Below are 50959 nucleotides of genomic sequence, written 5' to 3' on the forward strand. Positions count from 1 at the left end.
AAAGTTGGAAAAGAGAATTACTCTCTGTATTTTACCTTCTCTGTATTTTTCTAGTTTTATGATGTATTCTCCATTTTTGTTTTCATTTTCTAGAGCTATGAACAACTAAACCTCTTTCATTGGGTTAGGGAGCTCTGTTGTAATTTGATGGATCAATACTATTTTTCATTATTCTTCTTCTATCTTTTCTCTTGATTTTACTTGAAAGCTTTCGATCTTCATCCAATTGAGTAGTTATCTTGGAAGAGAAGCTATTCAAACTTGGATCTCTTCTGAACCTTGAAAGAGGAATGAAGAGATCAAGCTAGAAATGCTTTCTCATGCTGGACCAAATTGGGTTTGGATGGGTATGTGACTATAACCCTCTCAATACTTGATTTGGGAAATGCATGTGGTATAATCAGTGACCATACTTCATCTCTTCTCATGAGCAATTGACCAAGGAATTGGCTATTGATCAAGATTTGAGAGATTGAATTGCAAGAAATTGTAATTCAATCAATTAAGATTGCCAAGGAGATCAATGAGTGCATTGATTGAGGTAGAGATGAAAATGTACTTGATCCGGAGAATTACAACATCTCCTAAGCCCAATGAACTCCCCATCTCTGATCTTACCCATTCTCTTTAATTTCTGCCATTTACTTTTATGAGCAAATCCCCCATTCCCATTTACAATTCTGCAATTTATTTTCATTCATTTATTTTTAGTCCTTTAATTCTAGCATTTACTTTTCTATTATTTACATTCCCGCCATTTTATTTTCTTCAACTCTCAACCCAAATTCTGGATTCGCTCAACTAGAACATTCTTCTAATTAAAGTTGCTTGATCAATCAATCCTTGTGGGATTCGACCTCACTCTATTGTGAGTTTTTACTTGACGACAAATTCGGTACACTTGCCGAAGGAAATTTGTTGAGAGACAGTTTCCACCCGCATCATTACTATGAAATGACATTTCTCCCAATTTAAAACTATATTAGTTTCTTAGCACCTTTTCAAGACCAAGGCTCGATGTTGCAAGCATCCCTCAAAGGGATCACCAAAAACAGATAAGTCATCCATAAAAACCTCAATAAATTTTTCAATCATATAAGAGAAGATGGAAAGCATGCACCTTTGGGAAATGATCCTTCCCTGTGGCCGTGTTTAGCCTCTTATAGTCAATGCACATCCTCCAACCCGTCACGGTCCTTGTAGGAATCAGCTCATTCTTGTTATTGGCCACCACTATGACGCCCCTTTTTTTGGGAACACCTTGTACTAGACTCACCCAAAGGCTATCAGAGATCAGATAAATAATGCCAGCTTCCCCTAGCTTTATCACTTCTTTTTGAACCACCTTTCATTACAGTCACTACAAGAAAACAGCTCTATTGCCATGCTTTTAAAACGTGGCGAAAAGTTGAAAAAAGTGTGCCGATAGCTTTTCGCCACACTTTTTGAGATACCGCCACGCTTTTGAAAGGGTGACCTCTTAAAGGGTGGCGGTTGCTCTATCGCCACGTTTTTGGTGACCTATCGCCGCACTTTTTATAGATTGCCACGTTTAAAAGCGTGGCCACATGTGAGATAGGCCACGCTTTTGAAACGTGCCAATAGAGAGAGATACGGCCATGCTTTTAAAGCGTGGCAATAGCGAGATACGGCCACACTTTTAAAGCGTGGCGATAGCGAGATACGGCCACGCTTCTAAAGCGTTGCGATAGCCTAATTAAGTTTAAAAAAAATCATTATTTTGACTTTACTTTCATCGCTGCACTATAAATTTTTAGTCCTTTTTTATTACCAAACCTATAAATATAGTATGCAATTTTTATTACAAGAAAATTCAAACAGTAATTAGTGATATATATAATTTTTGCTATAATTATTTTATACATTAAAAAACTAATACTCAAATACAAAATAAATCTTGAGTTTAAATTCTAAAACTAAAAACTGAAGAAAAATACAAAAACAATACCACTTAAACCCCAAGTCCTTTGTTGTTCCTCCTTTCTCTAGCCGTGTCAAACTTCCTTCTCTTGGATCGTACATAAGGCTTGGGGATTGTGTTGTTGAACTGGAAGTCATAGAAGGCCTTCCCCCTTTGCATAACCAGTACAGAGCATCTAATGCAGAAAATAAAAAAGAACAATAAGCTCATACAACAATCAAAATATGCAATTTAGAAATAGCAAAATCAACAAGGGAACACAAAACATGTTTAGAAATTTCCTTAACTGGAAACTAAATATTCACTCTCTCAACTAGAATTACTTAGCATGTCTTTGATTATGATAGTAGAAATCCACCTCATATGAACTTAAAGCTAATTAAATACCACGTTCAATTAATTTTGAATTCTGAATCTTTAATCCAAGTTTTGGCAGAAATGGTGAATCACTTCATTCAGAATTTGGAATAAAATGAAATAGTTTGGAGGCATTTTTTTTCACTAAATTTATGTTAATTAAATGAAACATCGAAGAAGTGGTATGAAAGGCAAAGGTTTACCTGTCGTAAAGGCCAGCTCCAGCATAACCTTCTAGGTCTTCACCATTGGAATCATATCGAAAAATAATTGACCGTCTAATGAACAGGCCAACAGGTTTGCTAGGATATCCCAAGATCTAGAGAAGCCGAAAACCACGTTCATGCAAAATAACAAAAAATTCATGCAACAGATGTAGTACTGGTACGGGTAATTTCCCATGTTTACTCTGATTTTCTTTTACTTGATCATTCATACAATAATGTGATTGTGTTGGTGCTAGGTTATTTCCCCATATGCAACACGTTAAAAATGATCTATGTAGTCAATAATGGGAAAATTCTTGACTGTAGTAGTTGTCGTTGTGACATAATCTTAAAAGAGAATGATAACTAAGGATACGGATTTTACTGAAAAAGAGGGGTCATTAAAAAATTTCCTGAGGGGAGTTCAAATCATGTTTTTTGCTTATAAAACTCAAAGCACGTCCGGGATAAGCTCCGACGAGTGTTTCTCCGAGCCCCTTTACCACCTATGTCAAAAAATTTTGACACTTAATGTCTTGCTGCTTTTGTCCTTTCAATTCTTTTTTCAAATAAATATGTATCTCGAAGTGTATGGAGGCATAAGTTCAAAAACATAAAATCAATCAATTATACCTCAGTATATATTTCTGATGTGTCTCCAGAGGACGGATTGGTTGTGTGGATGACAAAAGCATAGTCCGCATTTATCACTTCCTGTACAAGGACAGCCATGGAAAGACACTCGTGGTCGAGTTTTACTTTTCTTGTGCTGAAGTATGCTCTTTCGTTCCACTTTGAGCCCCAGACCTTTTTGGAGAAACAAGAAAAAAAAATCACAGAGGAGCATTACAAAGATAATTTTTCCTAAAATTTTAAATCAAGTTGAACAAATCATCTTCAATTACAGTCGACATTTGTTTGATCACACATTGCTAAAACATCCAACTGTAACAATTTGAGAAAATTTAAGTAATTCAATGAGGAAAGAGGAAAATCAACAGAGCAGATTGCTCGTAAAATTGTACTAGAACTGAGTTGAGCCTAACCAACCTAAAAGCAAACTCTAAGGGAGGGTTGGCCAAGACTTAAGTCTATCTAGTCCTTATCTCTAGGCAAGGTGGGACTAATGACCTGGAGCATGAAATTTGATTGACTAGACATATAAAGGGTAGACCAATAAGGCAATAACAACAATTAAACATACTTTGATACCATATTACGGAATAAACTTAACCCCAAAAGCTACCTATAGGGGAAAGTTACACATGACTTATAAAAGCTACCTATTACAATGATATTTAATTATATATTAACATATCAACAAAAGTAAGTGATATAATCGATTACATAATAAAATCTTCTTATAACGAGAATGTATTAAAATTATTCTCTTATTTGTAATAACTAAAGCTAATTATTTTTACAGTTACGAAATGTACACTAAGCATTGACTATTGACTGATATACTGTAAAAAATTGGTCTTATATAAACTTTCTAGTAATTTATTATACAAAAGCAATTTTTCTTTTATACAATCTAAACAAAACATATTATCACAAAATCACTTTTTATTCATCGAAACATTAAATTGAGCTTATCATAATCGATTATAAAAGAAAATCTATTACACTTGAGAAATTTTAGTGAAACAACTATCTCAGATAAGAAAAATTTTACACACACGTAAGCCTCACCTTTTTTATAGCTTTCCATGCTTGCTCCCAGCGCTGTTCCCATTCATCACCTGGCTAGGGCATTCCAGAACTCTTCATCTTAGTTTTCAACTCCTCTACCTGAAAATAATATCCAATTAGGTAGGGATAGTTATATAAATCAAATAATGCCTTCAGGATCTATCAAAAATCAAAAACCAGATTTTCAATAAATTTGTTTAGACTTTGGCATAAGACCTTTCATATTCAAGTGCAACTATAATATTCAAAAGAAAGAGATATATTCCCTGTGACATGTAACTGTTATGCCTAATTCTAAAAAGAACATACCAACTTGGATGGTGCATTCAACTCTAAAACAGTTTCACGGATATCCTTGAGGGCACTGAAATCCTCTTCAGTTAACTTCCTTTTGAGAATATTGATCTTATCAGCCACTGCCTGTTAGTTAACATAGCGTCCAAACTTTCATTTAATTATTAGAAACACTTGCATATAATATTAAAAAATGGGTTAAAGTAATAGCTGTTGCACATGCATTTACAAAATTTTAGATATTGATTCCAAACAACAATAAAGGTTCAACATATAAGTTTGCCACTGCCAGAATGCTATCTTAATACACCTAAACTATAATAATAAATGAGTAACATTTTGTCATAAGAATTGAATTTACGATCATATGGTTCAAATTCAAATTTACTTTTGTTTGTGCCTGCATGTGTGTTCATACACTGCGTCGAGCTATCCGACCTGGGGTGATCAAGAACAAAGCAACCGACCTCTTCCTTAGAAGAGTTCGGCCAAATCGCTACAAAGGCCCAAACAAAGGAACACAGCCCAATCTAAAGGCAGCCAAAGCCTAGAAAGATAAAGGCAGTTCCCCTTAAAGATAAAGATGACTTCACTTAAAAATAAGATAAGATAACTAACTTATCTTATCAAGAAGGTCACTCAACACTACTATAAATATACTGGAGCACCCAAGTATAACTCATACTCTGATTCTACTAAAAACCTGCTTAAAGCCCATGCTAACTTAAGTATCGGAGTCTCTTGCAGGTACCACCACCCTCCGGTGATAAAGGATCAGCAGCACCCCCAAGTCCAACAAGTCGGATACGTTAGCTTCGGCCACCACAGCAGATCTCATCCGAGATCGACCTTCGGTTTCAGGTAACCCTCGGAACATTGGGGTCGTTGCCGGAGAACCTGGAAGTCATCCCATCATCATGGCGGACGACCATGACAATGACCACAATTCTGGTTTAGAAGAAAGAACTCCGCTTAAAAACACGGATACCACATCAAAAGATGTGCCTCAAAACAAGGGGGATAAATAACCCTCCAACACAAACACAGAAATCTTGGAAGCCATCCGAGAACAACAAAATCGGCTCAAACAGGTCGAACAAGAGGCTGAACATCAGCGAGAAGTTGAAAGAGACCTCCGCAGAGAAACTAGGCGATGACGAGATCTAGAGGATAAGTTGCTAAAGCTCGAAGCCGACCTCAAGACCAGAACTACTCATTCTAACCAAAGGACAACTCCCACAAGGATCAAGATCCCTTTAGCAAAGTGATCATGAAAGCTAAAGTTCCAAAGGATTTTAAAGCTCCCGACATGACGTCATATGACGGTACCTCGGATCCCAGCCATCATTTCAGCAATTTCAGGAGCAGAATGTATCTCACCGACGCCTGGGATGCCGTTCGATGCAAAGCCTTCCCGACAACCCTGACAAAAACAGCAATAAAGTGGTTCGACAGTTTGCCTCCCAGGTCCATCACAAGTTTTGACGACTTAGCCAAAAAATTCTTTGCCGGATTCTCCATTCAGAAGGACAAAGCCAAACACAGCCCGAGCCTATTAGGGATCAAGCAAGGAGAGTGGGAAAGTCTTCGCAACTACATGGAAAGATTCAATAAAGCGTGTTTGGATATACAAAGTCTGCCAATAGAAGCAGCCATCATGGGTCTCATCAATGGCCTAAGAGAAGGACCCTTTAGCCACTCCATATCATAAAAGCATCCAACATCCTTGAACAAGGTACAAGAGCAAGCAGAAAAGTACATTATCTTGGAGAAAAACTCACGACTAGGAGAGACCTCTAAATCTGGATTCTCCTACCCATCTGGGGACAAGGACAAAGAGTCCAAGAAGAAAGAAGATCAACCCAGTGGAAAGCCGAGAAAATACCACAATTACACCCCTCTTCAGGTGTCTCTTCTAGATGTTTACCGCAAAATATGCAACACTGAGAAGATCCCTCCACCTCGCCCAATCAAAAGCAAAAAAGGAGGGGGAAATCGGACAGAGTACTGTGAGTACCATCGAATTTACGGATATCTCACTAGAAGAATGTCATAGAGAAGTTGGCAAGAGAGGGTCGACTAGATCGGTACTTAGCTAACAAGACGGATGAACCAAGAAAAAGAAGAAGGGATGAAGAGGTCGGACGGACTGAACGATGATTTGTGAAGAATTGTCGTGTCGGTATAGAATTTCACACAAAATGAATTTTCGTTGCAAGTATAGTTCTACACCAACAAACAATCCTCCCAATAAAAAATTTGGTTGTCACATGTACAAACCCCAATGAAAAATAACCGAAGTATTTAGACTCCGGGTCGTCTCACAAGGAATTGCAATGAAGTGGTCAATTATTGACTATGAAGAACAAGGGGGGTTTGATTTGATAAGACGACAAGAAATTAAATGACAAGAAAGTAAATCAAGCAATTAACTAAAGAAAGCAAGTGATAAGGAGAGACATTCATGGCAAGAATTGAGAATATAGGCTTTCTATCCTAGTCATACAATGATTAATTCATCTTATTTAGTCAACTCCAACACATAGGGAGAAAGTCAAACAAGATTAATCAATCATACCACAATAATAAACAAGAATTTATCTTATTTTGTCATCTCCAATATTGGAAGAAGATATAGGTTATCTTCCATGAGAGAAAGTCAAACAAGACTAGTTAATCTCAAATCAAAAGTCCTAATAAACTCACTAATTGAATTAGTAAAAGATTAGCGTTATTGAAAATGATATTAACTAACAACTCTAGATCACCAACATAAGTTGGGTTTTCATGACTCAAGATTGCCTAATTACTCTTTCCAAGCCAAAAATGCTCAAAATCTACTCTAAAGTCCAACCAAGCATTTTATCAAACACTTGAAAGGCATAAAAGGAAAGCATAATAAATGACAAGAAATAGTAAAATCTACCAACTACAAATTTAAAGGTGGTGCACGAAATTGTGATCATCAACAATGGCGCCAAAGACTTGGTGCTCTCAAACGTGAATCACACTTTGTTACAACTTCGCACAACTAACCAGCAAGTGCACTGGGTCGTCCAAGTAATAAACCTTACGTGAGTAAGGGTCTATCCCACGGAGATTGTCGGCCTGAAGCAAGCCATGGTCACCATGTAAATCTCAGTCAGGCGGATTCAAATGGTTTTAGAGATTTGATAATTAAAAGATAAATAAAACATAAAATAAAGATAGACATACTTATGTAATTTATTGGTGAGAATTTCAGATAAGCGTATAGAGATGCTTTTGTTCCTCCTGAACCTCTGCTTTTCTGCTGTCTTCATCCAATCCTTCATACTCCTTTCCATGGCAAGCTTTATGTTGGGCATCACCGTTGTCAATGGCTACATCCTGTCCTCTCAGTGAAAATTGTTCAATGCGCTGTCACTGCATGGCTAATTATCTGTCGGTTCTCGATCATACTGGAATAGGATTCAATACTCCTTTTGCGTCTGCCACTACGCCCAGCACTCGCGAGTTTGAAGCTCGTCACAGCCATCCCTTCCCAGATCCTACTCGGAATACCACAGACAAGGTTTAGACTTTCTGAATCTCAGGAATGGCCGTCCATGGATTCTAACTTATACCACGAAGATTCTAATATCTCGGACTCGGTCCCCTGTATTAGATACCTAAGAGATACTCATTCTATCTCATCTTCATGTAGAACAGAATTGGTTGTCAGGCACACGTTCATAGGTGAGAATGGTGATGAGCGTCACATAATCATCACATTCATCATGTTCTTGGGTGCGAATGAATATCTTAGAATAGGAATAAGCTTGAATCAAATAGAAAAACAATAGTACTTTGCATTAATTCATGAGGAACACAGAGCTCCACACTTTAATCTATGGTGTGTAGAAACTCTACCGTTGAAAATACATAAGTGATAATGGTCCAGGCATGGCCGAATGGCCAGCCCCCATAAAGGTCTAAGATAGCATAAAACTGATCAAAGATGGAAGATGTCTAACACAATAGTAAAAAGTTCTATTTATACTAAACTAGTTACTAGGGTTACAGAAATAAGTAAGTGATGCAGAAAATCACTTCCGGGTCCACTTGGTGTGTGCTTGGGCTGAGCATTGAAGCTTTCATGTGTAGAGGTCTTCCTTGGAGTTAAACGCCAGTTTGTAACCTATTTCTGGCGTTTAACTCTGCTTTGCAACCTGTTTCTGGCGTTTAACTCCAAAATAGGGCAGAAAGTTGTCGTTGAACGCCAGTTTGCGTCATCTATAATTGGGCAAAGTATGGACTATTATATATTGCTGGAAAGCCCTGGATGTCTACTTTCCAACGCAATTCAGAGCGCGCCATTTGGACTCCTGTAGCGCCAGAAAAGTCACTTTGAGTGCAGGGAGGTCAGAATCCAACAGCATCTGCAGTCCTTCTTCAACCTCTGAATCTGATTTTTTCTCAAGTCCCTCAATTTCAGCCAGAAATTACCTGAAATCACAGAAAAACACACAAACTCATAGTAAAGTCCAGAAATATGATTTTTATTTAAAAACTAATAAAAATATATTAAAAATTAATCAAATCATACTAAAAACTATGTAAAAACAATGCCAAAAAGCGTATAAATTATCCGCTCATCACAAGGAAAGTAAATCAACAATTCAAATCATCAATTAAAAGAACATCAACATTAAATTACATTAAATGTAAACAAGATCCAACATGAGCATTCATAAATATAAAGAGACATAAAAGTAAAATTAACTTAAAAACTAGGAAGAATAGAGTAGTAGAAACAAGAAATTGGAAAAGAAACAAGATGAAATCAAGAAATCATGCCTAGATCTAAGATGGATTAACCTAACCTAATTCTAGAGAGAAGAGGAAGCTTCTCTCTCTAGAAACTAACCTACATGATGCTATACTACCAAACAATTGCTCCCCCTTACCCAAGCTTGAATTCTGCATGAAATAGCATTAGAAATGAGTTGGGTTGGGCCCAAAGTGCTTCAGAAATCGCTGGGGGCGATTTCACTTTAGTGGGCCACGAGCAGCATCGGCGCGCATGCATACATGGCGCGTGTGCACCCCTATACGCGAAGCAACATATGGCAAATATTATATCATTTCGAAGCCCCGGATGTTAGCTTTCCAAAGAAACTAGAATCGCTTCGTTTGGACCTCTGTAGCTCAAGTTATGGTCAATTGAGTGCGAAGAGGTCGGGCTTGACAGCTTTACGATTCCTTCATTTCTTCATGAGTTCTCCCACTTTGCATGCTTTGCTCCTCACTTCTTCCATCCAATACTTGCCTTATGAACCTGAAATCACTCAACAAACATATCAAGGCATCGAATAGAATTAAAGTGGATTAAATCTATCTATTTTAAGGCCTAAAAAGCATGTTTTCACATTTAAGCACAAATCAAAGGAGAATTATAAAACCATGCTATTTTATTGAATAAATGTGAGAAAAGGTTATAAAATCCCCCAAAATAAGCACAAGATAAACTACAAAATCGGGGTTTATCAAACGACCACCTCACACTCCTGAGAGACATGTCCACATGATAAATGGAGGATTCGCAGGAGGAGGAATCTATAAATCTTCTCGCAAAAGACACCTAAAAGAAGTATATCATGTCGGGACAAGATTTTTCCATGGTCATTACTATCATATTGGCCAACGCTAAGCTTCACAGGACACTAGTAGACCAAGGAAGCTCTGCAGACATCTTGTTCAAATCCGCCTTCGACAAACTAGGCTTACAAGAAAAAGAACTCAGAGCATATCCGAATAGCTTATTCGGGTTGGGAGATACTCCAATCCAACCACTTGGATACATCTCACTACATACAACCTTCGAAAAGGGAACCCGGTCAAGGACATTCAACATAGACTATATAGTAGTCGACGTGAGCTCAGCCTACAATGCCCTAATAGCTCGCAGCAGTAGTTTCAACTCCACATTTATGTATGAAGTTCCCAACTTCAGAAGGGATTGCCACGATAAAAGGAGACCAAAAAATTGCGCGACGCTGTTACAATGAAAGTCTGAACCTCAAAGGCAACCCCAAAGGAGAGGAAGTCAACACCATTGAACTCGGGGGAGTTCGAGCTCGTGAAGAATCCCTCCCACAACCTGAAGGCGAGACTAAAGAGGTCCAAATCGGTGATGCTCAGGATAAAACGACAAATATTGGGGGAACCTTGAAAAGAGACCTGAAGGAGTCTCTGATACAATTCCTAAAGGAGAACGCCGATCTCTTTGCATGGAAGGCCGCAGACATGCCAGGAATAGATCACAAACTAATGTGCCACAAACTAGCGGTATACCCAGGATCTCGGCCAGTGCAGCAGAAGCGTAGGAAACTCAGACCAGAAAAGTCCCAAGCTGTGGAAGAGTAGGTGCAAGCCTTACTGGAGGCAGGATTCTTAAGAGAAGTCAAATACCCACTATGGCTAGCCAACGTTGTCTTGGTAAAGAAGTCAAATGGGAAGTGGTGGATGTGTACTGACTACACCGACCTCAATAGATCCCTACCCACTACGAAGTATTGACGCTCCAGTGGATGCATCTTCAGGATACAAGTACCTTTCCTTCATGGATGCTTATTCCGGATACAACCAAATCCCGATGTATCCACCCGACCGAGAAAAGACCTCGTTCTTAACTCCCAAAGCAAATTACTGCTACATCGTCATGTCGTTCGAACTCAAGAACGCAGGAACTACCTACCAAAGATTAATGATTAAAGTCTTCGTAGAACACCTCAGGAAACTGATGGAGGTCTACGTCGACGATATGCTGGTAAAAACACAAAGTGAGGAATCCTTGTTGACCGACCTCGCAAAGGTGTTCGACACCATCAGAAAGCATGGTATGTGGCTTAATCCTACAAAATGTACCTTCGCGGTAGAAGCTGGCAAATTCCTGGGCTTTATGCTCACACAGAGAGGAATTGAGGCAAACCCAGATAAATGCGGGCTATAGTCAACATGAAAAGTCCGACCTGTGTATCCCCTTTAACGCCACATTAAGGAAGGGAAAGAAGTTTGAATGGACCGAAGAGTGCGAAAAAGCCTTCCAAGAATTCAAAAATTTCTTGGGGCAATGATAAACCACTATTTCATGGTTTATATTGTGTTTAATTGTGTGGTTTTATCATGATCTTTGCCCACTTATTCATTAAATAAGCATGCAATTATATTTCCTTCCTAAAGATGTTTTATGGTTGAAAACTTGCTTCCTAGAAACTTTTAATTATGCATTTCATTTCTCCCTTATTCCATTCGATGCCGTGATCTGTGTGTTAAGTGTTTCAGGCTTTATAGGGCATGAATGAGTTGGAGATTGGAAGGGAAGCCTGCAAAAATGGAAGGAACACAAGAAATTGAGGAGATGACCAGTGAGAAGCGACGCGGCCGCATGGATGACGCGACCGCGCGGAAGAGAGCGATTTGGAGTGACGCGGCCGCATGGATGACGCGACTGCGCGGCATGGAATAGCACGAGTGACGCGACTGCATGGGCGACGCGTCCGCGTGGCAAAGCAGAAACGCGAATGACGCGTTCGCATGAGCGACGCAATCGCGTGACGTGCGCGATCTGCATAATTTGCAGATTCGCTGGGGGCGATTTCGGGCCCTATTTTGACCCAGTTTTTGGCCTGGAACAGCAGACTAGAGCCAAAGAACATGCAAAAACAAAAGACAACATTCATTCTACACAATTTTAGTTTTAGATCTAGTTTTTCTCCTCCCCTAGGTTTTCTCTTTACACATTCATAGTTCTTAGGATTTTTAGTTTTCTCTAGCTTTTTGCATTGGGATATTGAGAAGAGCTATTACCTCATCAAGACTTCGTCATTCTAGTTCGTTTTCTTTACATGGCTTACTCTTCCATGTTCTTTGCTTTGTTTAATTTTACCATTGGAATATTTTTAGGATTAATTAATACAAAGATCACTTTTATTTTTAATTAATTATTTTTAATTTTTAATTACAATGTCTTTCTTTAATTCCTTTTCATATGCTACGAATTTTACCTTTACAATGAGTGAGTAGTTCCCTAACTTGATGGGGAGTTGATTGAAAGGAACCCTTGAGTTGGAAGGTTCAAAAGAAATATTGTAATTGGGTTATTGTTGGATTACTCTCTAATTCCTGACACCAATCCTCCCCAGAGTGGATTGGGACTTGTGAATAGAACAACATTCCAACTTGTTTTACCTCCCTTTACTTAGTAAGGGATAACTGAATGAAATAACTCTCAATTGTCAATTAACCTTAAGAGTGTTCCATTAAGAATAGGGCTTCCATGTAATCAACTCCCAATCAAGGCTTTTATTTACATTATTCAATTTCATCAATATAATTTCCTGTTTACTCAACTCAACCCTTTTCAAAAACATCTGATTAATAAAATAGCACCCTTTCCTGCAACTCGTTGGGAGACGACCTGGGATTCATACTCCCAGTATTTTAAATTTCAATATTCTGTGACACCTTTCTAAATTGAGCGGTGGATTTCTGGCGAGTTAAGAACTATACTTGCAATGCATATATATTCTAATAATTTTTAATTCACCAATTTCTGCCCGCATCAGGCAACCACCCATTCTTAGCTGGCCACGGGAGGGAGAGGCACTCGCACTATACCTGGTAGTAGGAAATCGGGCAATAGCCTCAACACTAGTTAGATAAGACGAAAGCGGGCAGCAATCCATCTACTTCATCAGCAAAGCCCTACAAGAGGCCGAGCTAAAGTATCAAAGGATAGAGAAGTTCGCCTACGCTCTCATACTCACTTCCCGACGACTTTGCCCATATTTTCAAGCACACACCATCAAGGTTCGGACTAGCCAGCCCATAAAAGGCATTCTACAGAAGACAGAGTTAGCTGGGAGAATACTGTAGTGGGAAGTCGAGTTGTCCGAATTTGACTTGCAATATGAAGCTCGAACGGCAATCAAATCACAATATCTGGCTGACTTCATTGCTGAGTACACTGATACCCCGGGAACTCCCACAAAATGGAATCTTTACGTGGACGGATCCTCAAACAAAGTCAGGAGTGGGGCAGGTGTGATAATAGAAAGCGATCAGGGAACCCAAATCAAACTCTCACTAAAGTTCAAATTCCCTGCTTCAAATAATCAAGCCGAATACGAAGCATTACTGGCTGGTTTAAGGCTGGCTAAGGAGGTAGGAGTTCAAAAGCTCACCATCTTCAGTGATTCTCAAATAGTTACCTCACAAATAGAAGGAAAGTACCAAGCTAAAGATCCCACCATAAAGAAATATCTGGACGACCAAAGAACAGCTCAGACAACTCGGGGAATATGAGATCCGACATATACCTCGGGAACAGAATGCTTGAGCTGATGCACTCTCAAAACTAGCCAGCACCAAACCAGGGGGCAATAATAGAAGCCTCGTCCAGAAAACATTGCAAAGCCAATCAATCTTAGAGGAAGAATAGGTCCTAACCATATCGGTTCAGGATCAGGGGTGGATGATCCCCATAATCAAATACCTCAAAACGGAAACATTCCCCACAGACAAGAAATAGGCAAAGCGTCTAATACGAGAAGCACAGTACTACACCATGGTGGGCGATATCTTATACAGGAGAGGGTTCTCAACACCCCTCTTAAAATGTGTACCGATCTCCAATACAAAAGAGGTCCTGGAAGAAGTACACAGTGGCATGTATGGTACCCACTTGGGGGCACGAGCTCCTTTCAAAAAGGTACTCCGAGCTGGATTCTTCTGGCCGACCTTGCAAAAGGAAGCAATAGAGTTTGTCAAGACATGTTCACCATGTCGAAAGCATGCTAACTTCCACATCGCCCCACCAGAAGAACTCATCAGTGTAACGTCTCCCTGGCCGTTCGCAAAATGGGGACTAGACCTCCTCAGACCCTTTCCCCAAGGATCGGGACAACTAAAATTTCTCATTGTAGGGCTGGACTATTTCACAAAATGAATTGAGGCAGAGCCCCTAGCCTATGCCACTGCTGAAAAAAGTCAGAAATTTCTATATAGGAATATTATTACAAGGTTTGGAGTCCCTTACTCTATCACCACAGACAATGGCACTCAATTTACTGATACAGGTTTCAGAAACTTGGTGAATGACTTAAAAATAAAGCACCAATTCACATCCGTAGAACACCCACAAGCTAATGGACAAGCAGAAGCTGCCAACAAAGTCATATTAGCATGGTTAAAGCGAAGACTACAAACTGCAAAGGGAGGTTGGGCGTATCGAACAACTTCACACTCCACCACGAAAGAATCACCATTCTGACTTGCTTACAGAATGGAGGCAATGATCCCAGTAGAGATAGAGGAAGGATCCCCCAGAATAATGCTCTACAATGAAAATACCAATTCCCAAACTCAGAGGGAAGAGCTCGACCTACTTCCAGAAGTCCGAGAAAGAGCTCGGATTAAAGAGGAAGCGCTAAAGCGTCGAATAGCCTCAAGGTATAATCAGAGAGTAGTCCAGCAAAGCTTCGCCAACAATGATCTCATCTTAATCCGAAACGACATCGGAGCAGGTTGATGATTGGATTTTTGATGGTATAGAATTTCACTAATGAAATCTCGTTGTAAAGTATAGTATCTAAACCAATCAACAATTCTTTCATACAAAAATTTGTTTGTCACAAGTACAAACCCCTAAAATCTATAAACCGAAGTATTTAAACCTCGGATCGTCTCTCAAAGGAATTGCAGGGTAGTGTTCTTGCTATTGGTTATGAATTGTATATTTTTGGGGTTTTGGATGAGAAACATGAAAAGTAAATGGCAATGAAAATAAAATAACAACTAAAAAGGTCTTCGCAAGTTTTGGTGGTCAAGGATCTCTATCCTCATCACTAACCACAACTTGAGAATTGGCAAGGATCAACCCCATTAAATTATCCTCTAACTAGTAAAGGAAAGTCAAATGAGCTATGTCAATCCAAGTCCATAAGTCCTAGCTCTCCACCAATTCAATTAGTGAAAACTAGAGTCAATGGCTCCCAATCATCAATCACTTAGACATTAGTAACTCAAGAGTTCCTAAGTTACCTTCCCAAGCCAAGAGCATAAAATTCTACTCTAACATCCTTCCAAGTATTTCATCAAACACTTGGAAGGCATAAAAGGAAAAGCATAATAAGATTGCAATAAAAGTAAATCTACACTACTCAATTTCAAGGAATTAAATAACAACAATTCAATTGAACAATAAAGGAACATGAATCATAAATTGCATTAAAGAGAAATAGAAGAAACAAAAATGCATTAATACAAAAGTAGAGAATTACAAGAATTAAATGCAAAACTAGAGAGAGAAAATGTAGAAGAAGAAGAATTATAAAAGAAAAAGTAAATCAAAGCATGAAATTAACCTAGATCTAAGAATTCATAATCTAGATCTAACCAAATCCTAATCCTAGAGAGAAGTGAGAGCTTCTCTCTCTAAAACTAACTTTCCCTCCAAAAACTAAACTAAAACTAAACTAGTGTCTAAGTGTGTCATCCCTCTTCAATCCTTGGGTTAAATAGCATCAGAAATGAGTTGGATTGGGCCCAAAATGCACCAGAAATCGCTGGCCATAAGTTGTAATTAGTGAATCACGTGCAACATCGGCGCGTACACGTACGGTGCACGTGCGCACCTTTAAACGCGATGCAACTATGGAAAATTTTATATCATTTTGAAGCCCCGAATGTTTGCTTTCTAACGCAACTAGAACCGCATCATTTGGATCCTTGTAGCTCAGGTTATGATCGATTAAGTGCAGAGAGGTCGGGCTTGACAGCTTTGCGATTCCTTCATTTCTTCATGAGTGCTCCATTTCTACATGCTTTTTCTCCATTCCCTCAATCCAATCTTTGCCTCCTAAATTTGAAATCACTTAACAAACATATCAAGGCATCTAATGGGATCAAGGTGAATTAAATTTAGCTATTCTAAGACCTAAAAAAGCATGTTTTCACTCTTAAGCACAATTAAAGGAGAATTTACAAAACCATGCTATTTCATTGGATACATGGGAGAAAAGTTGACAAAATCCTCTAAATTCAACACAAGATAAACCCTAAAAATGGGGTTTATCATAGGTTGATCAGGAGAAGTGAAGCTAACAGCTAACTGGAAAGGACCTTACCGAGTTGTAGAGGTACTAGGAAAAGGTTACTCTAAGGTGTCCGACTTGGAAGGGCGAGAGCTACCAAGGTCATGGCATGCATGTAACCTGAGAAGGTACTATAGTTAGAAAGTGATAAACATCTTAGGTCTAGGTGCACTCTTTTTCCTGAAAAGGTTTTTTAATGGGGCGCCAAGCCAAGATCTACAAAATTTCCCGATTGAGAAGGGTAAGCACTTATATGTATATACTCTTGTCTATTTTATATTTTCTACTTGAATAAAGCTTTTCAGATTCCACAAAAAGGTTATCTACCAAGACGTATTAATCTGAGTGCAAGAATTCACCGTCTGAATACGACAAGGTCGGCAAGATGAAAACAAAATTCATCGCCCGATCATGACAAAGTCGGCAAGATGAGAACCAAACTCATTGCCTGATTACAAGGAAGTCGGTAAGGTGTAAGCAACAAAAATAGATTAATACAGGAAGTTATAAAAAGTAATCTATAAAAAGTGGCCTGACGAGGTCTTACTAAAAATGGATTACTAAAAACAACATAAGAAGTACCGACACAGAAGTCGGACAAGGCAATCAACAAAAGTTATAAAAAGCAATCCATAAAAAGAGGCTTGGCGAGGTCCGAGCAAAAACGGATTACTAAAAATAACTTGAGGATTCGACAAGAAGAAGTCGAACCAAACCCATCAACGCACAAAGTTATAAAAAGTAAATCCATAGAAAGAGGCATGGCAAGGTCTGAGTAAAAACGGATTACTGAAAATAACTTAAAAGGGTTCAACAAGAGAAATCGACCAATGAAAATGGTATCTCAAACCAACAAAGTCGACCATACAAAGCATGCGCTAAAAGAAACGCATCCCTGTCCAAAAAGCCACAACACAACAACAAGGCTATCGAAATTGTTCAAAGACTAACTAAAAAGATTCTTCCAGAACACTAAAAAGTTGTCGAGCAAGTTAGCCCCAAGGGTCATCTCGCCCAACCAGAAGACCGATAAAAGATCTAATAAAAAAGGGGTCGGACAAGAAGAGTACCAACACTCTATAAAGATCTACAAAAGTTACAAAGTTTGCAAAAGAATAATCAGCAATCACTAAAAAGACTCAGAAAGCGACTTGAAAGAGGGCCTCAAGAGTTCAAAAGTATTTTGTTTATCTACTAAGTTGCATAGAAGCAACTAACAGTCAAAGGAACCAAGTTATAATCAAAGTTACAAAAACTAGAGTTCAAAAGCCCACAAGTCGGGCTGCGGGGATAAAAACACATAAATCATAAGGGGTGCAAGGTTTTCCCAGTAGTAGCATCAGTGGCAGAAGGAGGAGGAATGATATTCACAGGGACAGCGTCCACGGTCCCATCCTCACGATTAAGAATTTCACAATCTGGATCAGGCTGGGAAGGGTTGACCTCAGCAGAAGGATTTGAAGAAGTCGTGGTAACAGAAGCTTTGGTTGATGGGGCAGGAAGAGGCTCGTCATCTTCATCATCTGGAGTAGGCACTATCTTGCCCTCCTCCACTATGTTGTCCAAACTAAAGAGAGTCAGGTCAAGTTCAGGAGCAAGAACTCAGACCTGTACCTTTAGATTTTCATACGCACCCGTCACGTTATCTACCAGATGGCTCTGGAGATCGGCGTAATCCACAAGACCATTTTCAAGCCTCCCCCTTAGCTCCAACACCTCAGCATAAGTGTGGGTGTAACTCCCCTTATGCTTTTTTGCCATCTCCTCTGCCAAATTTACAGCTGCCTCAGCCCTGACGGCCCTCGACTTCTTCTTCTCCAAATCCAACTCCAGCTTAATAACCCTGGCGTCAAGCTCGTCCTTCAGACCTTTGATCTTATCAAATTCCGACTTTGTATCCTCCAAAAACTCCTTAGCTGCATGAACTGGAGAACCCTGGATAGTTCGAGATAAAGCTGCACCCATATGGGCCATCCGAATGCTACTACTAGTAATAAAATTCAAATGACGAAGAATGGACACATCGTCCAGGGGAAGTCGACCAAAGGGGGCAATCTGATTATCAACAAACCCCACTGCATCGAAATCTAGGGCATCCAAGTCAAAAGGCTCAACAGTTTTTTGTTTTTTAGGTGGAGGGCCAGCAGTAGGAGAAGAGGCAGCACCAGTAGATGGTCGAGCTGGGTCAGAAGGAATAATTTGGACCTGAGGGGTTGGAATAACCTTCCTCGGCCCAGAAGCACTCGACACCGGTTTCTTGGGAAGAACCTGAGAAGACTCTCACTCCGCAGTTTTGGCCGAGATATTGGAGGCAGCTATCGCCTTCTTAGCTCGACGATAGGCCTTCATGGAATATATGTACTTCACCATCTCTGAAATAGGAAAAAAAAATCATAATTAAGAAGGGGATAGATTGGCAAACAAACAAACAAACAAGGAAAAGCTACAAATAAAGTCGACAACTACCCAATTCAGTCCGAAGAAGAGAATTGTCTCCTAAAAACTTCTTTGTGTCAAGATGGGGTGGTTCTCCCTAAATTTCCTCCAACACATTCACAAAGGCCTGCTCGACCTCATCAAGACTCTCCCAGGAATACCTAGCTACTATTACATTCTTCTGCCAGCACAAACAGAAAGTAGGCTCATCATTTTCATCCAAAAAGAAGGGTCGAGCTCCCTCAACAACTTGGACCTTGAAATAATAGTTTTTAAAGTCCCTAAAGGACCCGTCATACATAGATAAAACCTTTTTTTCTTGAGCGGATCGGAAAGAAACCCATGAGACTTTCCTTTTAGCGGCCCCAGGCTTCGTCAACACAAAAAGATAAAGAAAAAGAGTTTAGGTAGGTCGGATATCCAATTCTTGACACAACAATTGAAAGATTTTTATAAATCCCCAAGAGTTCGGGAGGAGTTGAGAAGGAGCCACATTACAAGACCAAAACAACTCGGTCTCAAAAGGGGTAAAAGGAATGGTAATATTAAACTGACTAAAAAAATAGTCGTAAGCATAGAAAAAGGGACGTTCCCCTTGAACCAAAGAGGGAAAACTAACTCTCTCCTCAGGATCAGGTGACACTAGCTTATAATTCTTCTCTTGATCCCTATCACTACAAATCCTATGGTACCTCCTAAGTCGCACACAATACTCAGAATCAGCAACTGTGACACACATTAACACAACAGAGTCCAGCCAATCAGACATGCCTTTCGGGATCTTGGTAGACATTTCAACAATGTTCTTGTGAAGAGACATGGGTCAACTATTCCTACAGAAAGAAAAAAGAAAAATGGAGTTACTACCAAACATCCCGGGCAGATAAGGAAACAACTTGGATGATAATATATGATCACCAAGAATCAGAAGTAGCAGTAAAAGGGAAACCCAAGGATTCACACTAGAGTCCAGGGGCACCCTTTGGAGGCAATAACAAGGCAAGAACCAGGAAAAAGGAAATCGACAACCTACGCCCTAAACATCTCGCAAACAAGAATTAACACTGCACGAAGCAAAAATCATCATCACCAACAAAAAGAATCAAAAGTCACAACTTCTCCTACTGACAGTTCATCATCAAAAGATTGTTAAGCTAGAAACAAAAGCCAAGACAACGATACAAGAACATCAACAAAAACCCTAAACAAGATCAGCAGTAGGCGCACATTCTTCACAAAAAGCAAGCAACAAGGAAAAATCACAAGTCGTGGATCAAGACACAAAAAGAGACAATCTTTTCACAGAAGAATCAAAGTTTTTCAAATCCCTACATCAAAAGTGAGATACAAAGTCAAAGCCCTACATCAAAAGCATGCACAGTTGTCAAAAGCGAAAAGAGAAAATATAGAAAACACTAACCTGCAGGGAAGAAAGTAGTAACAAAGAACGGCGCAAAGTCCACACCAAACAGTCGCTTCAAAGATAGAAGGCTTGAAAACGTGAAAATAGAAAGCACAGCAGCAAGCAAAGAGTTAGGGGCATGTCAAGGAAAGCACAACACTAATTAAAAAATGCAACCTTTAGCAAAAAGGATCCAGCCTTTCAAAACGGATTCTTCGCAGACATAAAGTACCAAGACAAGTCATCAAAATGAAAAAGATGGAGAAAGAAAATACCAACCTGAGGAAGAAGAAGAAAGCAACAACCGTTTTAAAGATTGTCGAGAAGAGCTGAAAAAGACGACGACAGACCCACGCCAAACAAACTTCTTCGAAGAGAGATGTGAAAACAGAAGGGTACAAAAGGAGTGAAACGTCGTGAGCAAGAGAAGAGCAAAAAGAAAGTGGAAGAGAAACTGAAAAAGGGCTTAAAAAATTCAAAATGAAATGAAACGAGGGAAACGGCAAAAGGGGTTAATGAGCATTTAATCCTCACACGTTTCCAAGAAAAGCGCAATGTGCGCTACCATTAAAAAGAGGAGGAAAACGCTTCGCATTCAAGAGAACCCAGCAGAAGTTATATAATGCTCGAGCTCGACTTCTTCAAAGGGAGGAAATCTGTAAATACGACCCTAAAAAGTAAAGATCGAGCTCAAGCAGGGGCACTGTTCATACCCTGGGTCGAGCTATCCAACCTGGGGTGATCAAGGACAAAGCAACCGACCTCTTCAGGTCAGTACAACCAACCTCTTCCTTAGAAGAGTTCGGCCAAATTGCTACAAAGGCCCAAGAAAGGCCCAAACAAAGGAACACAGCCCAATCTAAAGGCAGCCAAAGCCTAGAAAGATAAAGGCAGTTCTCCTAAAAGATAAAGATGACTTCACTTAAAGATAAGATAAGATAACTAACTTATCTTATCAAGAAGGTCACTCAACACAACTATAAATACACTGGAGCACCCAGGTATAACTCATACTCTGATTCTACTAAAAACCTGCTTAAAGCCCATGCTAACTTAAGCATCAGAGTCTCTTGCAGGTACCACCACCCTCCGGTGACGAAGGATCAGCAACTCCCCCAAGTCCAACAAGTCGGACACGTCAGCTCCGGCCACCATAGCAGATCTCATCCGAGATCGACCTTCGTTTTTAAGTAACCCTCGGAACAATGTGTATATGTGAAGAAAACCACAAAGCTTGATATAAGAGATAACATGCAGAACCTTATTTGATTTATCGGATAGAACATGTTCAAAAACTCCAAAAGGTATGGCAACCGAGGTAGGAATTCCAATCCAAGAAGGCACTTTTCCTTTTAAATAACCAATGTTACGCGATATGAGTAAATCCAACAATGTACTAAAATAATTTAATAAATAAATTAAATAAAGTGTTTTTCTTGTAGACCCTTTGATAAAATTATTCATATGAGTAATTTAAATAACCTTCTTTACATTCTCTTGCTCCTTGACAAGCAGAGCAGTGGTTTCATCAAATATACCCCTGCATCTCCTGTAATGAATTCTATAGTTTCGATGTCTCTTGTGCTTTGGACTCTTCGAGGTTGGTTTGCAGAATTCAACATAGTTTTCTTCCAGAGTTACAGTATGCATGTTTATGTAAAGATATCAAAATAACAAATTTCACCAACTTATATCTAACTGCAAAACAAACAACACTCTAACCTGCAAACATTTTTCTAGTTGGAGATGCTAGGTGAGTTCCTCCACCGTTTCTTAAAGTTTGTCCTTTGCTTCTTGAAGTGCACCAGTTTTCCTTGCAGCCTAATCATGCAAATCAAAAGATATGTCAACTTAGAGTAGGGGAAAAAAGATAAGAAGCTTAACTATTTCATTTTTAGCCATTCAAAAAACCACCAATAAGAGGAACTAAAAGATTAGGGAGCAAAGAAATGATGCTTGACATTCAGATAATGCCCATAGGGATTTGATATTCCTTTCTGTTGTTCACTACAAGCTTTATTTTGCATCTATCACATGTTTCATGTACAACATAAGAACATAGTTAGAGAAACTTACCATCTTCAGTTTTCTGAGTTCACCCGGTCTTTATTATTTTATTTCAGTTCACCCAAATAAAATAGAAAAATTGTAGACTAAACACATCACTAGAAAAAGGAAGAACTAACAAAACAGAACATCTCCCTTTTCATATTTGGAAAAGAATGAAACATTAAACCAAATAAAACCCAAAAACTCGAAACTTTGAACAATTAAATCAAACCATCAATACCAATAAACAAGAATTAAACAAAATCAAAACCCTAACCGTGAATGCTTAATGTATCAAAACCCTAACCATCAATACCACGGCACTACAAATGCTGAACGTGGCTGACAGTCGGCACGTACGGGTGGCGAGGAGGAGGGTTGAGAAATGGAAACGGAGGTGCGATGAGTGAAGAAGAGGGAGATGGCAACACGACGACTTCAGAGAGGGAGACACAACGCGACGGGTGTTGAGCCATGGAGGGACACGGAAGGGGTGCCGACGCAGGGTTATTGGGAGCGAGAGTGACAGTGCCAGCGAAGAACGACGATGGCTCCTGCATGAGAAGGATGGAGAAGGAGAAGAGCGATGTAGCCGGGACTCGCGAAGGTGCCACGAGAGCGATGATGAGTCCACCACCGCTCCTGCAGTCCTGCGTGTCTGCGTGAGAAGGATGGAGAAGGAGACTCGAATGAAGAAAATGAGGGAGACAGTGAGGCGCTGCTGCTACTCGTGAATTAGGGTTAAGGGGATGGTCGAATGGGAAAAAAGGTACCTTTGAAGCGTGCCAAAAAATAAAAAGAAGAAATTAAAATTTTTTTGAAACCTTTTGGCCATGCTTTTGAAGCGTGCAAAAAGAGTTACAGGAAAGGCCACGCTTTTAAAACGTCACCATAACAAAACCTTGTCGCCATGCTTTAAAAACGTGCCTGTTTCTCTCTATAGCCATGCTTTTTAAGCGTGGTAAAAAAAAGGGTGGCTAAATCTCGAATTAATTGCCACCCTCATAAAAGCGTCGCCATAGAGCCTTTTAGCCACGCTTTTTAAGCATAACAAGAAAAAACGTGTCCAAATCTCTAATCAATCGCCACCCTCATAAAAGTGTGGCCATAGACCACTTTTGGCCACGCTTTTAAAGCGTAGCAAGAAAAAAGCGTGGCTATAGGCCTTTTTTCTTGTAGTGAGGGTTAAGCCTCCTTTGTGCTTGCACTACTGGTTTAGCATCTTCTTCAAGAAAAATTTTGTGCATACACATTGCAAGACTTATCCTCATAAGATCACCAATGGTCCAACCAAGGGCTATTTTGTATGCCCTCAATACTTTAATTAGTTCCTCTTTCTTACAAGTACTCAAAGAGGAACTTATGATAAATGGATATGTATGTTCTTCTCCAAGGAAAGCTTATTTTAGAGAAGGAGGCAGGGGCTTTAAATCTAGTTTTGGTGGCCCCTCTTCCTTGTGAGAAATGTATGATGCTTCCTTAGGTAGTGGACAATCTTCAATGTCACCTACTTCAACCTCAACAAAGGGCTCAAGTGAATCACTAAGCTCACACTACAAGAAAATGGAGCATTTGTAACAAAAAATTTGTATCAAATTTAAAATTGTTACAAATTATACTTTTTTCGTAACAATAATTAGTTATTGTTATAAAATAAGAATATTTTATAACAACGTGATTTCTTTTGTTACAAATTATGCTGATTTTCGTATCGAATTGTTGCTTGGTTGCAAAATATTACAATATTTTGTAACAAAATATATATTTGTTTCAAAAGTTATAAATATTTTGTAATAAAAAATTAATTTGTCACGAAATACAATATTTTTGTAACAAGTTATTTATTTGTCACAAAATTTAACCATTTTTTTAACTAATAAAAAATTTTATTTCAACATATTAAATGTAAGACTTTGAATTTTTGAAAATTAACATAATGTCGCGCGCGTCATCGACCAAGGAGCGCCTCTGACCCGTCGCTGCTGCCACTAGGGTTTACCGCCGCCTTTGTGCCTTGTCATCGCCATCAGAGCCGCCGCAAATAAGAGAAGGAAGGGGCGCTGCTTCACGTCGTCGCCGTCACCGTGGATGGAGCCGCCGTCGGCAAGGTCCACCGTGAAGAGGAACGTGAATGGAAAAGAAAACAGGGAAGCTACTATTGGGGATTTGGGGAAAATGGCTCTGTTCTGCCTCTGCCGCTTCTCCTCATCTCCGTCGCGTTTTGAAGTTTCAACTTCCAACTCCTCCCTCTTTTGTCGAATTTCAAAACATATGAAAGCCTCTGGTTATTTTAAGTTCTCTGAACTTTTTATGTTTCTGATTGTTATTTCCTTAGAATTTTTTTTTCTGAATTTGTTCTCGGTTATGATTTTTGATCTAATTATTTCATTTCACTTTTTTTTTGACATATTTCTGTAGTTGGGTAAGAGGGATTCTTTTAATCTTGTTTGGGCATACTAGGAGATGCATTTTGATGGAGTCGATTGGGGTTTACAAGAGAGATTCGTATTCTTTGCAACAGGAAAGGGAAAACTTGCAGTGCGGAACCCTGATGGCAAATTAATCGCCATTCTTGTAAGTTCTTCAGAATGTTGATATGTACATAGTGAATTAGTGAGCATTTTGAGAACATTTTGATTATACATGTTTGATTAAGAGGTAACAAGTAATCCTGCATATTTGTTGATGATTATGAAATGTGGCTTACAACCTTTGGAGGATGGATGCAAATGAAAAGTCAAGCTCTTAATCTCCACCCTAAGAAGTAAGAAGACCAGAGCCATTCACAGAAGGCTCACCAAGCACCAGGTATTTGCCTTGCCTTGTGCTTATTTTGGATTTGATTTGACAACATTTTATGTAACTTCATCCCCCTTGTATCAATTCTGCGTGTTTAAATTCTTTAGTTAGCTTTAAATTTTGTTCCTATTCATTCATCAGGCTAATTTTGGTTCTAAATAATTAAATATGTTGTTGGGTGAATTTATTTTAAATTTATTCAAGATAATGTCATGAGAAAGTGAGCTAGTATTTGCAAATTATAATATAATGAAGTTAGTTGCGAGTTAGAATATTGACACTAAATCTGTTTTTGATGTGAATTGCAATATTAATACCCAATCTATTTATCTAAGTGAAACTTGTGGTAACCATGAATTTTCAGCTAGTATTCTTTCAGCATGCCAGCGCGCCGCCTGTAGCAGCATTCTCCATCCACCGCATTTGCAATACCCCTTGTCCACTTTTTGCCTTGTTCTAGTTCTTTGCTTTCAGGTTTTTATCCATTTTCTTTTTTATTTTTATTAAGTTTGATTAATTTTGGTTAATTAGTTGATTTTGGTTAATTATCTTAGTTAGATTAGTTGTCGTTAGTTGATTATAGGTGGTTAAGTTAGGATGATTTTCTTTAGTTTTGATTATTGCTGAAAGTGTTTGGAGCTAATTTGCTGTCTATGATGGAATTGTTGTTTTGATGAGAAACTGTGTTGATTTTCTTTAGATATGATTTTTTTATTGTTATTCATTTTTTTATGTTTCCCATCCTATGTTGTCTAATTAACATCATGCATTGAATTTTGTCGAGCTTGACCTCCGTACTTCTAAATCTCTTCCAAGCTTGGCTGTTCGTCACTCTTTTTTGTTTATTCTCCTGAGTTGAATTCTTCTTATTATTCTGTTGTTGAGCTTGGAAAGAAGAAGAATTTCTAACTTTGTTAGCACCCTGTTGCAACTTATGAATTATTTCACCTTATTTATTACTTTTCTTTTATATCTTTTATACCTTATAAAAAAATAGAAAGCATTATGGGGTGTTTCAAAATTGTTGGATTAGCTTGTTGGATTAGCCTTTATATCCAAAATAAGATCAGTTAAAATCTTTATGGTTACTTGTTTGTTCATGTCTATATCCAGGTACTAGTGAACTCTTTTATAGCGCGCTTTGACAATGAAAGAAACTAGACAACTAAAGATACTCCTAAAATTGATTATGGTTTTAATACATATTCCTAGATGATTCCTATATTATTAGCATAATTTAATTTGTATATGGATCTATTTATCACATTTTACTTGTGGCATGGTTGCCAAATGACAAATATCCTATTATTTGGTTTGATAAATTTGGTTGTGTATTGGCTGATAAATAAGTTGTGAATTGGTTTTTTTGTTGGAACCGTAGACGGTGGAAATATCCAAGTTTTAGGGGAGGTTTTGCCCAAATTTTTCTAAACATTTTGGATAAAACTTAGTGGAAAAAATTATGATTAGTGTTATATCTTGTTTCTAATTTTTTGTTCTGGTTTTTCTTATTTACAAGAGTGCTGAAATGGTGACCACATGCTACATTGAGGGCTCAAGAATATTTTGATTCATAGAGACACTAATCTATGTTAGAACTTTTAACTTTTGGTTGAACTTGTGCAAGAGATATAACTTGAAGAACTAATCAATGTACTCACTAATGTTATTTTGTTTTAAAACAAATTTAGCTAAATGAGGCATGTTTGAATTATGTATGTTTTTACATATTATATAAATGTAGACTTGCTTATTAAAATAGTTAATATATTAGTTAATTTAAAAATAATTTAGTAAATTATGCGTGTAATTTGTATTAAAAAAATATTACAAAATAATTATTTTGCTTTTGTGACTAAAGAAAAAAAAATGTTACAAAATCAAGTTACATTTTGTAACAAATTTTTATGATAGAAAAAAATAGATTGTCACCAAAAATACCTTGAAGATCAAAATTTGTTACCACTTTTGTAACGACTTCTGATTTTTTGTATCAGAAAAATTTGTTACAAAATATCACTTTGAATTGTAACAGTTCCGTTTTTTGTTACAAAAACTTTTTGTAACGGGACATACTGCAACGACCCCTTTTTTGTTACAAAATCTTTTTGTTTCAAAATTTTGATTTTCTGTAACAAATTTTTTTTGTTACAAATATTGCTTTTTCTTGTAGTGTCATTTTCTTCTAATGCTTCTTGCACCAAGGGATCAATTGCATCAATTTTCATGCAATCTTCATAGTCATTGAGGTGCTGTAGGGCCTTGAATACATTGAGCATAATTTGTTCATCATTAACCCTCAATGTCAATTCACCTTTTTGAACATCAATCAAGGCCCTTCTAATAGAAAGAAAAGATCTCCCTAAGATGATAGAAGCATTGATATCTTCCTCCATATACAATATGACGAAATTTGCAGGAAATATGAAGGTTACCACCACCTTCACTAGCAAGTTCTCAATAACACCAAGTGAAATTTAATGGAACGGTCATCAAGTTGTAAAGAAAGTCTAATCAGTTTTACCTCCTCAATGTCTAGCTTTCTCATCAAGGATAATGGCATCAAGTTGATGCTAACTGCAAAGTCACACAAGGCTCTTTCAACGGTCACCTCACCAATGCGACAAGGAATCACAAAGCTCCCAAGGTCTTTCAATTTTTCAGGGAGGTTGATGAGTCCATATTTGATGATAAATTTCGGCTTGATTTGAGTGGATTTCATCACATAAACTCACACTTAGTCACTAAAATAGCATACTCTTGTGTTTGATCCCTAAATTGAACCTAAATGTGAAAACATGCATTTTTGTACTTAAATTGATAATTTTAATTCTATTTTTATTCTATTCGATGCCGTAATATGTTTGTGAGTGATTTCAGGTCCTAGAGGCAAGATTGGATAGGCAAAAGTGGAAGGAAGCATGTAAGAAGGGAGAACACATGAAGAAAACAAAGGAGAAGCACACATTGAAGTGTGCGTACACACAACCACCCGTGCATGTGCACAAGTACAGAAATCAGAGATGTGCATCTTACAACCATCCGTGCATACGCACAAGTGGGAATTCAGCAAGTGTGCGTACGCACACGTCTGTGCGTACGCACACGTCTGTGCGTACGCACAAGTCCCTGCGCGTGACTTCATTAAAATGTCATGTGGATCGCGATTTTGGGGCTTTCTTAGCCCAATTTTTGGAGTGCTGAAGCCTTTTGGAAGTGCTATATCAAAGGGGAATGAAGACATATCAAGGCATTAGGTTTTATTAGGTTTTCATTAGTTTTAGTTTAGTTAGAAAGCATCCTTAGGAGTAGGAGTAGTGTAGTTAGAATGCCCTCTTAGGGTTTTATTTCATTTCCATTTCCATTGTAGCATTTTATAGTTTCAAGTTTTCATCTTGGGTTGATCAACTCTTTTGTAAGTACTCTTTAGTTTCTCTTTAATTACATCACATTTACTCTCATTTTCTTTTGGTTCAAGTTTCTTTGTTTATATATGCAATTTTGGTTTCTTGAAGTTTCAATTAATGAATTTAATGTTTTATGATTTCTACTTACTTGATTGAATGTTTATAGTGGATATTGTGAATAGTTGGTTATAGTTTTCATTTTCCTTTACAATTTCTCATATTTTACTTTTATGCCCACCAAGTGTTTGTGAGAATGCCACATGGTAATTTTGAGTAGATTTTCACACCTTGGCTTGGGATTTGAGTTCCTAGGATACTAGAGTCATAATGTCCGATATTTAGCGGTAATTCTTGGATAGTTAGTTGAATCTTGTTTCCATTGACGCTAGCTTTTTACCAATTAATTTGGTAAGTTAGCTAGGACTTATGGATTAAGGTCAATTATGCTTGCTTGACTTACTCCTCGATGTTAGGGGTAGACAAAGTGAGATTGACTCATCATAGTTGCCATAGTTATGGTTATGATGATAATAAGATTCCTTGGATCCTCATTCCCAAGTCAAGGCTTTTTATGCATTTATAGCATTTTCACTAGTTTTGACCTTGCTTCCTTTTTACTTGCATTAATTTCAATTTTGATCATCTCTTAGTTCTTTTATTTCTTAAGTTCTTTTAATCTTTCGTTCTTTGATTTCAAAACCCTGTATCCTCATAACCAAGAGTGTTACACTTCAATTGCATTCCGAGGGAGAACTACCCGAGGTTTAATTACTCTTGGTATTATTTTTAATTTGAAAAATTAAACTTTGATGGTGGGAGTTGGTTGCTGGTTTGGTCTATACTTGCAACGTAAGTTATCTTAAGTGGAAAAATCCAAACCGGTACAAATCCAACTCATCAGATGTTCTTTTGAATTATGGTATTACACTCCTTTGTAAGCACCATGGTTTCATTCTCCCGCCAACTCCTCTTTTTAAAAACCAACTCCTTCATAAACTTTGTATACAACGACATTTGTTCAAGAGCTTTAGCAAAAGGAATATTTATTTGTAGTTTCTTGAAAACCTCCAAGAACTTTGAGAATTGATTTTCCTTGACCTCTTTTTGCAACCTTTGAGGGTAGAAAATTCTTGGCTTATACTCTGGCACTTGAATCTTCTCTTTTGGTGCATCTTGTGAGGCTTGAATTGGTTGCCGTTGAATAGTGGTAGTCACGTGCTCCTCCTAAGGATTGGTGTCCTCTTGGTCTTCTTTTCCTTGCTTGTCAATGGCATCTCCCTTGACCTCTCTTCCCAAAACATTTCCACTTCTCAAACTAATGGCTTTGCACTCTTCTTTGGAGTTTGGGATTGTATCACTAGGAATACCAGTAGTGGTGTTTATAGCCACTTGCTTAGCCAATTATCCCATTTGAATCTCTAAGTTTCTGATAGAGGATTTAGTTTCATGCATGAAGGTTTGCATTGCAAGTTCCAGGGGGACGGTGTTTGAGGAAGTTGTGAGTGTTGGGCTGGTTGTGGTGTATTTTGGTTGTTGTGGTGGTTGTTGTGTTGATAAGGATTGAAGTTGTTATTTTGGTGATTGAAGTGGTTTTGTTGATGGTTGTTGCTGAAGTTATTAGGCTTCTATCTTTGATTTTCCCACCTAAAATTATGGTGATTTCTCCATCTAGCATTATAGGCCTTAGAGTAAGGATCATTTTGAGGTGGCCTTGAAAGATTTCCCATATAATTCACTTGCTCAAGAGAGGACTGGCCATCCTCAAAACCTTCAACTTCAGATACCCCATTACTCATTCCATAGGAGTTCTCTTGGGTGTTCACGGCTAAGACTTGCATTCCTCCTAACTATTGAGTAATTGCATTAATTTCTTGGAACATGACTTTATTCTGAGCCAAAATAGTGTCCAAGGCATCTAATTCTATAACTCTTATTCTCATTGATCTTTCGAAGGAATAGAGGTATTGATTGTTAGCTACCATTTCAATCAACTCCAATTCTTCATTAGTGGTCTTTTTCATATGCAAAGATCTTCCAACCGATTTATCCAATAAGACCCGTGAGGCAGGGGTGATCCCATCATAAAAGATCTGGAATTAGACCCAGTTGACAAACATGTCTGGAGGGCACTTGATAAACCCCAATTTTGTGGTTTATCTTGTGCTTAATTTAGGGGATTTTATCAACTTTTCTCACATTCATTCAATGAAATAGCATGGTTTTGTAATTCTCCCTAAATTTATGCTTAAATGTGAAAACATGCTTTTTAGGCCTTAAAATAGCTAAATTTGATTCACTTTAATTCCATTCGATGCCTTGATATGTTTGTTAAGTGATTTCAGGTTTAGAAGGCAAAGATTGGATTGAAAGAATGAAGAAAAAGCATGCAAAGTGGGAGGGCTCATGAAGAAATGAAGGAATTGCTAAGTTGTCAATCCTGACCTCTTCGTACAAAAATAATCATAACTTGAGCTACAGAATTCCAAATAAGGCGTTTCCAGTTGCGTTGGAAAGCTAACATTCGGGGCTTCAAAATGATATGAATTTAGCCATAGTTTCCTTGAAGTTAGGTGATGCGTGATCAGCGTGGGCCATTTTTAGCAACTCGTGGCTAGCGATTTCTAGCTGATTTTGGGCCCAATCCAACTTATTTATGATGTTATTGAACCCAAGGATTGAAGGGGAAAAACCATAGGGTAGTTTTCATCATGTTATAGATAGAATTCTAGAGAGAGAAGCTCTCCCTTCTCTCTAGAATTTAAGGTAGTTTAGGTTTAATTTTCTTAGTTCCAACTTTCAATTCTTGTTTTGATTTAGTTTTCCCTTTTTAATTTCTTGTTGTTACATCTCTATTCTTCTATTTTTACTTGTCATTTCCTTTATTTTGCTCTCTTTTATGTTTATGAACCCTTGTTGACTTCAATTTCCTTTTAATGCAATTATATTATTCCATGCTGTTTTATGTTTATCTTAGTTGCTATTGTTGATTTCTTGCTTTTGTTAGTTATTGCTTTCATTAATTCTTGCAATTTGTGATATTTACTTTTATCGCACTCTAGGTGTTTGATAAAATGTTTCCACTAGTTTTTGTGTAGTTTTTTTTATTCTTGGCCTAGGCTAAGGGGATTGAGTGACCTTGAGTCATTGGGTCTCAATGAATTGGTGATTTGAGAACCCTTAGTGGTCAATTTGATAACCATTAACTCTAGCCTACTACTAAGTCAATTAGTATCTAGGTTAGGAGTTATGGATTGATGTTGATCAAACCTATTTGACGTACTTCAAGCTTGAGGTAGATATTGTACTTACTTCAAGCATAGAAGTAGACTTAATGGGTTGGTCTCTCATAATTATCAATGTATGGTTTGTAGACAAGGATGGTGATCTCAATTACCTATGTCTAGCAAAGAGTTCTTTTCCTTTCCTTTATTAGTTAATTGTTATTTACTTTCTTGCTTTTATATTTTCTTGCCAATTACAAATCAAACCCCCTTTGCATTTTCATAGCCAATAATTGAGCACTTCATTGCAATTTCTTGTGAGACGACACGAGGTTTAAATACTTCGGTTAATTTTTATTGGGGTTTGTACATGTGACAACCAGTTATTAAAATTTGAATTGAGCATTACTAGATGGTTGGGAACTATACTATCAACGAAATTATTTTGAATGAAATTCCTAACCATACGAAAATGCTCTTATCAAATTCCTAACCAATTAAAATTTTAATAAAATTTGATGTGAGAGTTATTTGTTGGTTTGGAACTATACTCACAACGAAGAAATTTCCTTTTCTATTAAGAAAAATTCCTAACCGACATAATTCTCACTATGAGCACTTTCTCAGCATCTCTTTGTACCTCTCACAAGCTTCATAGAGGGACTCTCCTTCATGCTGTTGGAAAGTCTGAATGTCTGTTCTGAGCTTGGTTAGCCTCTAAGGTGGGAAGAACTTGGTTAGGAACTTAGTGACCAAGTCCTCCCATGTGGCTATACTCTCCTTGCGTTGATTATCCAGCCACTTCTTAGCTCGACCCCTTACAATAAAAGGAAATAGCAACAATTGATAAACCTCAGTTGGGACACCATTGGTCTTAACAGTATCACGGATTTGCAGGAAGTTAGAGATAAACAAGTTGGAATCTTCCTAAAGGCTTCCATTAAACTAGCAGTTTTGTTGCACCAATGTGACAAGCTGAGGCTTCAGTTCAAAATTATTGGTATTAACAGTAGGTGTCACAATGCTACTTCTATAACTCCCAAAATTGGGGATAGTAAAAGATCCAAGAGTCCTCCTAGGTTGAGGAGCATTAGCATTGTTGTTTGCATTGTCAGCCATGTTGTAATCAAGTTCTTCTAATTATGAATCCTTTCTCCCAAAAAATGAACCCTCTCTTCCCACACCACCTCCAATGGATGAGTTTCTCCATGCCTTCAAGCTAGCACAACAACGAGATATTAGCTCTTACCTCCAAAGGCAAGAAGAAACATAAAAGGAGTTCAAGAAGATGGAAGTCGTGCTTGCCATTGTGGCGGAAGCCGTTCGCAACATGGTCTCCTCCCGCCTAAGCCTATCTGATCAAGGCACTCCCATTGTTGAATGTGGAGAAGCAATCAAGGAGCTTAGTGAGGGAGTGAATTTGTAGCTTCAAGGTAAAGAAAGGGAGTTGAAGCAAGAATTGTCACAAGGGGAGGAAGTTGAGATGATTGAAATGGAAGAAGTGGTTGAAGACCTAGGAGATGTTGGAAGTCCATGGGAGTGTAGAATTATAGAGCCCTCTTCCAAGATGCTTGATGTTGATATTGAGGAGGGTACGCAACCTCCAAGGTATATCATGGTTGAAGACTTTGAAGAGGTTGATCAAGAGATGGATTCAATCATTGAGGAGTTCCTATCTACAATTGAATCCTCCCCCATTGAGCTTGACATAGAGATTAAAAAAGAAGATATCTCACCTTCCATACCCTTGGTAAGCAATGAAGAAGAGATTGAATTGGAAGGAAGCTACCAAGAGGAAGAGGTTGAAATTGAAGAAGCTTGCAAGAAGGTGGAAGTTGTCAAGGAAGAACACAAGGGAGTAGAGCTTGCAAGGACATTGGAGATACCTCTCCCCAAGCCATCACCATCTATTCTTTTATTCAAGTGGCTAAATCTCTCATCTCTAAGCTATATTATCCCACTTGAATATGGTTTTCTTGAGACGGATGGACAACTTAGAGCTTTTTGTGGCTTTAAGAGCAAAAGGAAGATGGTTAGTGGTTGGAAACATCACTCTAGGTTCATTATGGTTGGGAGCTCAAGGTTTAGAAGCAATGGTTGGTGTAAAGCTAGATTGTTGGAGTCTAGGAGGATGTTTGGATGCTCAAATGAGAATTCGGCTTGCTTACCACCTGGGGGAAACCACTATGATCAACTTGAAGACGGGTGTGAGAACAAAATTTAGGATCCCGGATCGTACAATGGGGATCAACTTTGGGAGCTCCAAGCTTGTGAAGGACTCCATCAAAACTTGGTGTAACTCGTTGGAAATCTTGGAGCACAATGGAGAACTAAGCATTGGTAGGAGTTCCAAGAAGAATTCAAGCACAAGCCACCTTGACAAGGAGCCTCCCAAATGTCCAACTTAAGGACTTAAACTAAAAGTGCTAGGTGGGAGACACCCCACCAAGCTAAACTCTTTCCATTCTCTTGTATATATAATCAATGAAAGAATTGAGTTGCCATTGTAGGTAGTTTTTCTTATTTTCTATACTCTTATACATTTTTCTTTTATTGATAGGTTGTTTCTTAATTCATATTTTGATTAAAATAGTTGTTGTTAGATTGTATTTTGCTTGAAGTGTAAGTTTTGTTTGTTTTGTATTTGAAAATTTTTCAAAAACCAAAAGATTTGTTGTTAAATTTGAATTTTGGATGATTTAGAATGTTTATAGGTTATGAGAGTGTTAAATTCTGTTTTAGGCTTCTTTTTAAAATAAAAAGGGTCACCCCACGCTTAAGCACTTATGCGTCATATGCCATATGGGGACTCCTGGTACAAAAACCAGAGAGTTGTATGGAAATTGTGCTGGTTTTGTGCAAAAAGCACAATCTGGACCCACGCATAAGCGGGGGCGACGCTTACGCATCTGACGATCGGGTTTTTATATCGGTAAAGAAATATAAAAATATGATCGCATTGTAAGTATAGCTTCTAAACCAACAGAAAATCCTTTCGTACAAACGTTTTGGTTGTCACAAGTAACAAACCCCTTTAAAATTGATAACCGAAGTATTTAAACCTCGGGTCGTCTTCTCAAGGAACTGTAGGGAGGTATGTTCTTATTAATGGTTATGAGTTTTGTAAATTGGGGGTTTTAAAGGTAAGGAACAAGTAATTTAAATGACAAATAAAATAAATAAATAACTGTAAAATAAACTCTTGGCAAGGTATGAAAATTCAGAAATCCTATCCTAGTTACTCCTATGAGAATGGAAGTTAATCCCACTTAGTTAACCCTTATGAAAGCAAGGGAAAGTCAAGTGAACTAATTAGTTAGATTCCCAAGTCCTAACCAACTCCTAAGGAAAGACTAGAGTTAGTGGAATATCAGTCAATTTAGCTGACATAACAACCAATCACGGATAGTTGATAACTCAAGAGCTTCCAGTTAATCAAGTAAAGCCAATGATATAAAAAGCTAAATAAGAATCTTAGATCTGAAATACCTCAATTGCATTAATAAGAGAAAATCAATCTAAATATAAAGAGTTCATAAGCCAATCTGGCAACATAAGTAATTAAAGGATAGCATTAAAGTATCTGAAAGTAAAAGAGAAATATAAAGTAAAAGAAATATTGAACCTGATGAAGAGTTGAAATTCTAAATCCTTTAAGAGGAATCCTAATCCTAAAACCTAAGAGAGAGGAGAGAACCTCTCTCTCTAAAAACTACATCTAAACTATGAAAAGTAAATAATTGAAGGCTCTCCTATGAATGGATGCATTCCCCCACTTTATAACCTCTAATATGTGCTTTCTGGACTTGGATCTGGGCCAAAAAGGGTTTCAGAAATTACTGGGAGCGTTTTCTGCAGTTTCTGTTGCGTGGCGCCTGTCATGCGTCCGCGTGGGTCACGCGGTCGCGTCATCTGGGAGTTTTCTTTATCACGCGTTCGCTTCGGTCACGCGTACGCGTCATCTGTATTCTGCTCAAGGCGCGCGTCCGCGTCAGTCATGCGTTCGTGTCGCTGCCTTTTCGCGCTAGGCATGCGGCCGCGTCGTCCATGCGTTCGCGTCGCTGCCAGTTTCTTCAAAAACTCCATTTTGTGCTTTTCTTCCATTTTTGTATGTTTCCTTTTCCATCCTTTAAGTCATTCCTGCCTTAGAAGATCTGAAACTAATCAACACAGAAATCACGGCATCGAATGGTAATAAAAGGTAATTAAAATAATTATTTTTAAAGCATAGGAAACATGTTTTTCACATATATCACATAATAAGGAAGGGAAAGTAAAACCATGCAATTTACATGAATAAGTGGGTGAAGGGTTGAATAAATCACTTAAATTGAGCACAATATATATCATGAAATATGGGTTTATCAACCTCCCCACACTTAAACAATAGCATGTCCTCATGCTAAATCCCAGATAAAGAGTAAGGTAAGGTTAAAGTGGTGGAATCTCATGCAATGCAATCTATTCTAAATGCAACTACCTAAATGAATCATGCAACCCTAATTGTTATTCACTTGTATATAAAACTTACATGTAGTTAATTTAATTCATATCCTCAAGGAATCATATATGCATATCCAAACCCTAGATAATGTTAAAGCACTTTTACAATTCAGATGGGTAAAAATATTTCACAAACTTGCAAGACAATTAACAATTTAAGCAGAGATATATGGTGATGAGTTATTGAACCCTCACTGGATTTTTGTGTTTACTCTCTAGTCACTCAGTGTTTATTGGGTTAATCACTCTATTCTTCTTTTTATCCTTTGTTCTTCATCTAACCAATCAACAATTATAGAATACAGACATACAAAAATCATGAGGTCTTTTCAAGGTTGTAATGGGGTCAAGGTAAAGGTAAGGGTATATGTATAAGGCTAAGTGAGCTAATAAGTGAATCCTTGATTAGTCTAAGATCTCACCTAACATACATTTTTTTATAAATCAAAGTTTCTTAACCTATCTGCCCAAATTTTTCCACTTTGCAGTGCAAACTCATGCATTAAATTTAACTTTGTCCCATGTGTATTGATTCTTTTTATTTTGCAATTGGGGAATTTTCGTATCCCCTTTATTTAAATATAAATAAAAAATATTATTTTTTTATTTTATTTTATTTTTATTTTTTTTCAATGCACATGGCAATTCAATTGCTTTGATTTCACATGAGCATGCATCCCAAATTTTTATTTTGAAACATTTTATTCTTTTTTTTTAAATTCCTACTTTGTTTCTATCATCCTATGTTCCCATAAAAATTCCCCACACTTAAGCAATACACAATTTCTATCTTAAGCTAACCAAGGATTCAACTTGGGATTTTTATTTTGTCTTTCTGCTTAAGGCTACTAAGGTGGTTTATATAACAGAAGGGGATTTAAAAAGCTCAAGGGGGCTAACAAGGGTAATGTAAAAGGTAGGCTAATTTGGGATAAGTGAGGAAAAATTCCAATGACGGCCTCAATCACTTTCTTGGTATGTATCTATATTCTATAATTAGACATATAGATTAAAACAAAGTAAAGAATATCAGAATGAAAAAGAAGGGCAAAACACACAGGAATGAAATTTATGGTTTGAATGTAACCATTCAATTAAGCTCAAGATTCACAGACTGTGTATTCTCCAGCTCAAAAAGCATATATCAGTTGTACATATCATGCAAGTAAAAATTAAGAGTTCCCATTATTCTCAATGTAAATTTTTTTGGGTGCCTTTAAAGTTTTAGTGTTGTTCCTTGATGAAATGTTGTTAATTAACTAACATGTAATGCTATATATACAAGGTGTGTGGATTGTTTTGATTATGTTGAAGTCTCTAATTTACTTCCTTTTTATTTTCAATTTAAACCAAACTATCATATGCTAAAAGGGTAAACTATACTAATTAATCCACATTTTCTATAACTAATAAGTTAGAATTGCAATTAAACTAACAGGCTAAGGTATAAACTAAAGTGCAAAATGCAGAAATAGAGTAAAAATACAACAAAAGAATAGTGTGCAAGTACTGAAAAATAAAAACAAAGATAAAAATACAGAAAAATAAACAAAATAAGATAAAAAGAGTCTGTAGTGGTTCACCAAAAAGATATGCCATGGATGGCTACCTCCCCACACTAAAAATAAAGCATCATCCGCGATGCTCACTCAAGCTGGGTGTGAAGGGGTGTCATCACCGGAAGGATGGGCTGCTGGAGTCTCTGTGGTGGCCTGAGGGTCTGCAGACTGGATGAGGGTAGGAGGATCTGTCTGCTGCAGTGGAGGTGCTGACTGGAGAGGGATCTCTGGGTCTGCGGCCTGAATCTGGTGTGGCTCTGATAAACGACTATTTTATGGTTTATCTTGTGCTCATTTGAGTGGTTTTTATCAACTCTTTACCCACTTATTCATACTATTTGCATGGTTTTACATTTGCCTTCCTAATTATGTGCTTTGATTGAAAACATGCTTCTTTGGCCTTAAGTTCCCTATGTTTAATCCTCTCTTATTACCATTAGATGCCTTGATATGTGTATTAAGTGATTTCAGAGATTACAGGGCAGGAATGGCTCAGAGGATGGAAAGGAAGCATGCAAAAGTTGAAGGAATACAAGAAGTTGAAGGAACTGCAAAGCTGTCAACCTGACCTCTTCGCACTCAAATGGCTATAACTTGAGCTACAGAGGTCCAAACGACACGGTTCCAGTTGCCTTGGAAAGCTAACATCCAGGGCTTCGATTTGATATATAATATACCATAGTTTCCTTGACGCTAGGTGATACGACCGCGTGCTCCATGCAGACGCGTCGCAGTGACGGAAATTCAGCATGTTGAATTCGCAACCAGCGAATTCTGGGTTGTTTCTGACCCAGTTCTCGGCCCAGAAAACACAGATTAGAGGCTATAAAGTAGAGGAATGTATCCATTCATAAGGAGGCTCTCATATTCACAATTTTAGGATTTAGATGTAGTTTTTAGAGAGAGAGGTTCTCTCCTCTCTCTTAGGATTAGGATTAGGATTTCTCTTAGTTTTAGGAGTAACTCTCGATCCGAGGTTCAATGTTCTTTTTATTTATTTTCCCAATTTAATTTATGAACATCTATGCCAGATTTAATTTCTTTTGTTAATGTAATTCAAGGTATTTTCAGATTTAAGATTTCTTTGCTTTATTTATATTGATGCTTTTAATTTAATTTAGATATTTTTCTCCCTTTTGGCTTTGGTCAAGTGATTGGTAGTACTTGAGTTATCAAATTCAGCAAGTGATTGAAATTGGTAGATTCTGCTTGAGCTAGGATTGCTCTAACACTAGTCTCTCCACAGGAGTTGACTAGGACTTGAGAATCAAGCAAATCAGTCCACTTAACCTTCCTTTGTTTAATAAAGGCTGACCAAGTGGGATTAAAACCAATTCTCTTCACACCTGATAAGGATAACTAGGACAGGAATTCCAATTCTTATACCTTGCCAAGAGATTTTATTATTATTATTTTATTTTACATGTCATATAACGTATTCCCTCCTTACTTCCAAAACCCCAATTTACAAACTCATAACCAATAAAAAGAACATACCTCCCTGCAATTCCTTGAGAAGATGACCCGAGGTTTAAATACTCGGTTATCAATTTTAAAGGGGTTTGTTACTTTTGACAACCAAAACGTTTGTAAGAAAGGTTGATTACTTGGTTTAGTAACTATACTTACAACGAGAGTTTACTATAACCTCTAAACCATCAATCTTCAGTTCTTCAGGCTCCTCCTGCTGTGGTGCAGCCTGCTCCGGTCCTGCCTGCTCAGTCTCTCTCTGTGCATGTATCTCAGCCTCATGCTCGTCCGCCTCCTCCCCAGATGGCTCTGATGGTGTGTCAGGATCGGAGGGGATGTCACCGCCAGATCGGATTATCAACTTGAGGTGCTCATAGCGTCACTTATTGCGACGCTCAGATCTCTCATATCGCCGCCGGTTGCGGCGCTCCATCTGGTCCAGCTGCTAAAATAAGCGGTGCACGAGGTGGTTAACGGGCTCTGAGGCAGGTGGAGGTGTAGTGGGTATGACTGGTGCAGCAGTGGAAGAAGAAGGGGCAGCTGAAGATGTGGCTGCCTCACCCGAAGCGGTAAAGAATGTAGGCCTGTGGCCTAAAGCCAGAAATTTCCTGCTGTGAGGAATGATCTTCTTGCAGTCTGCAGCAGGTGGCTTCTCATCAGCAAGCTCCCAAGGCACGTCAGCTCAACGGCCTAGCTGGGTGACCAAATAAGGGAAGGGGAGAGTGCCTCTAATATGGACCCTGGCCATGTAGTACCGTATGAAACGTGGGAGGTACAGGTCCTTACCCTCCATCACACACCAGAGGAGGGTGATCATAGCAGTAGGCAGCTCCGTCTCATGAGTACTCGGCATAACAAAGTTGCTCAGGATCTGGTGCCAGAGCCGAGCCTCATCATTCAGATATATCAGCTTGATTCCCTTAGGCATTGTTGTGTTCTTTCCCATGACCCAGGAGACAGTAGGATCAAGGGCTATCCTCTGCTTGACAGCATCCCAGTCAAATCACATAAAGCACATGTCCTCTTCAGCCTTATGGTAACCGTCAGGTTGATCTGACTTAGGCTGAAGCTGCAGAATATCCTCAATGGCTTCTTCAGTTACCAATATCTGTTTCCCTCTGAGGTGTACTGCATCCAGGGTAGTCTTGAAATAGTTGCAGTAAAACTCCCGGACCTAGGAAGCATTGACCTCTGTCAGGTTTCTCTCCAAGAAGAACCAGCCTCTCTGTTTTATCTGATCGGAGGTGTACTGTTGTAGTTCTTCTGGAATTTTCAGAGTTCTCTCCAGGTGTAGATTTCTGGAGGTGGCAAACACTGGATACTTCAGCTCACAGTATCGGTTTGTAAATTTTTCCAGATCATTGGCAGTGAGGAGCTTGTCAGCCTTCTTCTGCGGGGTAAAGTGCTTTTCCCCCCAGGAGTCATCATGCATAATGTCCAAGATAGACATAGAGGATTCACCTCTTTTCCTTTTACCAGTGGTGGCTTTGCCTTTTCCCTTGCGCTGAGGGTCAAACATCCTGAAAAATAGAAATCCAGGATATAATTGAAGAACAAAAAGTAGGAAAACAAGTAGGGAAATAGAATAATAATAGTAGAAGCATGACGTTGGGGATTTTTGCCAGTAAAGAATTTCATAAAAACAGTCGCGTTGTAGATATAGTCTCTAAACCAACAGAAATCCCTTTCGCGCAAACGTTTTGGTTGTCACAAGTAACAAACCCCTTAAAAATTGATAACCGAAGTATTCAAACCTCGGGTCGTCTTCTCAAGGAACTGCAGGGAAGTATGTTCTTATTATTGGTTATGGAGATTGTAGAATTGGGGGTTTTAAGAATGAGGGACAAATATGACCGTTGATTTAAATAGAAATTAAAATAAATAAACAAATACTGCAAAGCAAACTTTTGGCAAGGTATGAGAAATTGGAAGTCCAGGCTTAGTTATTCTTATCAACAACAATGAAAGTCGAATCTTAATTCCACTTAGTCAACCTTTACTAAAGCAAAGGAAAGTCAAGGGACTAATTAGCTTGATCTTCGAATCCTATTTATTTCCTAAGAAAAGGTTGGGATTATTGAAGTTCAATTCAATTAGCAAAGATAACAGTTATCAATTATGTTGAGATAAGATAACTCCTGAGTTACTGCTTTCTTAACCAAAACCAAAAGAAGAAAAAGTAAACTTGCTGGAATAAAAATACCTTCAGATGTAAAGCAACAATAACATAAATTAAAGAAACCAATCATGAATTGAAATACCTCAAATAACATTAATAAGTGAAATTGTAATCCAACATGAAGAGTTCATAAAATAAAAATAAAGAACCTGGGATTGAGAGTTACTCCTAAAACTAAGAGAAATCCTAAATCCTAATCCTAAGAGAGAGAGAGAGGAGAGAATCTCTCTCAAAACTAGATCTAAAACATGAGAAGTGGAAATTGGCGAGCTCTCCTTGAATGGATGCATTCCTTCACTTCATAACCTCTGGTCTATACCTTCTGGACTTGGATTTGGGCCAAAAAGGGCTTCAGAATTTGCTATGAGCATTTTCTACAATTTCTGGTGCGCAGCCTCTGTCACGCGTCCGCGTGGGTCACGCGGTCGCGTCATTCGGAGCTTTTCCTTGCCACGCGATCGCGTCAGTCATGCGGCCGCATCATATGCGTTCTTCTTAAGGCGCGCGGTCGCGTCATTCATTCGGCCGCGTCGCTGCTGATTCGCGCTTGGCACGCGTCGTCCATGCGATTGCGTGGATACCAATTTCTTCAAGGACTCCATTTTGCACTTTCCTTCCATTTTTGTATGTTTTCTTTCCATCTTTTGAGTCATTCCTGCCTTAGAAGATCTGAAACTACTCAACACACTAATCACGACATCGAATGGAAATAAAGGTAATTAAAATAATTAATTTTAAAGCATAGGAAACATATTTTTCACATACATCACATACTAGGGAAGGGAAAGTAAAACCATGCAATTAACATGAATAAGTGGGTGAAGGATTGAATAAATCACTCAAACTAAGCACAAAATACATCATAAAATATGGGTTTATCAAAGCACATAGTGGCAAAAGAGTAGTAGAATTATGAAATGAGTTAAGTAAATGTATACTTTGGATTGTTTCGGAGTTAAAAATCTGAGACGAGAAATTACAATCCAAAATATATTATAAGTAGAATACCAGTTAATTAGGAAAAACAATAATCATGCCATGAGTTAAAAAGGTGAAAGAGTTAGTTAAAAAGCAAAGGGAGAAGTTAGAAAGTTAAAAGTGGTTAAAAGTGAAAAAGAGATTAGAAAGTGGAAAGCAGTGAGTTAGGAGAAAGAAAGTTAAAGTAAGTGGCATTGAGAAATATTTCCTAAGTAACAAGAAATTCATAAATTTAAAGACTAGTCAACTCATATTCAAAAATATCAAGTTATTGATGATGATTCATAAAGATATAAAAATAGCAAAAATTAAAATCGAATCGTCAATAGTGCAATTTATTAACCAGGAAATCGAAAGGAATAAGAATGTTGGCCCGTGCATTTATGAATTGTTTTGGTAAAAGCTAAGTAATGCAAAATTCAAATTGCCAAAACCAAAACATGAATGAAAATCAAAACAATTTGCAGAAAATTGGGCAGCATTCCGGCTAAAATTGGATGTTCCCAGGTAATAAACAGCAAGCAGAACAGTTCATATAAATTGAAATAAAGCTGCAAAAAGACACAGGTAATATGAACATGAAAGAGCAGTGTAAGAGCAGCATGAAACAGTGGAAACAGCATATGAATAGTATTAACATCACGGCAACATCAGAATTACGAAATTGATAAAACAAGAAGCACGAACAGCGCAATTAGCAGGCCTAAATCCACTAACCACATCCTAGCTACCTAACCACCGGGAAGAGAATGGGGCGCGATGGGGGTAGGGTTTCACATCACTGGGGTTAATGGATTTGAATCCACGCGAACGCGTGGGGCACGCGATCGCGTGGCTAGGGTAGAATGGGGTTGACGCGATCGCGTGAGTGACGCGATCGCATGGAATGGGTAAAAGGATGAATGATGCGGTCGCAAGAGGCACGCGACCGCATCGCTAGAAATTGTGCTAAACGCACAATTCCAGCGTCGTTTCAGCGTAACTCTCTGTCTCCATTGGGATGCCATAATATCCATGCGACGTGAACGCGTCGCTCACGCTTTCGCGTGGGATGGGTGTTTTGCAAGTGACGCGTTCGCGTCAGAGACGCGAACGCGTGGGCCGTTTTGTGCTAAACGCACACTAGCCGCACGGTTTCAGCCCAGATTTTTGGGCGTTGGATTTTTACGCCGATTTCCAGATCATGCGTTCGCGTGATTGACGCAGACGCGTGGGAGGTGTTTTTCGCTACTGACGCGAACACGTTAGCAACGCGGTCGCGTTGCACCCTTTTTTTAATGCAATTATGCAGTATGCAATGCTTATGAATAATATTCAGGTTCAATAAAAATAATATAATATAAAAATAAACAAAATGAAATAAAACTGAAAAAGAAACGACCATACCATGGTGGGTTGTCTCCCACCTAGCACTTTTAGTTAAAGTCCTTAAGTTGGACATTGGATGAGCTTCCTGTTATGGTGGCTTATGCTTAAATTCATCCAGAAATCTCCACCAATGTTTGGAATGCCAACAGCCTCTGGGGTCCCAAACTAGGCATGTAAAGCTTTTGAGCAGCTTTAAACAGATTCTCAGGCTCCCGGGGTGACGAATGTCAGAATAGATTCCAGGATCCCAAACTTTGCTTTTAAATCCGTCGTTGTCTTGATCTATATTTTTCAATCCGGGTGGTTTAGAAATTGTATTCTCACCAAGATGACCAAACGTCTTCCGAGACCCATTCAATTGCACTTGGTACCAATCCGTGCACTTCGAATTGAAGCGCGGAACCTTGTTGAACCTTGTACACCAGCTCTGAGTACGAGCCATTTTCTTCTTACTCTTAAAGCCGCAGAGAGCTCTAAGCTAAACATCTGTTTCAAGCAAACCATATGCAAATGGAAAAGTAAAGATAAAGGTTAAGGATTGTACCCACTTGAAGCTTGTATTAGGTGGTAATGGCCTTGGGATAGGTGTTTCCAGTGGTTCTGTAAGTTCTACTCCCTTGTATTCTTCTGTGAATTCCTCCTATTCTTTGCAAAACTCTTCAATTGCAACTGCATCCTGATCAAAGTCTTCTATGTCTTCCTCATCACTTAAGTCATACGTTGGAGGTTGAGAGAAATCTACCTCGACGTCATCTTCGTATTCACTTGGATAAGGTTCTCCAGGCTCAAGGAATTCAGTTGCAGATGCAAGTTTATTACTAGGAGAGCTTGATTCATGATCATCACTGCCCATGGAATCAACTTCTTGGTCTGTTTCGTCCAATTTTTCACAAAGTATATGCATTAGAGGTTGTGCACTGTCCTCTTTGGCATCAATTTCGGACGTCTCAGCGGAATCCTTTACAGTTCTTGATTCCCATGGAGGTTCAGTATCTCCTAAATCTTCAACCACTTCTTCCTCTACAGCTATCATGGCTTCCTCTACTTGTTCCAATACAAAGCCATGCTCCTCATTGTCCTCGGAGTTTCTAGTGTTTCCTTCATGCTACGCTCTTCTTTTGATTCTCCACATGCAGCCATGGGAGTACCTTGAGTTCTCAAATGTCGGGAAGCTATTATGTTTACTACCTCGGTTAAGGCAGTAGTAAGTTCCAGTACGCCTTTTTGTATCCTTGCTTGCCCTTGAAGAAGAACACGAAGTTTGTCATTCATTGGAGGTTGGGGTGGGTATGAGGGTTCATTGGTTGGGGAAGAGGGTTCAAAATAATAATGTGGTGGTTCTTGGGAGTAATTGGATTGGGATTGTGGGGGATAAGGGTCATATGGTGGTGAATGGTGAAAAAGAACTTGTGAGTGTGGTGGTCCAAATCTATGTTGAGAGGATGGTCTATAAGCACAGGGTGGGGCTTGTTGGTAATTGCAAGGTGGTCCACCATGTCTATTAGCTTGGTATGCATTGTATAGTGGTCCTCGTCCATGATATCTTGGAGGGTGATGTTGCCTAAAGGGTTGATCAGATCCTCTTGGCTCCATCCATCTTTGATTGCTCTGACCTTGATGCATGTTCCTGCTATGACTTCCATTCCCTTCAATAATATTAGAACTAAACTCAAAGCGAGAGGGGTGAGAATTCATAGTAGCTAATGAAAATAAAAGGGGAAAGAGGTATGTTCTTATTAATGGTTATGAGTTTTGTAAATTGGGGATTTTAAAGGTAAGGAACAAGTAATTTAAATGACAAATGAAAGAAATAAATAACTGTAAAATAAACTCTTGGCAAGGTATGAAAATTCGGAAGTCCTATCCTAGTTACTCCTATGAGAATGGAAGTTAATCCCACTTAGTTAACCCTTATGAAAGCAAGGGAAAGTCAAGTGAACTAATTAGTTAGATTCTCAAGTCCTAGCCAACTCCTAAGGAAAGACTAGAGTTAGTGGAATACCAGTCAATTTAGCCGACATAACAACCAATCACGGATAGTTGATAACTCAAGAGCTTCCAGTTAATCAATTAAAGCCAATGATATAGAAAGCTAAATAAGAATCTTAGATCTGAAATACCTCAATTACATTAATAAGAGAAAATTAATCTAAACATAAAAAGTTCATAAGCCAATCTGGCAACATAAGTAATTAAAGGATAGCATTAAAGTATCTGAAAGTAAAAGAGAAATATAAAGTAAAAGAAATATTGAACCTGATGAAGAGTTGAAATTCTAAATCCTTTAAAAGGAATCCTAATCCTAAAACCTAAGAGAGAGGAGAGAACCTCTCTCTCTAAAAACTACATCTAAACTATGAAAAGTAAATAATTGAAGGCTCTCCTATGAATGGATGCATTCCCCCACTTTATAACCTCTAATATGTGCTTTCTGGACTTGGATCTGGGCCAAAAAGGGTTTCAAAAATCGCTGGGAGCGTTTTCTGCAGTTTCTGGTGCGTGGCGCCTGTCACGCGTCCGCGTGGGTCACGCGGTCGTGTCATTTGGGAGTTTTCTTTATCATGCGTTCGATTCAGTCACGCATACGCGTCATCTGTATTCTGCTCAAGGCACGCGTCCGCGTCAGTCATGCGTTTGCGTCGCTGCCTTTTCGCGCTAGGCATGCGGCCGCATCGTCCATGCATTCACGTCGCTGCCAGTTTCTTCAAAAACTCCATTTTGTGCTTTCCTTCCATTTTTGTATGTTTCCTTTTCCATCTTTTAAGTCATTCCTGCCTTAGAAGATCTAAAACTACTTAACACACGAATCACGGCATCGAATGGTAATAAAAGGTAATTAAAATAATTATTTTTAAAGCATAGGAAACATGTTTTTCACATATATCACATAATAAGGAAGAGAAAGTAAAACCATGCAATTTACATGAATAAGTGGGTGAAGGGTTGAATAAATCACTTAAATTGAGCACAGTATATATCATAAAATATGGGTTTATCAGCGTCACCTGCACTTTCTGCATTCTACGCGTACGCGTGGGCGACGCTTACGTGTTGCTTATCCCTACTGCACCGCACGCATAAGCGTGAGCGACGCTTATGCGTCGCCTCGTGCCCTGTTTTTTCTCCTTTCTCCTTTCTTTCTTCTTCCTTTTTTCTTTTCTTCTTCTTTCTTTCTACCTTTCTTCTTCTTTCTTCTTCCCTTCTTACTTTCTTCTTTTCCCTCTCTTAAAAAAAAATAAATGAATAAATAAATAACTAAATAAATTAAATAAAAAAATTCACTTTTTTTTTCTTATTTTTCATTTTCTTTTGTATGTTGCATTTGCATACCTTTATTCATTGCATTTTTATTTTGTTTTTATAGCTTGTTCTTATTTTTTTTCTAAAGTTTCTTATTTTAACATTTGTGTTGAATTCTCCTACTCAATTGTTGAGAATTTCTTGGATTATTTTGGTGCTTCTTGACTTGTTTGGTATTGTTGGGTGATAAAATTTTTAGGTCAATGCTTAATCTTTGATGACTCTTGCATCCTTTGTGCATTGACATGAACTTTTAATGTCTCTCATGACCCACTCTTTTCTATTTGTACTTGATGCTCAACATGCTCTTCATGGAATTTAATTGTGCTTTAACTATACTTTTGCATCAAGTAGTAGTTGATATGCCTTAGCTTATACTATTTTCTCTCTTATATGTTGTAGCTACCATATAGTTGAGAACCTTAATCTTATTTGGCATTAGCCCCCGCCTATATTCTATTGCTTTGATATCTTTGTTGTAGGCTTAATTTTCTTTCTTTTTCTTTCCTTTTTGGTTGGCCACCAAGAAGGAAAGAAAAGGAAAAGCTTCAAAATGGGGCAACAAACAAGTTCATCTGCACAATCTTTTGAGAGAGCTCATCAGTTGTAGCAACCCATCCACCTTGCTCTTCTTTGCATGTACCGAGGACGGTGCAATCTTCAAGTGTGGGGAGGTCATCCAACCGATCTCCGTGGGTAACCTCTTCCCTTTTCCAACACCAATTCTTAATTTTCTTTGTTAGATTAGTTGTTGCATTGCATGATAGGTTGCATGTTATTTAGAATTTGTACATATTTTACCACTTCTTCTTATTTTAGGACTACTTGGTTAGGGTGATGATTTCTTTTCCAAGAAACTATTTTAGGGCACCCTACCAATTTGAAAAAAAATTTGTTGAACATGCTTGAAGAATTTATTTTGGAACATAGTTTTGAGCTAAACACACAAAAGCATGTGAGTTTTGAGCCCAAGTGTGTGGTTACATCTTATAACCACTTATTTCCATTCTTGTGTGCATTGTTCTCTTTCTATGATTGTAATCTTTGATTTGTTTGATTCTATATGTCCATTGTTCTGTGTATGAATGCACTTATATGATTGAGGCCATCATTTCATTTAGCTCACTTACCCAAATAGCCGACCTTTCATCAACCATTGTTAGCCAATTTTGAGCCTATTTAATCCCTTTTGCTCTTAATTATAGTACATCACTACCCCTAAGTGAGAAACAATAAATGTCCCTTAATTTGGATCTTTGATTAGCTTAGGCTAGTGAAGGTATATCATTTGGGTATGGGAAACTTGGGACATTAGTTGAGGTAAAAGTGTATTTTGTACTTTTGTTGAAAATCATGGAACTGGGTACGTGCTTATGCATTAAATTTGTAAAACCATATGCATTGATACGTTTGTATATAATTTTGTGAAAAAAAATGTGAAAAAAAATGTAGAAAAAGAAAAATAAAAAATAAAAGAAACAAAAATATATAAAAAAAAGAAACCAATAAAAAGGGGACAAAATGCCTCAAAGCAAAGTAATAATAACAATGAATATGGAATGTGAATTTAAGAGAATGCATGAGTATGTGAAAAAGTGGGAATCATGGGTAGCTAGGTGTTGTATTAGAATTGTATAGGTTGTTATATGTGTTTAGTGAGAGCTTAGGTTAATCAAAGAATCAAATTTCAAGCTCACTTGACCATATGCATCTTTACCTTTACCCTAGCCCCATTACAACCTATGAATAAGCCCTCATGATAAACGTATGCATGCATTGAATAATTGGTGATTGTTAGATGAAAAATAAATCTTGGAAAGCATTATTAGAAGAGAATTGAGTGATCAACCCTATAAACTAGAGCGACTAGAGCGGATACACTTCCGGTGAGGGTTCGATGCTCAATTCCTTGTTCCTGGCTTTCATGAGCCTTCTTCTTGTAAGTCTATTTGAACTTCATTTTGATATTTGAATTGGTGGGATTCATGAATCATCATACTATCTTTGCCCTACTCGCTTATATATGTTCTTGGAGATTGATTCATTTTTAACCAAGTAGGAAGAATCACTTTACATTTAGTTGCATTCATATAGATAGGTGCATATAGTTTCTTTGCATTGAATAAATGTTCATACCCCTTTTCTTATCCTTCTTTATTCCTAGCATGAGGACATGCTTGGTTTAAGTGTGGAGAGGTTTGATAAACCCTAATTTTGTGGTTTATCTTGTGCTCAATTGATACACACGGAAACTTGTCTCTCAACAATTTTCCTTCGGCAAGTGTACCGAATTTGTCGTCAAGTAAAAACTCACAATAGAGTGAGGTCAAATCCCACAGAGATTGAATGATCAAGTAACTTTAATTAGAGGAATGTTTTAGTTGAGCAAACTAGAAATTGATTTGAGATTTGCAGAAAATTAAATGGCGGGAAAGTAAATAGCAGAAAAAGTAAATGCTAGAAATAAAGAGCTGAATGTAAATGGCGGAAAGTAAATTGCAGAATCTTAAATGGGAATGGGGTAATTGCTCATAAAAGTAAATGGTAGAAATTAAAGAGAACGGGTAAGATCAGAAATGGGAGTTCATTGGGCTCAGGAGATGTCGCATTCTCCGGATCAAGTTCATTTTCATCTCTTCCTCAATCAATGCATTCATCGATCTCCTTGGCAATCTTAAGTGATCGAATTCTAATTTCTTGGTAATTCAATCTCTCAAATCTTGATCAATAGCCAATTCCTTGGTCAATTGCTCATGAGAAGAGATGAAGTATGGTCGCTGATTATACCACATGTATTTCCCAAATCAGGTGTTGGTGGGATTATAGTCACATATCCATCCACACCCAATTTGGTCCAGCATGAGAAAGCATTTCTAGCATGATCTCTTCATTCCTCTTTCAAGGTTCAGAAGAGATCCAAGTATGAATAGCTTCTTTTCCAAGATAACTACCCAATTGGATGAAGATCGAAAGCTTTCAAGTAAAATCACACTTTGCTTGCATCCCATGAGACTTTTATTCATTGATCCCTTTTGTTTCTTGTCAATTCAGGGCTTATTTGTGTTCTTAGCCTAACTGCTCTGTAAGGGGGCAACTCTTTAAAATAAGCTTTCAGCCAACACTCCCAAACCAGTTGGTTCAAGGTGCTAGGTGTTGAAACACCCCTGAGGACTTACTTCCTCAAGTCTCTCCCCCATACATACACACCACAGGCACATGGTTTGTTTATTTTCTTTCCTTGAGGTCTTGGTGTCCAGCACCTCTTTGGGCTATTAAATGTTCTGTAGCAAAGATTGCTCTTGATGGTGGACTTTCAGCTGATAATCCTGGGTTAGTTAACCCAAGTTACCAGGTGATAAAGCACCCCTAAGAGCTTAGTAATCCAAGCAGATCCTTGGTACAAGAACACCACAAACACATCCCTCAAGACTCAAACCCTTGGTGCCTAGCCTCTTTTCTTGCTATTTTTCTTTTATTCTTCACTTTAATTATTTCTTTCCCTTTTTCTTATTAGGATCTTATTATTTAACTAGTCTCATGGGTATGTTCAAAGCATAGTATTCATGACAGATAGTTGTCTTCCCACCTTGTGGTTGAACCAACTTAGCTAACTTATGACCACACCACAAACTCAGGAACTTACTCCATAGTATGAACTCCACTCTGGTCTTTTATAAA

At 38.1% G+C, this 50959-nt stretch overlaps 1 protein-coding gene across 4 annotated transcripts; it reads right to left on the reverse strand.

Moving 5' to 3' along the window:
* Nucleotides 1958–21823, reverse strand: LOC107648260 (alpha-glucan water dikinase, chloroplastic-like). 4 transcript variants are annotated; one of them, XM_021104550.1, is made up of 7 exons: nt 21709–21823; nt 4510–4620; nt 4201–4299; nt 3139–3312; nt 2919–3011; nt 2503–2618; nt 1958–2117 (listed from the first exon to the last, which is right to left on the reverse strand). In XM_021104550.1, exons 4-7 carry the CDS (start codon nt 3235–3237, stop codon nt 1973–1975), a joined length of 453 nt encoding a protein of 150 aa, XP_020960209.1. In that variant the 5' UTR covers nt 3238–3312; nt 4201–4299; nt 4510–4620; nt 21709–21823; the 3' UTR covers nt 1958–1972. The 4 variants fall into 4 exon arrangements, 2 of the variants coding, with proteins under 2 accessions (XP_020960209.1, XP_020960210.1); XR_002348902.1 differs by lacking the exon at nt 2919–3011 and having other exon boundaries at nt 1988–2117; XM_021104551.1 differs by lacking the exons at nt 4201–4299; nt 4510–4620; nt 21709–21823 and adding an exon at nt 3556–4185.

This window comes from Arachis ipaensis, chromosome B06, assembly GCF_000816755.2.
Source record: "Arachis ipaensis cultivar K30076 chromosome B06, Araip1.1, whole genome shotgun sequence".
NCBI classification, from domain to species: Eukaryota; Viridiplantae; Streptophyta; class Magnoliopsida; order Fabales; family Fabaceae; genus Arachis; species Arachis ipaensis.

What these genes read in the sequence shown, in the direction of transcription:
- LOC107648260 (XM_021104550.1), bottom strand. Translation starts at nt 3,237, where the DNA reads ATGGCTGTCCTTGTACAGGAAGTGATAAATGCGGACTATGCTTTTGTC. An exon ending in CATCAGAAATATATACTGAG is followed by an intron (nt 3,012 to 3,138) that starts GTATAATTGATT and finishes TTTTTGACATAG; the next exon opens with GTGGTAAAGGGGCTCGGAGA. An exon ending in ATGATTTGAACTCCCCTCAG is followed by an intron (nt 2,619 to 2,918) that starts GAAATTTTTTAA and finishes CGGCTTCTCTAG; the next exon opens with ATCTTGGGATATCCTAGCAA.